This window comes from Cherax quadricarinatus, chromosome 3 (genome assembly GCF_038502225.1).
Source record: "Cherax quadricarinatus isolate ZL_2023a chromosome 3, ASM3850222v1, whole genome shotgun sequence".
Taxonomy (NCBI): domain Eukaryota; kingdom Metazoa; phylum Arthropoda; class Malacostraca; order Decapoda; family Parastacidae; genus Cherax; species Cherax quadricarinatus.
The window spans coordinates 11,035,474-11,107,562 of NC_091294.1; the positions used below are offsets into that span (position 1 = coordinate 11,035,474).

Here is a 72,089-nt window from a genome sequence, read left to right on the forward strand (position 1 = left end):
TATGACGTGCAGCCTGGTGTGTGTTGTGGGAGGTTGTTGATGTATGACGTGCAGCCTGGTGTGTGTTGTGGAAGGTTGTTGATGTACGAAGTGCAGCCTGGTGTGTGTTGTGGGAGGTTGTTGATGTATGACGTGCAGCCTGGTGTGTGTTGTGGAAGGTTGTTGATGTACGAAGTGCAGCCTGGTGTGTGTTGTGGGAGGTTGTTGATGTATGACGTGCAGCCTGGTGTGTGTTGTGGGAGGTTGTTGATGTATGACGTGCAGCCTGGTGTGTGTTGTGGAAGGTTGTTGATGTACGAAGTGCAGCCTGGTGTGTGTTGTGGGAGGTTGTTGATGTATGACGTGCAGCCTGGTGTGTGTTGTGGGAGGTTGTTGATGTATGACGTGCAGCCTGGTGTGTGTTGTGGGAGGTTGTTGATGTATGACGTGCAGCCTGGTGTGTGTTGTGGAAGGTTGTTGATGTACGAAGTGCAGCCTGGTGTGTGTTGTGGGAGGTTGTTGATGTATGACGTGCAGCCTGGTGTGTGTTGTGGGAGGTTGTTGATGTATGACGTGCAGCCTGGTGTGTGTTGTGGGAGGTTGTTGATGTACGACGTGCAGCCTGGTGTGTGTGGTGGGAGGTTGTTGATGTACGACGTGCAGCCTGGTGTGTGTTGTGGAAGGTTGTTGATGTACGAAGTGCAGCCTGGTGTGTGTTGTGGGAGGTTGTTGATGTATGACGTGCAGCCTGGTGTGTGTTGTGGGAGGTTGTTGATGTATGACGTGCAGCGTGGTGTGTGTTGTGGGAGGTTGTTGATGTACGACGTGCAGCCTGGTGTGTGTGGTGGGAGGTTGTTGATGTACGACGTGCAGCCTGGTGTGTGTTGTGGAAGGTTGTTGATGTATGACGTGCAGCCTGGTGTGTGTTGTGGGAGGTTGTTGATGTACGACGTGCAGCCTGGTGTGTGTTGTGGGAGGTTGTTGATGTATGACGTGCAGCCTGGTGTGTGTTGTGGGAGGTTGTTGATGTACGACGTGCAGCCTGGTGTGTGTTGTGGAAGGTTGTTGATGTACGACGTGCAGCCTGGTGTGTGTTGTGGGAGGTTGTTGATGTATGACGTGCAGCCTGGTGTGTTGTGGGAGGTTGTTGATGTACGACGTGCAGCCTGGTGTGTGTGGTGGGAGGTTGTTGATGTTCGACGTGCAGCCTGGTGTGTGTTGTGGGAGGTTGTTGATGTATGACGTGCAGCCTGGTGTGTGTTGTGGGAGGTTGTTGATGTATGACGTGCAGCCTGGTGTGTGTTGTGGAAGGTTGTTGATGTACGAAGTGCAGCCTGGTGTGTGTTGTGGGAGGTTGTTGATGTATGACGTGCAGCCTGGTGTGTGTTGTGGGAGGTTGTTGATGTATGACGTGCAGCCTGGTGTGTGTTGTGGGAGGTTGTTGATGTACGACGTGCAGCCTGGTGTGTGTGGTGGGAGGTTGTTGATGTACGACGTGCAGCCTGGTGTGTGTTGTGGAAGGTTGTTGATGTATGACGTGCAGCCTGGTGTGTGTTGTGGGAGGTTGTTGATGTACGACGTGCAGCCTGGTGTGAATTGTGGGAGGTTGTTGATGTACGACGTGCAGCCTGGTGTGTGTTGTGGGAGGTTGTTGATGTATGACGTGCAGCTTGGTGTGTGTTGTGGGAGGTTGTTGATGTACGACGTGCAGCCTGGTGTGTGTTGTGGGAGGTTGTTGATGTACGACGTGCAGCCTGGTGTGTGTTGTGGGAGGTTGTTGATGTACGACGTGCAGCCTGGTGTGTGTTGTGGGAGGTTATTGATGTACGACGTGCAGCGTGGTGTGTGTTGTGGGAGGTTGTTGATGCATGACGTGCAGCCTGGTGTGTGTTGTGGGAGGTTATTGATGTACGACGTGCAGCGTGGTGTGTGTTGTGGGAGGTTGATGATGTATGACGTGCAGCCTGGTGTGTGTGGTGGGAGGTTATTGATGTACGACGTGCAGCCTGGTGTGTGTTGTGGAAGGTTGTTGATGTACGACGTGCAGCCTGGTGTGTGTTGTGGGAGGTTATTGATGTACGACGTGCAGCGTGGTGTGTGTTGTGGGAGGTTGATGATGTATGACGTGCAGCCTGGTGTGTGTTGTGGGAGGTTATTGATGTACGACGTGCAGCCTGGTGTGTGTTGTGGAAGGTTGTTGATGTACGACGTGCAGCCTGGTGTGTGTTGTGGGAGGTTGTTGATGTATGACGTGCAGCCTGGTGTGTGTTGTGAGAAGTTGTTTGTGTACGACGTGCAGCCTGGTGTGTGTTGGGGGGGGGTTGTTGATGTACGACATGCAGCCTGGTGTGTGTTGTGGGAGGTTTTTGATGTACGGCGTGCAGCCTGGTGTGTGTTGTGGGAGGTAGTTGATGTACGACGTGCAGCCTGGTGTGTGTTGAGGGAGGTTGTTGATGTACGACGTGCAGCCTGGTGTGTGTTGTGGGAGGTTGTTGATGTACGACGTGCAGCCTGGTGTGTGTTGTGGAAGGTTGTTGATGTACGACGTGCAGCCTAGTGTGTGTTGTGGGAGGTTGTTGATGTACGACGTGCAGTCTGGTGTGTGTTGTGGGGGGTTGTTGATGTACGACGTGCAGCCTGGTGTGTGTTGTGGGAGGTTGTTGATATACGACGTGCAGCCTGGTGTGTGTTGTGGGAGGTTGTTGATGTACGACGTGCAGCCTGGTGTGTGTTGTGGGAGGTTGTTGATGTACGACGTGCAGCCTAGTGTGTGTTGTGGGAGGTTGTTGATGTACGACGTGCAGCCTGGTGTGTGTTGTGGAAGGTTGTTGATGTATGACGTGCAGCCTGGTGTGTGTTGTGGGAGGTTGTTGATGTACGACGTGCAGCCTGGTGTGTGTTGTGGGAGGTTGTTGATGTACGACGTGCAGCCTGGTGTGTGTTGTGGGAGGATGTTGATGTACGACGTGCAGCCTGGTGTGTGTTGTGGGAAGTTGTTGATGTATGACGTGCAGCCTGGTGTGTGTTGTGGGAGGTTGTTGATGTATGACGTGCAGCCTGGTGTGTGTTGTGGGAGGTTGTTGATGTATGGGAGGTGATGTAGAAGCTTGTGTGTGTTGTGGGAGGTTGTTGATGTATGGGAGGTGATGTAGAGGCTTGTGTGTGTTGTGGGAGGTTGTTGATGTATGGGAGGTGATGTAGAGGCTGCTGTGTGTTGTGGAAGGTTGTTGATGTACGACGTGCAGCCTGGCATGTGTTGTGCGAGGTTGTTGATGTACGAAGTGCAGCCTGGTGTGTGTTGTGGGAGGTTATTGATGTACGACGTGCAGCCTGGTGTGTGTTGTGGGAGGTTGTTGATGTACGACGTGCAGCCTGGTATGTGTTGTGGGAGGTTGTTGATGTATGGGAGGTGATGTAGAGGCTGGTGTGTGTTGTGGGAGGTTGTTGATGTATGGGAGGTGATGTAGAGGCTGGTGTGTGTTGTGGGAGGTTGTTGATATATGGGAGGTGATGTAGAGGCTGGTGTGTGTTGTGGGAGGTTGTTGATGTATGGGAGGTGATGTAGAGGCTTGTGTGTGTTGTGGGAGGTTGTTGATGTATGGGAGGTGATGTAGAGCCTGGTGTGTGTTGTGGGAGGTTGTTAATATATGGGAGGTGATGCAGAGGCTGGTGTGTGTTGTGGGAGGTTGTTGATGTATGGGAGGTGATGTAGAGGCTAGTGTGTGTTGTGGGAGGTTGTTGATGTACGGGAGGTGATGTAGAGGCTTGTGTGTATTGTGGGAGGTTGTTGATGTATGGGAGGTGATGTAGAGGCTGGTGTGTGTTGTGACAACAAGGCAGCCCCACGGAAGGCAAGATAGAGAGGGGAAGGGAGGAATGAGGGGCCCCCTCACTCCCGAACCCCTCGTCTCCTCTTCCAGACCATTCATCCTCTCTCCTAGACCCTTCATCCAATCTCGCAGACCCATCATTCTCTTTCATAGACCCTTCATCCCCTCTCCCAGACTCCTCATCCCCTCTCCCAGACCCTTCTTCTGCTCTCCCAGACCCTTCATCCCCTCTCCCAGACCCTTCATCCCCTCTCCCAGACTCTTTATCCCCTCTCCTAGACCCTTCATCTCTTCTCCCAGACCCTTCACCCCCTCATCCAGACCATTCTTCCCCTCTCCCAGACCCTTCATCCCCTCCCCGAGACCATTCATCCCCTCTTCCAGACCCTTCATCCCCTCTCCCAGACCTATCATCCCCTCTCCCACACCCAACGTGCAGCCTGGTGTGTGTTGTGTTAGGTTGTTGATGTACGACATGCAGCCTGGTGTGTGTTGTGGGAGGTTGTTGATGTACGACGTGCAGCCTGGTGTGTGTTGTGGGAGGTAGTTGATGTACGACGTGCAGCCTGGTGTGTGTTGAGGGAGGTTGTTGATGTACGACGTGCAGCCTGGTGTGTGTTGTGGGAGGTTGTTGATGTACGACGTGCAGCCTGGTGTGTGTTGTGAAAGGTTGTTGATGTACGACGTGCAGCCTAGTGTGTGTTGTGGGAGGTTGTTGATGTACGACGTGCAGTCTGGTGTGTGTTGTGGGGGGTTGTTGATGTACAACGTGCAGCCTGGTGTGTGTTGTGGGAGGTTATTGATGTACGACGTGCAGCCTGGTGTGTGTTGTGGGAGGTTGTTGATATACGACGTGCAGCCTGGTGTGTGTTGTGGGAGGTTGTTGATGTACGACGTGCAGCCTGGTGTGTGTTGTGGGAGGTTGTTGATGTACGACGTGCAGCCTGGTGTGTGTTGTGGGAGGTTGTTGATGTACGACGTGCAGCCTGGTATGTGTTGTGGGAGGTTGTTGATGTACGACGTGCAGCCTGGTGTGTGTTGTGGGAGGTTGTTGATGTACGACGTGCAGCCTGGTGTGTGTTGTGGAAGGTTGTTGATGTATGACGTGCAGCCTGGTGTGTGTTGTGGGAGGTTGTTGATGTACGACGTGCAGCCTGGAGTGTGTTGTGGGAGGTTGTTGATGTACGACGTGCAGCCTGGTGTGTGTTGTGGGAGGATGTTGATGTATGACGTGCAGCCTGGTGTGTGTTGTGGGAAGTTTTTGATGTATGACGTGCAGCCTGGTGTGTGTTGTGGGAGGTTGTTGATGTACGACGTGCAGCCTGGTGTGTGTTGTGGGAGGTTGTTGATGTACGACGTGCAGCCTGGTGTGTGTTGTGGGAGGTTGTTGATGTACGACGTGCAGCCTGGTGTGTGTGGTGGGAGGTTGTTGATGTACGACGTGCAGCCTGGTGTGTGTTGTGGGAGGTTGTTGATGTTCGACGTGCAGCCTGGTGTGTGTTGTGGGAGGTTGTTGATGTATGGGAGGTGATGTAGAGGCTTGTGTGTGTTGTGGGAGGTTGTTGATGTATGGGAGGTGATGTAGAGGCTGCTGTGTGTTGTGGAAGGTTGTTGATGTACGACGTGCAGCCTGGCATGTGTTGTGCGAGGTTGTTGATGTACGAAGTGCAGCCTGGTGTGTGTTGTGGGAGGTTATTGATGTACGACGTGCAGCCTGGTGTGTGTTGTTGGAGGTTGTTGATGTACGACGTGCAGCCTGGTATGTGTTGTGGGAGGTTGTTGATGTATGGGAGGTGATGTAGAGCCTGGTGTGTGTTGTGGGAGGTTGTTGATGTATGGGAGGTGATGTAGAGCCTGGTGTGTGTTGTGGGAGGTTGTTAATATATGGGAGGTGATGTAGAGGCTGGTGTGTGTTGTGGGAGGTTGTTGATGTATGGGAGGTGATGTAGAGGCTGGTGTGTGTTGTGGGAGGTTGTTGATGTATGGGAGGTGATGTAGAGGCTGGTGTGTGTTGTGGGAGGTTGTTGATGTATGGGAGGTGATGTAGAGGCTGCTGTGTGTTGTGGGAGGTTGTTGATGTATGGGAGGTGATGTAGAGGCTGGTGTGTGTTGTGGGAGGTTGTTGATGTATGGGAGGTGATGTAGAGGCTGGTGTGTGTTGTGGGAGGTTGTTGATGTATGGGAGGTGATTTAGAGGCTGGTGTGTGTTGTGGGAGGTTGTTGATGTATGGGAGGTGATGTAGATTTTGGTGTGTGTTGTGGGAGGTTGTTGATGTATGGGAGGTGATGTAGAGGCTGCTGTGTGTTGTGGGAGGTTGTTGATGTACGGGAGGTGATGTAGAGGCTTGTGTGTATTGTGGGAGGTTGTTGATGTATGGGAGGTGATGTAGAGGCTGGTGTGTGTTGTGACAACAAGGCAGCCCCACGGAAGGCAAGATAGAGAGGGGAAGGGGAGGAATGAGGGGCCCCCTCACTCCCGAACCCCTCGTCTCCTCTTCAAGACCATTCATCCTCTCTCCTAGACCCTTCATCCAATCTCGCAGACCCATCATTCTCTTTCATAGACCCTTCATCCCCTCTCCCAGACTCCTCATCCCCTCTCCCAGACCCTTCTTCTCCTCTCCCAGACCCTTCATCCCCTCTCCCAGACCCTTCATCCCCTCTCCAAGACTCTTTATCCCCTCTCCTAGACCCTTCATCTCTTCTCCCAGACCCTTCACCCCCTCTTCCAGACCATTCTTCTCCTCTCCTTGACCCTTCATCCCCTCCCCGAGACCATTCATCCCCTCTTCCAGACCCTTCATCCCCTCTCCCAGACCCATCATCCCCTCTCCCACACCCTTCATCCACTCTCCCAGACCCTTCCTCCCCTCTCCCAGACCCTTTATCCCCTCTCCCAGGCTCTTCATCCCCACACCCAGACCCATCATCCCCACTCCCAGACCCCTCAGTTCCTCTCCCACACCCTTCCTCTCCTCCCAGACCCTTCATCCCCTCTCCCAGGACCCTTCATCCTCTCTCCCAGACCCTTCATCCCCTCTCCCAAACCCTTCATCCCCTCTCCCAGACCCTTCATCCCCTCTCCCAGACCCTTCATCCCCTCTCCCAGACGCTTTATCCCTTCTCCAAGATCCTTAATTCCTTCTCCCAGACCCATCATCCAATCTCCCAGACCTTTCATTCCCTCTCCCAGACCCTTCATCCACTATCCCAGACACTTCATCCCCTCTCCCTGACCCATCATCCCCTCTCCCTGACCAATCATTCCCTCTCCAAGACCCTTCATTCCCTCTCCCAGACCCATCATTCCCTCTTCCAGACCCATCATCCCCTCTCCCAGACCCATCATTCCCTTCTCCCAGACCCATCATCCTCTCTCCCAGACCCATCATCCCCTCTCCCAGACCCATCATCCCTTCTCCTAGACCCTTCATCGCCTCTCCCAGACCCATCATTCCCTCTCCCAGACCCTTTATCCCTTCCCCCAGACCCATCATTCCCTCTCCCAGACCAATCATTCCCTCTCCAAGACCCATCATTCCCTCTCCCTGCACCCTTCATTCCCTCTCCCTGCACCCTTCATTCCCTCTCCCAGACCCATCATCCACTCTCCCAGACCCATCATTCCCTCTCCTAGACCATCAATCCCTCTCCCAAACCCATCATCCCCTCTCCCAGACCCATCATCCCCTCTCCCAGACCCTTCATCCCCTCTCCCAGACCCTTCATCCTATCTCCCAGACCCTTCATCCCCTCTCCCAGACCCTTCATCCCCTCTCCCAGACCCATCATTCCCTCTCCCAGACCCTTTATCCCCACTCCCAGACCTTCATCCCCTCTCCCAGACCCATCATTCACTCTCGAAGACCCTTCATCCCCTCTCCCAGACCCTTCATCCCCTCTCCCAGACCCATCATCCCCTCTCCCAAACCCATCATTCCCTCTCCCAGACCCATCATCCCCTCTCCCAGACCCTTCATCCCCTTTCCCAGACCCTTCATCCCCTCTCCCAGACCCATCATTCCCTCTCCCAGACCCATCATTTCCTCTCCCAGACCCTTCATCCCCTCTCCCAGACCCATCATCCCCTCTTCCAGACCCGTCATCCCCTCTCCCAGACCCTTCATCCCCGGTCCCAGACCCATCATCCCCTCTTTTAGACCCTTCATCCCCTCTCCCAGACCCTTTATCCCCTCTCCCAGACCCATCATCCCCTCTCCCAAACCATTCATCCCCTCTCCCAGACCCTTCATCCCCTCTCCCAGACCATTCATCCTCTCTCCCAGACCCTTCATCCCCTCTCCCAGATCCATCATCCTCTCTCCCAGACCCTTCATCCCCTCTCCCAGACCCTTCATCCCCTCTCATAGACCCATCATCCCCTCTCCCAGACCCTTCATCCCCTCTCCAAGATCCATCATCCTCTCTCCCAGACCCTTCATCCCCTCTCCCAGACCCATCATCCCCACTCCCAGAGCCAACAACCCCTCTCCCAGACCCAACATCCCCTCTCCCACACCCCTCATCCCCTCTCCCAGACCCTTCATCCCCTCTCACAGACCCATCATCCCCTCTCCCAGACCCATCATCCCCTCTCCCAGACCCATCATCCCCTCTACCAGACCCTTCATCCCCTCTCCCAGACCCTTCATCCCTTCTCCCAGACCCTTCCTCCTCCTCCCCCAGACCCTTCATCCCCTCTCCTAGGCCCATCATCCCCTCTCCCAGACCCTTCATCCCCTCTCCCAGACCCGTCATCCCCTCTCCCAGACCCTTCATCCCCTGTCCCAGACCCATCATCCCCTCTTTCAGACCCTTCATCCCCTCTCCCAGACCCTTTATCCCCCCTCCCAGACCCATCATCCCCTCTCCCAAACCATTCATCCTCTCTCCCAGACCCTTCATCCCCTCTCCCAGACCCTTCATCCCCTCTCCCAGACCCTTCATCCCCTCTCCCAGACCCTTCATCCCCTCGCCCAGACCCTTCATCCCCTCTCCCAGTCCCTTCATCCCCTCTCCCAGACCCTTCAGCCCCTCTCCCAGACCCTTCATCCCCTCTCCCAGACCCTTCATCCCCTCTCCCAGACCCTTCATCCCCTCTCCTAGATCCATCATCCTCTCTCCCAGACCCTTCATCCCCTCTCCCAGACCCTTCATCCCCTCTCCCAGATCCTTCATCCCTTCTCCCAGACCCATCATTCCCTCTCCCAGACCCTTCATCCCCTCTCCCAGACCCTTCATCCCCTCTCCCAGACCCTTCATCCCCTCTCCCAGACCCATCATTCCCTCTCCCAGACCCATCATTCCCTCTCCCAGACCCATCATTCCCTCTCCCAGACCCATGATTTCCTCTCCCAGACCCTTTATCCCCTCTCCCAGACCCATCATCCCCTCTCCCAGTCCCATCATCCCCTCTCCCAGACCCTTCATCCCCTGTCCCAGACCCATCATCCTCTCTTTCAGACCCTTCATCCCCTCTCCCAGACCCATCATCCCCTCTTTCAGACCCTTCATCCCCTCTCCCAGACCCTTCATCCCGTCTCCCAGACCCTTCACCCCCTCTCCCAGACCCTTTATCCCCTCTCCCAGACCCATCATCCCCTTTCCCAGACCCTTCATCCCCTCTCCCAGACCCGTCATCCCTTCTCCCAAACCCATCATCCCCTCTGCCAGACCATTCATCCCCTCTCCCAGATCCTTCATCCCCTCTCCCAGATCCTTCATCCCCTCTCCCAGACCCTTTATCCCCTCTTCCAGACCCCTCATTCCTTCTCCCAGACCCTTTATCCCCTCTCCCAGACCCCTCACTCCCCTCTCCAAGACCCCTCACTCCCCTCTCCCAGACCCCTTACTCCCCTCTCCCAGACCCCTCACTCCCCTCTCCCAGACCCCTCACTCCCCTCTCCCAGACCCCTCTCTCCCTTCTCCCAGACCCCTCACTCCCCTCTCCCAGACCCCTCTCTCCCCTCTCCCAGACCCCTCACTCCCCTCTCCAAGACCCCTCGCTCCCCTCACCCAGACCCCGCACTCCCCTCTCCCAGACCCCTCACTCCCCTCTCCCAGACCCCTCTCTCCCTTCTCCCAGACCCCTCACTCCCCTCTCCCAGACCCCTCACTCCCCTCTCTCAGACCCCTCACTCCCCTCTCCCAGACCCCTCACTCCCCTCTCCCAGACCCCTCATTCCCCTCTCCCAGACCCCTCACTCCCCTCTCCCAGACCCCTCACTCCCCTCTCCCAGACCCCTCACTCCCCACTCCCAGACCCCTCACTCCCCTCTCCCAGACCCCTCTCTCCCCTCTCCCAGACCCCTCACTCCCCTCTCCCAGACCCCTCACTCCCCTCTCCCAGACCCCTCACTCCCCTCTCCCAGGTCCCTCACTCCCCTCTCCCAGACCCCTCTCTCCCCTCTCCCAGACCCCTCCCTCCCCTCTCCCAGACCCCTCACTCCCCTCTCCCAGACCCCTCACTCCCCTCTCCCAGACCCCTCACTCCCCTCTCCCAGACCCCTCATTCCCCTCTCCCAGACCCCTCTCTCTCTCCTCTCCCAGACCCCTCACTCCCCTCTCCGAGACCCCTCTCTCCCCTCTCCCAGACCCCTCACTCCCTTCTCCCAGACCCCTCACTCCCCTCGCCCAGACCCCTCACTCCCCTCTCCCAGACCCCTCTCACTCCCCTCTCCCAGACCTCTCACTCCCCTCTCCCAGACCCCTCACTCCCCTCTCCCAGACCCCTCACTCCCCTCTCCCAGACCTCTCACTCCCCTCTCCCAGACCCCTCACGCCCCTCTCCCAGACCCCTCACTCCCCTCTCCCAGACCTCTCACTCCCCTCTCCCAGACCCCTCACTCCCCTGTCCCAGACCCCTCACTCCCCTCTCTCTCACATTCTTACACACAAGAAACCGAATTCTGCTTTATCATCGTCCTCAAAAACACCTTAGTCGAGTACCGGTCCTCGTAGCGAGAGAGAGAGACAGAGAGAATGTGTGTGAGAGAGAGAGAGAGAGAGAGAGAGAGAGAGAGAGAGAGAGAGAGAGAGAGAGAGAGAGAGAGAGAGAGAGAGAGAGACAGACAGACAGACAGACAGACAGAGAGACAGATAGACAGTCAGACAGACAGATAGACAGAGACAGAGATGTTAATATAAGATTTTTTTGGAGCTTTAACCCATGAGGGTTTGCCACTCAGGATACCCCATGAAAGTCAGTGCATTTTCGAGGAACTGTCTGTTTGATTTCCATTACGATCCTTCAATCTTGTCCCCCGGGATGCAGCCCACACCAGTCGACTAACACCCGGTCACCTACTTGCTTGCTAGGTGAACGGGACAACAGGTGTAAGGAAACACGTCCAATGGTTTCGTCTTTGCTGGGGATCGAACCCCGGACACTGAGCGTGTGAGAAACGCTCGTACGTGTCTTCTCAACAAAAATCACTAACGTTGTGTTGCCTAGTCCTCGAGCGTCCAAAACATTTGTTAGGTAAAAGGACATAAATGCAACTAATGTGGCAACATTTCGCTCACCAGAAGCTTTATCAAGCCGTTGACAAAACTGGAGAGCGAAACGTTGTCACAGTAAAATGTCACATTAGTTGCAGTTGGGTCCTTTTACCTAACATATTGTCGGTAATTCTGCCAATATTAATACAAAAAAAAAATTCAAGAATTAAACCCTGACCAAACATTTACAACGACCCGGCGAGGATGTACAAAGGTGTGCATCTGTGTATATACTTACTCAGAGTTTACTTTTGTCCCCATTTTAAAAATTAATATATTCTTGACATAAGAACACACTTTTGAACATAAGAACACACTTGTTCAACACTTGCAACACTTGAGTATCTTAATTCTGGAAACGTAGATCAGCCAGTGACCTCTGCAGTCCAGCACACCAGCCCTACTGGCCCATGAAAGACAGGTCAGTGTCACACCCACTCAAGTACTTGTCTAACCTATTTTTTAAACCTACACAAGGTTTTACCTTTAATGATTCTAACTCGGGAGTTTTTTTTTTTTCCACTCATTCACAACTCTATTACCAAACCACTGCTTTCCTATATTCTTTCTAAATCTAAAACTTTCCAACTTAAAACCATTGCTGCGAGTCCTGTCATGATTAGACATTTTTAGCACGTTATCTACAGCCTCTTTATTTATTCATGTTTTCCATATATACACCTCAGTCATATACCTAGAGAGTGCAGGTTCAGGGCCATGAGTCTATCCTCGCAGGAAAGATTTTTGATTCATGGGGCCAACTTCGTCATCCTTCTCCGTATATTTTCCAACGCAGTTATGTTCAATCTGTAATACGGTTCCCAGAACTGTGCAGTATAATCCAAAAGAAGCCTAACCGATAATATATGCTATAGAGTTCTTACACAGGAATGGGTGATTTTGGTAAGTTCTTGCCTTGAACGGACCAGTAGGCCTGTTGCAGTGTTTCTCCATTCTTATATTCTTATACTCTTATGAATAACCTGCGAACTAGTAATAATGGTAGAATTACCGACAAAAATGTTAGGTAAATGGACACAGATGCAACTAATGTGACATTTTATTGTGGCAACGTTTCGCTCTCCAGGAGCTTTTGTCAAAGCTCCTAGAGAGCGAAACATTGCAACAATAAAATGTCACAGTAGTTGCATCTGTGTCCGTTTACCTAACAATCTGAGGACTCCTGTTATTTATACTTCTTGATATGAAGCCAAGAATTCTATTCGCTTTATTGCGAGCAGTTACACACTGTTGCCTTGGCTTAGATTACTGCTAACCAGTGCTCCTAAATCTTTTTCGCATTCAGAGTGATTAAGATCTACAGTATTTAGTTTATAAGCGCAATGGTTACTTCCATTTCCAAGGTTTACAACTTTGTATTTGTCTAGTTTCAACCTCACTTGTCACTTCTCCGACCACTGTATCAGTATATTCAGATCTTCCTGTAGTGCTCTAGTGTCCTCGTCAAAATTAATTTGACGGCTTATTTTGGTGCATATTTTGGTGACATTTTAATGGTCCAAGTCGGACCAAAACGTCATCAGTTTCATTCTCCTTTGTGCGGGTTATATTAACGTTGGAAGAATTACCGATAATATGTTAAGTAAAAGGATACAAGTGCATCTACTGTGACATTTTATTGTGGCAACGTTTCGCTCTCCAGGAGCAAGCTCCTGGAAAGCGAAACGTTGCTACAATAAAATGTGACATTAGGTGCACTTGTGTCCTTTTACATGACATATATGCGGGTTATTTGTATTATTGTTCCGGTCACGGTATTGTGCCTTTTTATTTTGGTGTCATCGGTAAACTTGCTTACGTCGCTATTTACTCCCTCATCTATGTCGTTTATGTATACTGTGAACAACAAAGGGCCCAACACTGACCAATGTTGAAGATTGAGACACTTATGCAGCATATGGGAATCTTTATTCAGGAAACGTTTCGCCACACAGTGGCTTCATCAGTCCAATACAAAGAGGAAGGCGTAAGGAGAGGAGGAGAATGAGGTAATCAGTCCCTCAACCTGGAGTCGATGTGTTCAGTCCATCAATCTTGTAGAATGTACAGCATAGGGCCGTAGACGTGGCTTATATACTGTAGTGAGGTGACGTGAAGCAGGTGGAGGCGGGGTCATAGTGGTATCATCCACTAGTCGAAGTAGGTCTTCGTCCAAAGGTTGAACAAGTGTTGAAGAAGTGTTGAAGTGTCTCAATCTTCAACATGTCGGTTTTTTAAACCATTCATCACAACTGACCAATGTGGAGCACCGTTTGTGACGCGTCCCCACTCAGATTTCTCCTTATTTGTGCAAAACTCTCTGTTGATGAACTAGACACATGTGAAACATCTGGGTATATTTACTTTGCAGATGTTTCGCCATCCAGTAGCTTTATCAGTACAATATATGGATATAATCTGAAGACTGTAGGAATATATAAAGAAGACAGTGGAAAACGAGGTACTCAGTCCCTCAACCTAGGAGGACATCTCCACAACCTACTACCAATTCTTGACCTAACTCTTTAGTATGACTTACTTCTACTAGGAAATCCCGTTTACCTGTGACAGTACCTTCGCCTGCTGAACCTCACCTGATGCCAGTATATAAGCTCCAATCTTCCTGTCTGTGCTTCAGATTCTACATGTCTACGGTGCTCATCAAGTGCTTCTAGGCTGAGGAACTGATGTTTCTTCCTTTACTAGACACTTCTTCACACTTCTAATGGCTGCAAATCTGCTCCTTACTGCTGGTAACCTGTTTCCCTTCACTAGCCACAACCATTTCACATTCATTGTTATTCTTCTCTAGGCAAATTTTCAGTTTCTTATTTTTCTCCTTGAAAAGTAGAGCTTTCCCCTTGAACACCTTGAATTCAGACTCTAAGACATTACAGAGGAAAACCATGGTACGCTATAACACTCTGCACTGATCTTCCAAAACAGCTCAGGAAAGGCGCAACCTTTCGTGACCACTGTCCTCAGAGAATCGAGGTGGTGAGGAGGTGACATGGAGCTGTAATGACCCTACTTTAGTCGATAGGTTTTAGACCCCCATTAACCCCAGTAATGAACCATAATAAGTAAATAATCTCGTGGCGCCCTAACACACGCATTCCATCAACACAAACAATTCACTCGATAAAAACCCCAACCGCATCGACCAATGAGGCTAATGAGTTCGAAATCTGAAAACCACGACGTAAATACCGAGCTGAGATTAACACTTAGGTGAGGAATGTGGTGTTGATAACGACAGGTGACTCACCTGGTGTTGTGTCGCCCTCGTCCTCAGTCAGGCAGTCGGCACCTAAAGACTCGTCGTGTTCTCTCTTGATGCCCTTCGTAGCCGAGTTTTTCTCTCCTCGTCCCCTCTCTCTTTTATCGCTTCTTCCCTGTTGATTTTCTTTCGTCTCCCTCTCACGGAGCTCCACAATCTCCATCATGCCTTGCACAGTGCCCTCAGCTCTGGATCTAAGGTTCAAATGTAGTTCTGCAGGGTAGTCGAGTGGATGTTGGGGCCGTCGGTGTCTGGATAGATCCTGCGGAGCGTCCTCCAGAGTTTTTCTAAGAGTTCTGGACTTCCATTCATCGAGGACGTGGAGACTGTGAGCTCTCTGAGGCTCTAAGGAACTGGGTTGCAGCGGAGAGAGAGAACCAACAGCCAGTGAGAGGGAGACCTGATGATCAAGTGAAGGATGAAGAAACTCAGGCGTGAATATCACAGAATCTGAGGACGTGGAAGAAGTGGAGTTCACTCTTCGGCGTGACTCGGACCAACAGGCTTCACTGAGACTCCTCTTGAAAACTGGAAGGGAGTTTTTACGGCACTTTGAAATGGGAGGAAAAATGTTATCTCCTTCACTCTCAGTGCAGCAAATTCTCAAGTTTCTGGGTTCCAAAGAGTCACATTTGGGAGATATGTGGCACTTCTTGGACGACTTCCTTTTCAGGGCACATTTAAGGCTATTTCCACTTTCGTGGTCATTCATCGATGATGTGTCGTCTTGGCTCATCCCGTCTTCACGTGACTCCAGCTGTGGGGTGTAGTTGGAGCTGATCTCACCTTCGTGAGTTTCAAGCTGTGGGGTGTAATCTGGGCTCACCTCACCTGTGATGGCAATCTCACCCATGCTGCGGATTACGATGGTCGCCACGTTGGTGTTCTTGGCACTTTCGTGCGAATTAGAACGTTGTATTTTGGGAACTGTCGCCAGTTTTATTTTTTTAGGAATGCTTTACTTAGATACCCTAGTCAGCCTGGTACTAACACTTACTTCTTGCACACTCAGTGTCACTCTTTGTCGCTAGTTCGTCACCACGAATCGCGTCACAAGGTGAATTTCTTCAGGAAGAGATAAATCACTTGACCTCGGAGTTTGTTTTAAGATTTTTGCAAGGCTCTTAAGGCGCCATCTCTCGTCTTGACACAGAGATAAAATACAGTTTATTTCTAACGTGTTTATGATGCATGAAGTTTCTGCCTTGATGATCCAGATCCTATGCAACCAGTTGAGCGCCTTGAGGGACCAACGAACAAGAACTCGTGGAGAGGAAGAGATCGTCGGATTTTCAAGCTAAAAATTATTTCCAAACGAACTGAATTGCGACTTAGAATAACACGGAGATTATATCTAAACACTTTATTTTCTCTAGAAAATAAGAGGCTAGATCAGCTTAAAAAAAATTAGGAATCGAATTTTGCATTTCACTGCATTCACAGCCAAAACTTCAGTTGTGGATCTTGCTACAGAATGCGTTCCACCGTCCTCATGGAAGTGCTCCAGAGGCCATGAGATCTTGATGTAGAGACTTGTACTTCTGACACTCTCTCAAGACTGTCCTGAGGGACTTCAAATATGTGCTCCAACTTCTTTCCTCTCGACTCAAACTGAAAATAAAAAATAATAATTAAAAAAATTATTTTTCGTATTATTATTATTATTATTATTATTATTATTATTATTATTATTATTATTATTAGTAGTAGTAGTAGTAGTAGTAGTAGTAGTAGTACTAATACTTACTATTTATTATTATATAAGATGTTTTCTTATAGGGTAAGTGTAAGAATTATCGCGCAATGAAGTCATGACAACAGAAAATGAAGACAAGGCAACCGACTTAAGCATACAATTAACTGCGAAGGATGTGCAGTGTATAATTGCTTATTCAACACTTGTTTATAGTGCAGCAAACACTTCCACCGAGGTAACAGTCAATGGTAGGTGTAAGCTACACACAGTTATAAGAAGAGAAATAGTACCGGTCTAACCTGGCCAGTGATTGAGACATCTAAATTCTAAATATCAAACAAAGAAGTGTGTTGAGCAAGTACCAGGAGCCGTGTCAGGACCAGCTTATACCAGTAGTCAAGCTCAAGGATTAACGTACACCAGTAGTTAAGTTCAAGGATTAACTTACACCAGTAGTTAAGCTCAAGGATTAACTTACACCAGTAGTTAAGCTCAAGGATTAACTTACACCAGTAGTTAAGTTCAAGGATTAACTTACACCAGTAGTTAAGCTCAAGGATTAACTTACACCAGTAGTTAAGTTCAAGGATTAACTTACACCAGTAGTTAAGCTCAAGGATTAACTTACACCAGTAGTTAAGTTCAAGGATTAACTTACACCAGCAGTCAAGCTCAAGGATTAACGTACACCAGTAGTTAAGTTCAAGGATTAACTTACACCAGTAGTTAAGCTCAAGGATTAACTTACACCAGTAGTTAAGCTCAAGGATTAACTTACACCAGTAGTTAAGTTCAAGGATTAACTTACACCAGTAGTTAAGCTCAAGGATTAACTTACACCAGTAGTTAAGTTCAAGGATTAACGTACACCAGTAGTCAAGCTCAAGGATTAACGTACACCAGTAGTTAAGTTCAAGGATTAACGTACACCAGTAGTTAAGCTCAAGGATTAACGTACACCAGTAGTTAAGTTCAAGGATTAACGTACACCAGTAGTTAAGTTCAAGGATTAACTTACACCAGTAGTTAAGTTCAAGGATTAACTTACACCAATAGTTAAGCTCAAGGATTAACGTACACCAGTAGTTAAGTTCAAGGATTAACTTACACCAGTAGTTAAGCTCAAGGATTAACTTACACCAGTAGTTAAGCTCAAGGATTAACTTACACCAGTAGTTAAGCTCAAGGATTAACGTACACCAGTAGTTAAGTTCAAGGATTAACGTACACCAGTAGTTAAGCTCAAGGATTAACTTACACCAGTAGTTAAGCTCAAGGATTAACGTACACCAGTAGTTAAGTTCAAGGATTAACGTACACCAGTAGTTAAGTTCAAGGATTAACTTACACCAGTAGTCAAGCTCAAGGATTAACGTACACCAGTAGTTAAGCTCAAGGATTAACTTACACCAGTAGTTAAGCTCAAGGATTAACTTACACCAGTAGTCAAGCTCAAGGATTAACGTACACCAGTAGTTAAGTTCAAGGATTAACGTACACCAGTAGTTAAGTTCAAGGATTAACGTACACCAGTAGTTAAGTTCAAGGATTAACGTACACCAGTAGTTAAGTTCAAGGATTAACTTACACCAGTAGTTAAGCTCAAGGATTAACTTACACCAGTAGTTAAGCTCAAGGATTAACTTACACCAGTAGTCAAGCTCAAGGAATAACGTACACCAGTAGTTAAGTTCAAGGATTAACGTACAACAGTAGTTAAGTTCAAGGATTAACGTACACCAGTAGTTAAGTTCAAGGATTAACGTACACCAGTAGTTAAGTTCAAGGATTAACTTACACCAGTAGTTAAGTTCAAGGATTAACTTACACCAGTAGTTAAGCTCAAGGATTAACTTACACCAGTAGTTAAGCTCAAGGATTAACTTACACCAGTAGTTAAGTTCAAGGATTAACTTACACCAGTAGTTAAGTTCAAGGATTAACTTACACCAGTAGTTAAGCTCAAGGATTAACTTACACCAGAAGTCAAGCTCAGGGATTAACTTACACCAGAAGTCAAGTTCAAGGATTAACTTATGCGAGTAGTTAAGCTCAAGTATTAACTTACACCAGTAGTTAAGTTCAAGGATTAACTTACACCAGTAGTTAAGCTCAAGTATTAACTTACACCAGAAGTCAAGCTCAGGGATTAACTTACACCAGTAGTCAAGCTCAAGGATTAACGTACACCAGAAGTCAAGCTCAAGGATTAACTTACACCAGTAGTTAAGCTCAAGTATTAACTTACACCAGTAGTCAAGCTCAAGGATTAACTTACACCAGAAATCAAGCTCAGGGATTAACTTACACCAGTAGTCAAGCTCAAGGATTAACTTACACCAGAAGTCAAGCTCAGGGATTAACTTACACCAGTAGTTAAGCTCAAGTATTAACTTACACCAGTAGTCAAGCTCAAGGATTAACTTACACCAGAAGTCAAGCTCAGGGATTAACTTACACCAGTAGTCAAGCTCAAGGATTAACTTATACCAGAAGTCAAGCTAAGGGATTAACTTACACCAGTAGTCAAGCTCAAGGATTAACTTATACCAGAAGTCAAGCTCAAGGATTAACTTATACCAGAAGTCAAGCTCAAGGATTAACTTACACCAGTAGTCAAGCTCAAGGATTAACTTACACCAGAAGTCAAGCTCAGGGATTAACTTACACCAGTAGTCAAGCTCAAGGATTAACTTATACCAGAAATCAAGCTAAGGGATTAACTTACACCAGTAGTCAAGCTCAAGGATTAACTTATACCAGAAGTCAAGCTCAAGGATTAACTTATACCAGAAGTCAAGCTAAGGGATTAACTTACACCAGTAGTCAAGCTCAGGGATTAACTTGCACCAGAAGTCAAGCTCAAGGATTAACTTATGCGAGTAGTCAAGCTCAAGGATTAACTTACACCAGTAGTCAAGCTCAAGGACTAACTTACACCAGTAGTCAAGCTCAGGGACTAACTTACACGAATAGTCAAGCTCATAGACTAACTTACACCAATAGTCAAGCTCAGGCACTGACTTTCACCAGTAGATAAGCTCAGGGATTAACTAATACCAGTAGACAAGCGTAGGCACTAACTTACACCAGTAGACAAGCTCAGGGACTAACTTACACCAGTAGTCAAGCTTAGGGACCAACTTACACCAGTAGTAAAGCTTAGGGACTTACACCAGTAGTCAAGCTCAGGGACTAACTTACAACAGTAAGTAAGCTCAGGGACTAACTTACATCAGTAGTCAAGCTTAGGGACTAACTTACACCAGTAGTCAAGCTTAGGGACTAGCTTATACCAATAGTCAGGCTCAGAGACTAACTTACACCAGTAGTCAAGCTTAGTGACTAACTTACACCAGTAGTCAAGCTTAGGGACTAACTTATACCAATAGTCAGGCTCAGAGACTAAGTTACACCAGTAGTCAAGCTTAGGGACTAACTTACACAGGTAGTCACGCTCAGGAGCTAACTTACAGCAGTAGTCAAGCTTATGAACTAACTTACACCAGGAGTCAAGCTCAGGAACTAACTTACACTAGTAGTCAAGCTTAGGGACAAACTTATACCAATAGGCAGGCTCAGAGACTAACTTACACCAGTAGTCAAGCTTAGGGACTAACTTATGCCAATAGTCAGGCTCAGAGACTAACTTACACCAGTAGTCAAGCTTAGGGACTAACTTACACCGGTAGGTAAGCTCAGGGACTAACTTACACCAATAGTCAAGCTTAGGGACTAGCTTTAACCAGTAGTCAAGCTTAGGGACTAGCGTATACCAGTAGTGAAGCTCAGGAACTAACTTACACCAGTAGTCAAGCTCAGGAACTAACCCTTCACCATTAGTCAAGCTTAGGGACTAACTTACACTAGTAGTCAAGCTTAGGGAGTAACTTATACCAGTAGTGAAGCTCAGGAACTAACTTACACCAGTATTCAAGCATAGGGACTAACTTACACCAGTAGTCAAACATTTGGACTAACTTACACCAGTAATCAAGCATTGGGACTAACTTACACAGTAGTCAAACATAGGGACTAACTTACACTAGTAGTCCAGCATAGGGACTAACTTACACCAGTAGTCAAGCATAGGGACTAACTTACACCAGTAGTCAAATATAGGGACTAACTTACACCAGTAGTCAAGCATAGGGACTAACTTACACCAGTAGTCAAATATAGGGACTAACTTACACTAGTAGTTCAGCATAGGGACTAACTTACACCAGTATTTAAGCATAGGGGCTAACTTACACCAGTATTTAAGCATAGGGAGTAACTTATTTTTTCCAATTTGTGCACACATACAGAGGTACAAAAAAATAGAGATAAGAGCAGTATGCCAAAGCCACTTATACTATGCATAGCATTACGGGCTGGCTTAAAATTAACTTAAGATTAACTAAGCAATGATTATTATTATTATTATAATCAAAAAGAAGCGCTAAGCCACAAGGACTATACAGCGCTGCTACTAAGCAATGATGAAATCAGTGATAAAACATTAATGTAAACAGATAACTATAAAGCACAAGTGAGTATTACAAAGACAGGTCATATGGTTGCATTCAGTTAGGTAGTGATTCTGTTTGGTAGTGTATTTAAAAAATAATAAAGTTAGATTGGGTTTTAGGTTTAACATTTATGTGATATAATTGTGAGAAACATTTAAGATATACAATTTATAATGTTCAGTTATTCAGTATTTATTTGGTTTTGGGTGAGTAAGTAATCTTTGAGAAGAGACTTGAATTTATAAACAGGTTGTGTTTCTTTTATATTTACAGGTAATGAATTCCAGATTTTAGGGCCTTTTATGTGCATTGAGTTTTTGCATAGTGTGAGATGGACACGAGGAACATCAAAGAGTGATCTGTGCCTTGTGTTATGGTCATGTGTTCTGTTGAGGTTGGCAAGGAGATGTTTGAGGGGAGGGTTAATATCAGAGTTAAGTGTTCTATGTATGTAATAGGTGCAGTAATAAGTATGGATGTTTTGTATGGTGAGTAGGTTTAGTGTATTGAATATTGGTGGAGTGTGCTGCCTGTAGTGAGAATTTGTTATCATTCTAACTGCAGCCTTTTGTTGGGTAATTAGTGGTCTGAGATGGTTAATTGTTGTTGAGCCCCATGCACAAATTCCATAGGTGAGATAGGGGTAAATAAGAGAGTGATATAGGGCCAGGAGGGCTGACTGTGGAACATAGTACCGTATCTTCGATAGTATGCCTACAGTCTTGGAAATTTTCTTAGAAATTTGATGTATATGTGTATGAAATTTGAGTCTATTATCAAGGTGGATTCCTAAGAATTTTCCCTCTGTTAGTTTTGTGATAGGTGATCCATTTATCATTATGTTAAGAGGGACATCTGTAGCTCTGTTACCAAACTGAATGAAGTAGGTTTTGTCAATGTTTAGTGTAAGTTTGTTAGTCCTCATCCAGGTAGATATTTTCTGTAATTCGGTATTTACAGTATTGGCTAGCGTGACTGGGCTCGGGTGAGAGAAGACGTATGTAGTGTCATCTGCAAATAGTGTGGGTTTGAGTAATTGCGAAGCATTTGGAAGGTCATTTATGTATAGGAGAAAGAGAAGAGGGCCAAGGACACTTCCCTGTGGGACACCAACTGTAATTGGTTGTGCAGAAGAGTTTGCCCCATTTGCGTACACATATTGGCTTCTGTTGCTGAGGTAAGACTTGAGGTAGTTGAGGGAGTGCCCTCTTATACCATAGTGTGACAATTTTACGTGGAGCAAGTCATGGTCAACTGTATCAAAAGCTTTACGTAAGTCAATGAAGATCCCCAGTGGGACTTCTTTTTTCTCTATTGCAGTGTATATATGTTCTAGCATGTGTATAATAGCATCATTAGTATTTTTATTAGGCCTGAATCCAAATTGGCAGGGGTTGAGTATGTTTTGGGAGATAAGGTAGGAGTAGATTCGTTTATGAATTAATTTTTCGAAGATTTTTGAGAGAGGGTGTAAGTTGGATATTGGCCTATAGTTATTCAACTCTGTTTGGTCTCCTCCTTTGTGGATCGGGGTGACCCTTGCTATTTTGAGTACTGTAGGGAAGGTGGAGGATTCAATGGATTTGTTAAAGAGTGTTGCAATGATTGGTGATAGCACTTGTGACACTTTTTTGTATATAAGGGGTGGTAAGGTATTTAAATCTCCTGCCTTGTTTTTTAGTGCGTTGATAATAAGGGAGACTTCGTATGGGTTAGTCGGAGCTAGGAACAGTGTGTTCGGGTAGTTGCCGGTGAGGTAGTCATTTGGTGGGGTATCTGAGCTTGGGATTTTATTGGCAAGGTTTTGTCCTATAGTGGAGAAGAAATCATTGAGTCTGTTTGCTGTTTCTGTTGGTGGGAGTTGGGGTTCATCTGTTTTTGCTAATTTTATTTCGCTATTTCGTGATATCTTTTTTGTTCCCAGAATTTCTGATAGGGTTTTCCAGGTCTTTTTTATATCACCTCGTAAGTTGGATAATCTGTTCTCATAATACAATTTTTTTGCCCTTCTTATCAGGCTGGTTAGGATTGACGAGTAACGTTTTGTTTGGTCTCTGGTTATGTGACCCATTCTGTACTGTTTTTCATATTGGTGTTTTGTATTTATGGATTTGAGAATGCTGGGTGTTAGCCAGGGACTGTTCAGTCTCTTTGCTGTCATCTGTTTAGTTTTTTTAGGGCAGTGCTTGTTATAGAGGTATTGGGTTTTTTTTAGAAAATTATTAATACATTCGTCAATATCTGTATAGGTTTCTAGCTCAGTGTACCAATCAATGTTTGCTATTGCTGTTGTGAAGTTATTAATGGCTGCCTCATTGTGAAGTCTGAAGGTGACTTTAGTAGTGTCATGGGGTAGTTTACCAAGAGTTGTTATGAGGAAAGTAGGGTAGTGGTCTGTGGTATTATCTGTAATTATGCCTGATTTTAAAGGAGATATGGTGTTGGTCCAGATGTGGTCAAGTAGGGAAACACTAGTCTCTGTAACTCTTGTTGGTTTTGTTACTGTTGGTAGTAACATACAGTTACTCATTGTGTTTGTGAATTCAGTAACACCAGTATTTAAGCATAGGGGCTAACTTACACCAGTATTTAAGCATAGGGACTAACTTACACCAGTATTTAAGCATAGGGACTAACTTACACGCTGCGCAGCAGAGGCAGATGTGTCGGTGACCAGTTCCAGGTCTGCCTCTTCAAGACTAGCTGGTATAGTCTTGTACCTACTTGTACTGACACCTGTTCTTGCAAATACACCTGTCAAAACCACCTGTACTTGTACTTACACATGTATTTGAACCCACACCTGTACTTGTACCCACATCTGTACTTGTACCTACACCTGTACTTGTACATATACCTGTACTTGTACTTATACCTGCACTTGTTCCCACACCTGTACTTGTACCCCACACCTGTACTTGTACCTACACCTTTACTTGTACCTACACCTGTAATTGTACCTAAACCTGTAATTGCACCCACACCTGTACTTGCACCCATACTTGTACTTGTACCTACACCTGTACCTACACCTGTTCCTACCCCTGTACTTACATCTGTACCTAAACCTGCACCGAAACCTGTACTTACATCTGTACATAAACTGTACCTACACCTGCACGTACACCTGCACCTACAGCTGTATTTACACCTACACCTGCACCTACACATGTACCTGTAACTACACCTGCACCTATGCCTACACCTGTATCTGCCCCTGTACCTGCACCTACATCTGCACATACATCTGTACCAACACCTGCGCCTACACCTGTACCTACACCTGTACCTACACTTGTACTTACACCTGCACCTACACTTGTACCTGTACCTACACCTGCACCTACACCTATACCTGTGCCTACACCTATACCTACACCTGTACCTACACATGTACCTGTACCTGTACCTACACCTGTAGTTACACCTGCACCTATACATGTATCTGCAACTGTACCTGTACCTACAACTGCACCTACACCTGCACCTACACCTCTACCTGGACCTACACCTATACCTACATCTGCACCTGCACATGCATTTACACCTACACCTCTACTTGTAACTACACATGCACCTACACCCGCACCTACACTTGTACCTGTGCCTACACCTGTACCTGTGCCTACACCTTCACCTACACCTGTTCCTGTACCTACAAATGCAATTACACCTGCACCTGTACCTGACCTGCACCTACAAATGTACCTATGCCTACACCTGTACCTGTACCTACACCTACACCTGTACGTGTACGTACACCTGTATCTGGACCTGCATCTACACCTGTACTTGTACCTACACCTACAACTACACCTGTACCTGTACGTATACCTGTACCTACACCTGAACCTTCACCTGTACTTGTACCTACACCTGTACCTACACATGCACCTGCACATGTACCTGTACCTACACCTTCACCTACACCTGTACCTGTACCTACACATGCACCTACACCTGTACCTACACCTACACCAACACCTGTACCTGTACGTACACCTGTAATTGCACCTGCACCTACACCTGTACCTGTACCTACACCTGCACCTACACCTGTACCTACACCTACACCTACACCTGTACCTGTGCGTATACCAGTACCTACACCTGAACCCTCGCCTGTACCTGTACCTACACCTGTACCTACACATGCACCTACACCTGTACCTGTACATACACCTGCACCTACACCTGTACCTGTACCTACACCTGTAAATACACCTACACCTACACCTGTTCCTGTACCTACACGTCACCTACACCTGTACCTGTACCAACACCTGCACCTGTAACTATACCTGCACCTTAACCTGTACCTGTACCTACACCTGCACCTACACCTGTACCTGTACCTACACCTGCACCTACACGTGTACCTGTATCTATACCTGCACCTTCACATGTACCTGTGCCAACACCTGCACCTACACCTGTACCTGTACCGACATCTGGACCTACACCTGTACCTGTACCTACACCTGTACTTGTAACTACACCTGCACGTACACCTATGCCTGTACCGACACCTGCACCTACACCTGTACCTACACCTGTAAATACACCTGCACCTACACCTGTATCTGTACCTACATCTCACCTGCACCTGCACCTATACCGACACCTGCACGTACACCTGTAACTGTACCTACGTCTGCACCTACACCTATACCTGTACCGACACATGCACTTACACCTGTACCTGTATCTACACCTGCACCTACACCTGTACCTGTACCTTCACCTGTAAATATACCTGCACCTACACCTGTACCTGTACCTACGCCTGCAACTACACCTATACCTGTACAGACGTGTACCTACACCTGTAAATACACCTACACCTACACCTGTACCTGTACCTACACCTCACATGCACCTGTACCTGTACCGACACCTGCACCTACACCTGTACCTGTACGTAAACCTGCACCTATACCTGTACCTGTACCCTTACCTGCACCTACACCTCTACTTGTAACTAAAGATGCACCTACACCTGTACCTGTAACTAGATCTGCACCTACAAATGTACCTGTGCCTACACCTGCGCGTACACCTGTACCTATATCTACACATGCACCTACACTTGTACCTGTACCTACACCTGCACTTATACCTGTACCAGTGCCTACACCTTCACCTACACCTGTACCTGTACCTACAAATGCACCTACATCTGCACCTGTACCTGGACCTGAACCTACACCTGCACCTACACCCGTACCTGCACCTACACTTACACCTACACCGTACCTGTACGTACACCTGTACCTGGACCTGCACATGTACGTATACATGTACCTACACCTGAACCTTCATCTGCACCTGTACCTACACCTGCACCTACACATGCACCTACACCTGTACCTGTACCTACAACTGTACCGACACCTGTATCTACACCTGCGCCTACACCTGTATCTGTACCTGGACTAGTACCTACATTTGTACCTGTACCTACACATGAACTTGCGCCTGTACCTGTACCTACACCTGTACCTACACCTGCTCCTACACCTGTACCTGTACCTACACCTGTAAATACACCTGCACCTACACCTGTTCCTGTACCTACACGTCACCTACACCTGTACCTGTACTGACACCTGCACCTGTACTTACACCTGCACCTACACCTGTACCTGTACCGACACCTGCACCTACACCTCTACCTGTACCTACACCTGCACCTACACCTCTACCTGTACCTACACCTGTACTTGTAACTACACCTTCACCTACACCTATACCTGTACCGAAACCTGCACCTTCACCTGTATCTGTACCTACACATGTACCTGTGCCGACACCTGCACCTACACCGGTACCTGTACCGACATCTGCACCTACACGTGTTCCTGTACCTAGACCTGCCTCTTCAACTGTACCTGTTCCTATACCTGCATCTACACCTGTACCTGCACCTAAACCTGCACCTATACCTGTACCTGTAACTACACCTGCACCTACCCTGTTCCTGTTCGTAGACTTGCACCTACAAATGTACCTAGACCTGCACCTTCGCTTGTACCTGTACCTACACCTACACGTACACCTGTACCTAGACCTGCATCTACACCTGTACCTGTACGCACACCTGCACCTACACCTGCACCTACACGTGTACATGTACCTATACCTGCACTTACACCTGTACCTGTACCTACACCTGCACCTACACCTGTACTTGCACCTGAACCTGCACCTACACCTGTACCTACACCTGCATCTATATCTGTACTTGTACCTACACCTGCACCTACACCTGTGCCTTTACCTATACCTGTATCTACACCTGCACCTACACCTGCACATACACATGCAACTACACCTGTACCTGTACGTACACCTGCACCTACACCTGTTCCTGTACCTACACCTGCACCTACACCTGCACCTAGACCCGCACCTACACCTGTTCCTGTACCTACAACTGCACCTGCACCTGTAACTAGAACTGCACCTACACCTGTACCACCATAAATGTAAACTTCAGGTTAATATTCGATCCACCATGCAGATAAACTCGGGTTTACGATTATGACAACTTCTCGGTATTCGTGCTTTGTGAAAATCCGATGAGCGAATTTGACAGTCGTTTGTTTTTTCCCATTTTGTCATCATCTGATTGGTCATAAGCTGGGAAATTGACGTCAGTGTCATCGGCTCATTGGTCAAAACCCGTGGTAATGACGTCAGTATCGTCGTCTCATTATTCAAAACCTGGGGTAATGACGTCAGTATCGTCGTCTCACTGGTCAAAACCCGGGGTAATGATGTTAGTGTCGTCGTCTCATTGGTCAAAGCCCGGGGTAATGACGTCAGTGTCGTTGTCTCATTGATCAAAACCCGGGGTAATGACGTCAGTATCGTCGTCTCATTGGGCAAAACCCGGGGTAATGACGTCAGTGCCGTCGTCTGATTGGTCAAAACCCGGGGTAATGACGTCAGTGCCGTCGTCTCATTGGTCAAAACCCGGGGAAATGACGTCAGTGTTGCTGGACCACTCGCCAACGTTCTCCGGGAAGTAATGACGTCAGAGCTCGCTGTTTATTGGTAGAGGGCCAGCAGGAAGCCATGGCGTCAGAACTGCTAGCTGATTGGTCGAAAGCCAACAGGTAACTATGACGTCAGGGATGTATTCCAAACGTATATCCCTTGAATTCTGAACATGTATCCCTAGAATTCTGAATATGTATCCTTTAAATTGTGAACGAGTATCCCTTTTGGGATACAGTTGCTCTTAGTTCACTGATGACGTCAGAGATCGTCTGTAACAGCGACAAATAAACATATTTCCAGGCAATTAACCTTAATTAAGTTTACGTTTGTGTTTGTCACCTTTCTTGTTCGCCTAATTTTATTTGTTTACTTTCATTTATTTGGTAATTATTTTGCTTTATTTTCATTAATTTTTATTAACACGTAATATCAGTGTGAAAATCCAACCTGTATTGGAAAGGAGCTAAGGGTCAGGTCTGGGCGGTACAGAGGGAGGTCAGGTCAGGTCAGGGCTTGGTCAGGTCAGGTTAAGTCATATCAGGTTACGTCAGATCACATCAGGCCATATCAGTTTAAATCAATACCGAGTCAGGGCAGATCAGCGCAGGGTCAGGTTAAGTCGTGTCAGGTCAAAGACAGGTCAGAACAGAGCGAGACCAGAGAACAAAAACAAATTGTCAGACACAGGTGAAGCCTACATAAGATTAGTAATAACAAAACAGTAAGGGCAAAAAGGGAGAGAGAGGGCAAAAAAATAGGACAGTGAAAGAGGAGGCAGGAACGATAACAAATTGCAAGGATCCAGCACAAGAGAATCGAACCCTGGCACTCTACTTAGTGTGCAGACCCATCCAGAGAATCCGTGAGTCTGAGTGTTCAGTGACAGATAGACAAGCTGGTGGACAGGCTGGTGGACAGGCAGGTGGACAGGTCGGACCCTGAACTTCTTAAACCCTGAACATTACTATATAAAAAAAATTACGAACATATGTTAATTGGCAACGTAAGGAAGTATTCTTGGTGGAACTCACCTCTTCTTCTGGTTCAGGAACGAGCCTTTGGTGTCTGTTGGAAGGCGACGACAAGCAGCGGTATCCAGCCACGGTGCGGCTCTCAGGTGAAACACTCGCAATTTCAACACGTGTCACATTCTATCGTCAAAGAGACTTCAGTCGTCACGATTCTACTGCCACAACGCTACTAATCGAACTCCTTTTAACACTGGATTATCACCACAGAGAGACACACTAAATCACCAAGAAACAGACTTTATAAACTTCCACTTCACCCTGCGGTCACCAAGTAGATTCTCACCAAGAACGACCTCTTAAGCACTTGTAAGTAACACTCGGAGTGAGCACCAGGTACATAGATCCTCGGGAGAGACGCTTGCACCAAGTGATCACCAGGATGGTCGAGGACACACTGGCTGCTTCAGCACCATCACCAAAATCACCAGAATCTTTACTGTTGCTGCCACCTAGAGATTTCCGGGGCATGATCTCTGGACTTCTAGTAACGTGCGTCGGCGGGGGAATTACTCAGAGGCACTTCCGATGATTCACGAACGCTTCCAAGTACTTACGCTGGCTGTTGGGGTCCGGGGAGTTAGGCTGGGAGGGAGAGGGAGCCTTGAGGGCAGTAGTGGGAGGGAGGAAAGGAGGGAGAGGAGAGGCTCAAGGGTGGGAGGTAGACTGAATTACATTTTTTTTTTACACCCACGTCTCTCCCTCTCTTCCTTTCTCTTCTAATCTCTATCTTCCACTCAGCGTTCACTTCTGTCTCTACCAATTCTATCTCTCTCTGTCTCTGTGTCGTCTTGTCTCTCTCTGTCTCTGTGTCGTCTTGTCTCTCCCTGTCTCTCATCTCTGCATGTCTCCTGCTTCCCTGTTCTAACCTGTTCAGAAGGGCGGGGACAAGGTCAGACCCCAGGCAGCCAGATGCAACACTCAGGGAAATTTCAGGGAATTGTCGAGCTTCTTGCAGGGAATTTCTTGGGCTATTTTAGCTGGTCCTAAGGAACAGTGGGCTAAAGTGTTACTTGGGTCATCATACGTGGATTACATACATATGTGCCCCTTTAGAGTAAACTGCTGCTCACTTCCTACTCATCCTCAACAAGAAGAGTATAAAAAGGAATGTTTTAATTGGCCGAAACTGAAGATAAGTGTTTCCTAATTTTCCTCTGATGTGAGTATTACTACAAACTGAGGTTTATGAAAATGTGAGTCCACCTTCCTACAAACGACGTCAGTTTTTACATTAACCTCATGTGTAACGTTGGTTGAAGGGCCATTATATTTTTTTTTATTATCACACTGGCCGATTCCCACTAAGGCAGGGTGGCCCGAAAAAGAAAAACTTTCACCATCATTCACTCCATCACTGTCTTGCCAGAAGGGTGCTTTACACTACAGTTTTTAAACTGCAACATTAACACCCCTCCTTCAGAGTGCAGGCACTGTACTTCCCATCTCCAGGACTCAAGTCCGGCCTGCCGGTTTCCCTGAATCCCTTCATAAATGTTACTTTGCTCACACTCCAACAGCACGTCAAGTATTAAAAACCATTTGTCTCCATTCACTCCTATCAAACACGCTCACGCATGCCTGCTGGAAGTCCATGCCCCTCGCACACAAAACCTCCTTTACCCCCTCCCTCCAACCCTTCCTAGGCCGACCCCTACCCCGCCTTCCTTCCACTACAGACTGATACACTCTTGAAGTCATTCTGTTTTGCTCCATTCTCTCTACATGTCTGAACCACCTCAACAACCCTTCCTCAGCCCTCTGGACAACAGTTTTGGTAATCCCGCACCTCCTCCTAACTTCCAAACTACGAATTCTCTGCATTATATTCACACCACACATTGCCCTCAGACATGACATCTCCACTGCCTCCAGCCTTCTCCTCGCTGCAACATTCATCACCCACGCTTCACACCCATATAAGAGCGTTGGTAAAACTATACTCTCATACATTCCCCTCTTTGCCTCCAAGGACAAAGTTCTTTGTCTCCACAGACTCCTAAGTGCACCACTCACTCTTTTTCCCTCATCAATTCTATGATTCACCTCATCTTTCATAGACCCATCCGCTGACACGTCCACTCCCAAATATCTGAATACGTTCACCTCCTCCATACTCTCTCCCTCCAATCTGATATTCAATCTTTCATCACCTAATCTTTTTGTTATCCTCATAACCTTACTCTTTCCTGTATTCACCTTTAATTTTCTTCTTTTGCACACCCTACCAAATTCATCCACCAATCTCTGCAGCTTCTCTTCAGAATCTCCCAAGAGCACAGTGTCATCAGCAAAGAGCAGCTGTGACAACTCCCACTTTGTGTGTGATTCTTTATCTTTTAACTCCACGCCTCTTGCCAAGACCCTCGCATTTAGAAGATTGAGACACTTATGCAGCATATGGGAATCTTTATTCAGGAAACGTTTCGCCACGCAGTGGCTTCATCAGTCCAATACAAAGAGGAAGGCGTAAGGAGAGGAGGAGAATGAGGTAATCAGTCCCTCAACCTGGAGTCGATGTGTTCAGTCCATCAATCTTGTAGAATGTACAGCATAGGGCCGTAGACGTGGCTTATATACTGTAGTGAGGTGACGTGAAGCAGTTGGAGGCGGGGTCATAGTGGTACCATCCACTAGTCGAAGTAGGTCTTCGTCCAAAGGTTGAACAAGTGTTGAAGAATTCTTTGTAACAAGATCCCATGATGCTGCTGTGTCTGACAGTTGTGATGAATGGTTTGAAAAACCGACATGTTGAAGATTGAGACACTTATGCAGCATATGGGAATCTTTATTCAGGAAACGTTTCGCCACGCAGTGGCTTCATCAGTCCAATACAAAGAGGAAGGCGTAAGGAGAGGAGGAGAATGAGGTAATCAGTCCCTCAACCTGGAGTCGATGTGTTCAGTCCATCAATCTTGTAGAATGTACAGCATAGGGCCGTAGACGTGGCTTATATACTGTAGTGAGGTGACGTGAAGCAGTTGGAGGCGGGGTCATAGTGGTACCATCCACTAGTCGAAGTAGGTCTTCGTCCAAAGGTTGAACAAGTGTTGAAGAATTCTTTGTAACAAGATCCCATGATGCTGCTGTGTCTGACAGTTGTGATGAATGGTTTGAAAAACCGACATGTTGAAGATTGAGACACTTATGCAGCATATGGGAATCTTTATTCAGGAAACGTTTCGCCACGCAGTGGCTTCATCAGTCCAATACAAAGAGGAAGGCGTAAGGAGAGGAGGAGAATGAGGTAATCAGTCCCTCAACCTGGAGTCGATGTGTTCAGTCCATCAATCTTGTAGAATGTACAGCATAGGGCCGTAGACGTGGCTTATATACTGTAGTGAGGTGACGTGAAGCAGTTGGAGGCGGGGTCATAGTGGTACCATCCACTAGTCGAAGTAGGTCTTCGTCCAAAGGTTGAACAAGTGTTGAAGAATTCTTTGTAACAAGATCCCATGATGCTGCTGTGTCTGACAGTTGTGATGAATGGTTTGAAAAACCGACATGTTGAAGATTGAGACACTTATGCAGCATATGGGAATCTTTATTCAGGAAACGTTTCGCCACGCAGTGGCTTCATCAGTCCAATACAAAGAGGAAGGCGTAAGGAGAGGAGGAGAATGAGGTAATCAGTCCCTCAACCTGGAGTCGATGTGTTCAGTCCATCAATCTTGTAGAATGTACAGCATAGGGCCGTAGACGTGGCTTATATACTGTAGTGAGGTGACGTGAAGCAGTTGGAGGCTTCACGTTTCCTGAATAAAGATTCCCATATGCTGCATAAGTGTCTCAATCTTCAACATGTCGGTTTTTCAAACCATTCATCACAACTGTCAGACACAGCAGCATCATGGGATCTTGTTACAAAGAATTCTTCAACACTTGTTCAACCTTTGGACGAAGACCTACTTCGACTAGTGGATGGTACCACTATGACCCCGCCTCCAACTGCTTCACGTCACCTCACTACAGTATATAAGCCACGTCTACGGCCCTATGCTGTACATTCTACAAGATTGATGGACTGAACACATCGACTCCAGGTTGAGGGACTGATTACCTCATTCTCCTCCTCTCCTTACGCCTTCCTCTTTGTATTGGACTGATGAAGCCACTGCGTGGCGAAACGTTTCCTGAATAAAGATTCCCATATGCTGCATAAGTGTCTCAATCTTCAACATGTCGGTTTTTCAAACCATTCATCACAACCCTCGCATTTACTTCTCTTACAACCCCATCTATAAATATATTAAACAACCACGGTGACATCACACATCCTTGTCTAAGGCCTACTTTTACTGGGAAAAAATTTCCCTCTTTCCTACATACTCTAACTTGAGCCTCACTATCCTCGTAAAAACTCTTCACTGCTTTCAGTAACCTACCTCCTACACCATACACTTGCAACATCTGCCACATTGCCCCCCTATCCACCCTGTCATACGCCTTTTCCAAATCCATAAATGCCACAAAGACCTCTTTAGCCTTATCTAAATACTGTTCACTTATATGTTTCACTGTAAACACCTGGTCCACACACCCCCTACCTTTCCTAAAGCCTCCTTGTTCATCTGCTATCCTATTCTCCGTCTTACTCTTAATTCTTTCAATTATAACTCTACCATATACTTTACCAGGTACACTCAACAGACTTATCCCACTATAATTTTTGCACTCTCTTTTATCCCCTTTGCCTTTATACAAAGGAACTATGCATGCTCTCTGCCAATCCCTAGGTACCTTACCCTCTTCCATACATTTATTAAATAATTGCACCAACCACTCCAAAACTATATCCCCACCTGCTTTTAACATTTCTATCTTTATCCCATCAATCCCGGCTGCCTTACCCCCTTTCATTTTACCTACTGCCTCACGAACTTCCCCCACACTCACAACTGGCTCTTCCTCACTCCTACAAGATGTTATTCCTCCTTGCCCTATACACGAAATCACAGCTTCCCTATCTTCATCAACATTTAACAATTCCTCAAAATATTCCCTCCATCTTCCCAATACCTCTAACTCTCCGTTTAATAACTCTCCTCTCCTATTTTTAACTGACAAATCCATTTGTTCTCTAGGCTTTCTTAACTTGTTAATCTCACTCCAAAACTTTTTCTTATTTTCAACAAAATTTGTTGATAACATCTCACCCACTCTCTCATTTGCTCTCTTTTTACATTGCTTCACCACTCTCTTAACCTCTCTCTTTTTCTCCATATACTCTTCCCTCCTTGCATCACTTCTACTTTGTAAAAACTTCTCATATGCTAACTTTTTCTCCCTTACTACTCTCTTTACATCATCATTCCACCAATCGCTCCTCTTCCCTCCTGCACCCACTTTCCTGTAACCACAAACTTCTGCTGAACACTCTAACACTACATTTCTAAACCTACCCCATACCTCTTCGACCCCATTGCCTATGCTCTCATTAGCCCATCTATCCTCCAATAGCTGTTTATATCTTACCCTAACTGCCTCCTCTTTTAGTTTATAAACCTTCACCTCTCTCTTCCCTGATGCTTCTATTCTCCTTGTATCCCATCTACCTTTTACTCTCAGTGTAGCTACAACTAGAAAGTGATCTGATATATCTGTGGCCCCTCTATAAACATGTACATCCTGAAGTCTACTCAACAGTCTTTTATCTACCAATACATAATCCAACAAACTACTGTCATTTCGCCCTGCATCATATCTTGTATACTTATTTATCCTCTTTTTCTTAAAATATGTATTACCTATAACTAAACCCCTTTCTATACAAAGTTCAATCAAAGGGCTCCCATTATCATTTACACCTGGCACCCCAAACTTACCTACCACACCCTCTCTAAAAGTTTCTCCTACTTTAGCATTCAGGTCCCCTACCACAATTACTCTCTCACTTGGTTCAAAGGCTCCTATACATTCACTTAACATCTCCCAAAATCTCTCTCTCTCCTCTGCATTCCTCTCTTCTCCAGGTGCATACACGCTTATTATGACCCACTTCTCGCATCCAACCTTTACTTTAATCTACATAATTCTTGAATTTACACATTCATATTCTCTTTTCTCCTTCCATAACTGATCATTTAACATTACTGCTACCCCTTCCTTTGCTCTAACTCTCTCAGATACTCCAGATTTAATCCCATTTATTTCCCCCCACTGAAACTCTCCTACCCCCTTCAGCTTTGTTTCGCTTAGAGCCAGGACATCCAACTTCTTTTCATTCATAACATCAGCAATCATCTGTTTCTTGTCATCCGCACTACATCCACGCACATTTAAGCATCCCAGTTTTATAAAGTTTTTCTTCTTCTCTTTTTTAGTAAATGTATACAGGAGAAGGGGTTACTAGCCCATTGCTCCCGGCATTTTAGTCGCCTCATACGACACGCATGGCTTACGGAGGAAAGATTCTTTTCCACTTCCCCATGGACAATAGAAGAAATAAAAAAGAACAAGAGCTATTTAGAAAAAGGAGAAAAACCTAGATGTATGTATATATATATATGCATGTGCGTGTCTGTGAAGTGTGACCAAAGTGTAAGTAGGAGTAGCAAGATATCCCTGTTATCTAGCGTGTTTATGAGACAGAAAAAGAAACCAGCAATCCTACCATCATGCAAAACAGTTACAGGTTTTTGTTTCACAGTCATCTGGCAGGACGGTAGTACTTCCCTGGGTGGTTGCTGTCTACCAACCTACTACCTACATATATATATATATATATATATATATATATTACATATATGTATATATATATATATATATATATATATATATATATATATATATATATATATATTACGGTCAAACTGGTAAAAATCTCGAACTAAGATTAAAACAACATAAATATAGCATTAGAACTGGACAAGATTCCAATGCTCTATTTATTCATGTAAGAGATTTTAACCATCCAATTGATTTTCAAAAAGTTGAGAAAGTAGTATCAAGCAAGTCCATGGTCGACAGGAATATAATTGAATCTTGTTTCATAAAAAGCAGTTTTGACAATAATATGAATATTTCCTTTGGTTTATATAAATTAGATCCATTTATAATTAATAGAATTTGGGAAGAATTTAATAATACACTGGACAAATAATAATTTTTAAATTTTCTTGGGTAGAATAGCTTGGGGGTGAGTTGTGCAAGGGACCTATCCAAGTTGGGTCGCCGCGCGTCACGTGTTTAATCGTTGTGGGATCTGATAGTGAGGTGCTGGCCGGACCCCTTATATAGCTTCCTTGGATGCTTTACTTTCATAGTTCCTTGATAATGTGAGTAGTCACGAAAGCGCTTGGAATTTCTCTATTCTTTCAGAGTGGTTGTTTGCATATATATATATATATATATATATATATATATATAAATATATATATATATATATATATATATATATATATATAAATATAAATATATATATATATATTATATATATATATATATATATAAGTAGTGATAAATGCGGCAGAGCAAGGAACTTCCGGTTTAGGCTTTTTCCTGAGCGAGGAACTTCCGGTTTGGGCCTTCCACTGAGCGAGGTATCCGGTCTAGGACCAGCAGCTGGAGGGTCACCTTTTCACACCTAGGTGTTACTTCCGGTTTTGACCTTGACCTCGCCCTCGAGACTACCTCACCCTTGACCCCCCCAACCAATACCCCCGCCCACGACCCCCCCCCCTTCGCGACCCCGCCGTCGCGCCGCGCGCCCGCCGCGCCCTTCGCGACCCCGCCGTCGCGCCGCGCGCCCGCCCGCGCGCCCGCCCGCGCCCTTCGCGACCCCGCGCGCCCGCCCGCGCCCTTCGCGACCCCCGCCCGCGCCTTCTGCTGCGCCTTCTGCAGCGTCATCCGGATCGCCCCCCGCGCCTCGAATTTTTTTCCGATTTTTTTCGAATTTTTTTTGAATTTCATTTTCTTGTGCTCTCCATCTCCTCAGATCAAATTTTTGAGGTTCCCCCTCTCACTTTCACCCCCATCCCAAAATTTCTCGATATTACCAAGTTTTTGGATTCCCCCCTATGGGGGTTTCGAAAGTCTCCATCTCCTCGGATCCCCCTCCCACTTTCACCCCCCAACCCCAAAATTTTCTCGATAATACCATGACTCCATCTCCTCGGATCAAGTTTTTTGGATTCCCCCCTATGGGGTTTTCGAAATTCTCCATCTCCTTGGATCAAGGTTTTTTTGGGTACCCCTCCTTTCACCCCCCATCCCCCAAAAATTTCTCGACAATACAATTTTTTGCATTCCCCCCTCTGGGGTTTTTTTCGAAATTCTCCATCTCCTCGGATCAAATTTTTGAGGTTCCCCCTCTCACTTTCACCCCCATCCCAAAATTTCTCAATATTACCAAGTTTTTGCATTCCCCCCTATGGGGGTTTTCGAAATTCTCCATCTCCTTGGATCAAGTTTTTTGGATTCCCCCCTATGGGGGTTTTCGAAATTCTTATGATCTCCTCGGATCCCCCCATCCCACTTTCACCCCCCCCCAACCCCAAAAATTTCTCGACAATACCATGACTCCATCTCCTCGGATCAAGTTTTTTGGATTCCTCCCTATGGGGGTTTCGAAATTCTCCATCTCCTCGGATCAAGTTTTTCTCGAAATCAAAGTCTCTATCTCCTTGGATCAAATTTTTGGGTACCCCTCTCACTTTCACTCCCACCCCAAAATTTCTTGATAATACCAAGACTCCATCTCCTTGGATCAAGGTTTTTTTGGATTCCCCCCTCTGGGGGTAAAGCATTCAAATGAACTCCTCCTATGGGGCATGGTGCTCTCTCTTACTACAGGTCTAAACGAGTGTGACGTCAGTATTCCTCTCATTAATGTGTTTACTCGACGGTCAGTGACGTCACGCGATGACCCCCACACACACAGGCTGAATCATGACGACCCTTTTTAGTTCATTAAAGTTAATAAGGGGATATAGTACCTACATCATAGGGAAAACATTTTCATCATCAGAAAGTCACATTTTTGTTTCGTTAATACCCACAACAATCCAACAATTTCTTTACAACACAAGTCTAGACATTTTTCTCGTTTTAACTATTTCATCTCAGGTCACTCCCCCACGAAGTAACCTCCTCCCCACCCTCCCGAACCCTCACACTCCAACCAACACCTCACAATTTTCACTCATAACCCCCAATTTTTTCTCGTTTTAACCCTTTTAGTTCATTAAAGTTAATAAGGGGATACAGTACATCAGAAAGTCACCACAACACTTATAACCACTTTTCGATAAATTCACTAGTCACAATTTTACATATTACGAAGTTAATACGCACACACACCTCACTTGAACACCTTCAAAACACTCTCTTAAATCATTTGAATACTCACAAAAATACCTTTATACATTTCCAAACAACACTGAAATACTCCAAAACATCATTCGAACACCCCCAAAATCACCTCTGAATACTCCCAGAACACCTTCATAAGTACTCTTGCACATCATTTGAACACCTTCATAAGTACTCTCATAATCATTTGTACACCTTCGAAAAACACCTTTGAATACTCACATAAACACCCTTGATCACCTTCAAAAAAAACAACATTTGAACACACTCAAAACACCTTTGAACACCTTTGAACATTTCCAAACAACACTGAAACACTTCCAAAAACACCATTTGAGTACTCCCAAATACACCACTGAATACTAAAACACCACTGAATACACTCAAAACACCACCAAAATCACCATGAAACACTTCCAAAAAAACACAATTTGAGTACTCCCAATTACACCACTGAATACTACTAAAACACCGCTGAATTCAATCAAAACACCCTTCAACACCTTCAAAACACCTTTGAACACCTTTGAACATTTCCAAAAACACTATTTGAGTACTCCCAATTACACCACTGATTACTACTAAAACACCGCTGAATTCAATCAAAACACCCTTCAACACCTTCAAACACCCTTGAACACCTTCAAAACACTCTTGAACACCTTCAAAAACACCTTTGAACATTTCCAAAACACTATTTGAGTACTCCCAATTACACCACTGAATACTACTAAAACACCGCTGAATTCAATCAAAACACCCTTCAACACCTTCAAAACACCTTTGAACACCTTTGAACATTTTCAAAAACACTATTTGAGTATCCAATTACACCACTGATTACTACTAAAACACCGCTGAAATCATCAAAAACACCCTTCAACACCTTCAAACACCCTTGAACACCTTCAAAACACTCTTGAACACCTTCAAAAACACCTTTGAACATTTCCAAAACACTATTGAGTACTCCCAATTACACCACTGATACTACTAAAACACTGCTGAATCTAATCAAAACACTTTCCAATAGTCTTTCAAAACACCTTTGAAATTCCTTTGAACATTTCCAAAACACTATTTGAGTACTCCAATTACACCACTGATTACTACCAAAACACTGCCAATTAATCAAAACACCCTTCAACACCTTCAAACACCCTTGAACACCTTCAAAACACTCTTGAACACCTTCAAAACACCTTTGAACATTTCCAAACACTATTTGAGTATTCCCAATTACACCACTGATTACTACTAAAACACCGCTAATTCAATCAAACATCTCTTCAATACCTTTCAATATGAACACCTTCAAAACACCCTTTGAATACCTCAAAAACACCTTTAACATTTAATCAACACGAAACACTTCCAAAAATACAATTTGAGTACTCCCAATTACACCACTGAATACTACTAAAACACCTGGAATTCAATCAAAGCACCTCTTCAACACCTTCAGTCACCTTGAACACCTTTCAAAATAGCACGGAACACTCAAACACTTCTCACAATCATTTGAACACACTCAAAAACACCTTGAATAATTTCGCTTTGAACACTCTTCAAACACCTTTGAACATTTCAAATCAACACACAATTTGAGTACTCCCAATTACACCACTGAATACTACTAAAACACTCGCTGAATTCAATTAAAACACCCTTCAACACCTTTCAAAACACCTTTGAACACCTTTGAACACCTTCAAAAATAATATTTGAACACACTAAAACACCTTTGAATACTTCCAAAAAAAAACACAATTTGAGTACTCCACCATACCACTGAATACTACTAAACACTGCTGAATTCGGATCAAAACAATTCTTCAACACCTTCAAAATACTTGAACACTCTGAACACTCTTCGTGTCACCTTGAATATTTCCAAAACACTATTTGAGTACTCCCAATTACAATTACTCGATTACTACTAAAAATACCGCTGAATTCAATAAAATAATCTTTTCAATATTCTTCTAAATACTCCTTTTGAACATTACTAAATATTTCAACACCTTCAAAATACTCTGAATACCTTCAAAACACATTTGAACATATCCCAAAACACTCTCATAATCATTTGAACACACTTCAAAACAATTCTTGAATAACCAAAACATTTAGAACACCTTCAAAACACCTTGAACACCCTTGATCACCTTCAAAACAAATACTTGAACACACTAAAATACCTTGAACACCTTGAACATTTCCAAACAACACTGAAACACTTCCATGGCCTAGATTGAGTATTCCCAAACACAATTGACTAATACTAAACACTACTGAATACACTTCAAAACACCACCAAAATCACCATAAACTAAGATCAACACCCACATCTCACAACACCCACAAACCACAACACCACAATTTTTCTCGTTTTATCTAATTTCATCAGAAAGTCACAACACCTTACACCTCCATTTTTTTCTCGTTTTAACCCTTTTAGTTCATTAAAGTTAATAAGGACACACTACATCAGAAAAGTCACAAAACAACCTCCACTTATAAATCCAGTCTTTCGGTATTCTAGTTCGACAACAACACCTACATCCCACATCCCACACACACACACACACAGACACACACACACACATACACACACACATCCCTAACCTAGCCTAACCCAATCCTAACTTATCCTAAATCCCAACCCAATCTAACTCTAACCTAACCTAATCCCAACCTAACCTAACTTATCCTAACTCAGCCTAACCTAACCTAACTCTAACCTTACCTAACTGATTCTAACCTAACCTAACCTAGCCTAATCCCAACCTAAACTTAACCTAATCCCAACTTTAACCTAATCACCTACCCCTAATCTAACCCAACCTAACCTTAACCTAACCTAGCCTAACCTAACTTAACCTAACCCAACCTCCAACTTCCATTCTAACCTAACCTAACCTAACCCATCTTAACCTTGGCCTAATCCCAACCTAGCCGAACCTATCCTAACCTAACCTAAAAATATATTGAACACTTCCAAAATACATTAGAGTATTCATCTTTTTTGGATATTTCCAAATTAGTTTTGAAAACTTTATCGTAAAATTTAGAGCATTATTTTCTTTGTTGGTAAACACACTAATGGTAAATATTTACTCGATTTCCGAATAGAAACACTTCTCGCTCTGAGAGACTCATTGTATCACCCTTCCCCAACACCACTGGGTAATGCAAGTCACACCTAAGGTAGAATATAAATACCTGCGTCAACTCAGGACAGACAGACGCCATGAAATGCGGGTAACGTCCAAGGTAGAAAATCATCTCTTTCCACTAACTGTCTATCCCAACCTAACCTTAACTCTAATCTAACCTAATTCCTGCAATTCAACCTAATTCCTCACTGATCCAACCTAACCAACTCCATCATCAATTTTTCTATCTTACGCACTGGTCTGTTCTGTCTCTGTTCTAACTTCCATTTAAACATTTCTATTCATTTCATCCTAACTTATCTTGTTCTGTTCTATCTCTCCATCAAACACTGAATACTATTTAATCTTAATTTAATTTGGTTCTAATTTAACCTAACACTTGTCTCTATCCTGTTCTAAATTTGCTTCATCTTGCCTCTATTTTGGTTCACTTGGCCCTGGTTCTGGGTTCTGTCTTGATTCTAGCACTTCTGGCTTGTCTTTAATTCTCAGCTCATCTTGGCTCTAATTCTACTTGTACATCGAATTTAATTTGTCTTATTCTACTTCCACTAATTTAACTTGGCCTTTTCTAATTTGGTCTCCAATTCCACTTCCACCTGTGTCAATTTAATTTAACACTTGTTCTACGCTTTGAACACCTTTCAAACATCTACAATCATTTGAGGACTGCTTCATTCAATAAATTCCATCACCAATTGACAGAATAACCCAAAGATATTACTGAACACTTCATAAAAGCTTGAGTATCATTATAAAGAGGCTTTCAGTCAACAGGCAAGAGTACTTCCAAAATATTTGGCTTGACATTACTTCAAATAAAGATTTGACAGTTTGCCTCTGAGCCTACACACTGTTACAGCTTGCAATAAGAGGCCTCATTCTCAATTTCTTCCTCGTTTTCAGAATTACAATATTAGCATGTGCTCCAATTGCTATTTTATATAGTGAGACATACAGAGCCTGGTCACATTATTCTTAATTGTTCCTTGAATATTACTGATAATACTATTCATTTAAACACCTTCAAACACTCATCAAATACCTTTCAATACTTAAACATTTCATTGACACACAATACTGACATCATCGTTGTAACACAAATTGTTTAATATCATTATTTAACACCCTTAGCCTCTTTCACAGCCAGGCTCACATTTCTTATTATGCATGAAAAGATGAACAGCCGTACAGTCAGCTGCAGCATGAGTCAGCTATCAATTGAAATATGTCTTGCCACAATATAACAGTGTTAGCTGTCACAATTATCACTACAAAGCCATTTTGCTTTCAACAGCTGGCTGGTCAGAAATAATATTTTTATAAACATTACATACACATAGCTACACATACATATTGAATAGCCAATAAAACAGAGTTGACAATATTTGCTGTTACTGTTTTTTCAGCCACAGGCCACATGAGTGTTCATTTCATAGGGAATGATGAAAGCTTTCAGTGATGTCACACATTTGCTGTGTTGCTTTGGTGGTTGGAACACACTTGCCTTTGTGCTTGGGCCTCAGCAGCTTGTTATTTAAGAATACAGGTTTACATACAGATGTGATTCAACACAAGATCACAGAAAATGTTGTTACCTTTGTAATATTCACACAAAATGTTACTTACAGGCCACAGCCGTTTAGCCTACCGGGCCACAGATCGCCGTGCCTAAGACAGTGTATCTGCAACGAAGAGCATCACAGCTGGCTAAATATTTATTACACATACACAGGAGTGCCACAACATTATCAACACTTGCAACATAACATTTGTTATAAACAGGTCATTATCACAGGGACACACAGATACTCATTATACAGCAGCTTACTGGGCTCTCATATATGAGACATGTTAAGGCCACCCAGCACAACATCACATATCACTTGTGTCTTCTTTTCTACTATTTTCGCAGCATGCAGAGCTGCTTTAATCCCTGACGGATCCACCACGACGGAGCCAGAGGTAGTAGGTGGTGTTGGAGGGTGATGGTTCCTCTGGCTCCTACGTCGTGGTGGGATCCGTCAGTTAAAACAGCTCTAGGATACGGAATGAATAAGGAAGGAAGTTTTAAGGGTGATGTGTATGTCAGTTGAGGTGAATGTCTTAGATTTGGTGTGTATGTCTCATGTCTTAAATTTGCAATTGAAATGTATAATATGTGGGTGTCTGTGTATTATTTTTTTTTTTGTGATAGTGATATGTTATAGTGCTCATGTTATGTTATAGATGTTGGTGGAAGTGTTGTGGTATTTTTGTGTATGTCTTATTTTTGTGCGAATGTTTAAAAAATAAGTGTTTTCAGTGATCATAGTAGTTTTGAGATGCATGATCTTAGATTTTTTGGTGATCTTGGTGATTAGTGTTGATAGATGACGGTAAACATGATATGGAATTGGTGATCGTGATTTTTGTGTGAATAATTATAAAAATGTGTGTTTTCTGTGATCTTGGTGTTGGGGATCATAAAATCTGGTAATCGTCTTGGATATAGTGTTCTTAGATAATGTAGGGTACAACAGGTTGAAACAAGGGGGGTTAGGTGTGATGTTACCAACCACCAAGTAACACAATGGGAGTGTGACGTCACTGGAGGTGAGCTCGTCGGTCCTGTGAGGTGAGACATCGTGTGTTGGTGGTAGTGAGGTGAGTGCGCTTAGATATTGTCAAATATGATTTTTTTTTTTTTGTGTGTGTGTGTGTGTGTGTGTGAAATGTTTATAAAAATGATTGTTTTCTGTGATATTAGTGATTTTGAGGTAAGTGAACATGGGTGATTGTAGTTGGTGATTGTCTTATATTATGTGTGTGTACAAGATATGTTTTCAGTTGATGGTGATCATGTACTAAGTGTTTGCGTATTAGGTTTGTGTTCATGCTTTTTTTTTTTCATGCGCCAAATGGGGAGGGAGTTCTTGGTTATAGTGATTTGAGGGGATTTCTATAAAAAGGATGTTAGATGGTGATGTTAAACTTAGTTTCTGGTGATTTTGACGGTGATTGGTAGTATTCAGTGGTGATTTGGTAGTAATCAGTAGTGTTTTTTGGGAGTATTCGGAGGTGTTTGATGGTGTTTTTTTGAAGGTGTTCAAATGATGTGCAGAGCATTTTTTTGAAGAAGATCAGTGGTGTTCAGAGTTGGTTCAAAGTTAGTCAGTGTGTTAGATATGGTAATGTCTCATGTCATAAGTGTATGAGTTAGTTTTTTTTGTGCTAATGTTGTAAAGTCTGGAGAATGAGGGAGGAGTTTGGGGGGATGAGATGTAATTTAATGAAATGTGTAAGTGTAGATAAATTAGAGCTGTCAAATCTTATTTGGGAGTAATCAAAATGATATTTTGGAAGTGCTTCAGTGTTGTTTGGAAATGTTCAAAAGTGTTTATGTGAGTACTCAAATGCTTTATGAGAGTGTTCGAAGTAATCTTGGGGTTGTTCTGTAGTGAGATGATAAAGGTTGTGGATGAGAGATATTGAGAAAAGGGGGTCTCAAATGATGTATGAGAGTGTTTTGAAGGTGTTCAAAGTAAAGTGAGTAGGTTAGGATAAGTTAGGTTAGGTTATTTTAGGTTAGGTTAGGTTAGGTTAGGTTAGGATAAGTTAGGTTAGGTTAGGATAAGTTAGGTTAGGTTAGATTAGATTAGGATAAGTTAGGTTAGGTTCGTTATTTTAGGTTAGGTTAGGTTAGGATAGGTTAGGTTAGGTTAGGTTAGGTTAGGTTAGGTTAGGTTAGGTTAGGTTAGGTTAGGTTAGGACAGGTTAGGATAGGTTAGGTTAGGTTAGGTTAGGTTCGGTAGGTTAGGTAAGGTTAGGTTAGGTTAAGTTAGGTAGTATTCGAGGTGTTTGATGGAGTTAGGTTAGGTTAGGATAGGTTAGGTTAGGTTAGGATAGAGGTGTTTGATGGAGTTAGGTTGGGTTAGGTTAGGTTAGGTTAGGTTAGGATAGAGGTGATTGATGGAGTTAGGTTAGGTTCGGTTAGGTGAGGTTAGGTTAGGTTAGGAATTAGGTTAGGTTAGGTTAGGTTAGGTTAGGATAGACAGTTGGTCTGGAAAGAGATGATTTTCTACCTTGGATGTTACCCGCATTTCATGGCGTCTGTCTGTCCTGAGTTGACGCAGGTGTTATGTTCTACCTTGGGTGTGAACCGCATTACCCAGTGGTGTTGGGGGGGGGGGGGGGGTAGGGGTGACCCACAATGAGTCTCTCAGAGCGAGGAAAGTGTTTCTATTCGGAAATCGAGTAAATATTTCTACCATTGAGTGTGTTTACCAACAAGAAAATAATGTTCGATTTTACGATAAAGTTTTCAAAACTAATTTGGAAATATCCAAAAAAAATGGAGTCGTTCAAAGTAATTCTGGAGTACTCTAATGTATTTTGGAAGTGTTCCAATATATTTTAGGTTAGGTTAGGATAGGTTCGGCTAGGTTAGGTTAGGTTAGGTTAAGTTAGGTTAGGCTAGGTTAGGTTAGGTTAGGTTGGGTTAGGTTAAGTTAGGTTAGGCTAGGTTAGGTTAGGTTAGGTTGGGTTAGGTTAAGTTAGGTTAGGTTAGGTTAGGCTAGGTTAGGTTATGTTAGGTAAGGTTAGGTTAGGGTAGGTTCGGTTAGGTTAGGTTAGGTTAGGTTAAGTTAGGTTAGGTTAGGCTAGGTTAGGTTAGGTTAGGATAAGTTAGGTAAGGTTAGGTTAGGTTAGGTTAGGCTAGGTTAGGATAAGTTAGGTTAGGTTAGGTTAGGTTAGGTTAGGTTAGGTTAGGTTAGGTTAGGTTAGGATAAGTTAGGTTAGGTTAGGCTAGGTTAGGGATGTGTGTGTGTGTGTGTGTCTGTGTGTGTGTGGGATGTGGGATGTGGGTGTTGTGGGATGTGGGTGTTGTTGTCGAACTAGAGATACCGAAAAGACGTTATAAGTGGGTTGTTTTTGTGACTTTTTCTGATGTAGTGTGTCCCCTTATTAACTTTAATGAACTAAAAGGGTTAAAACGAGAAAAAAAAATGGGAGGTGTGGGTGTTGTGACTTTCTGATGAAATTAGATAAAACGAGAAAAAATTGTGGGTGTTGTGGGTTGTGGGTGTTGTGGGATGTGGGTGTTGATCTTAGTTTATGGTGATTTTGGTGGTGTTTTGAGTGTATTCAGTGGTGTTTTAGTATTCAGTGGTGTATTTGGGAGTACTCAAATGGTGTTTTTGGAAGTGTTTCAGTGTTGTTTGGAAATGTTCAAAGGTGTTCAAAGGTGTTTTGAGTGTGTTCAAATGTTGTTTTTTTGAAGGTGATCAAGGGTGTTCAAGGGTGTTTTGAAGGTGTTCAAAGGTGTTTTGAGGTTATTCAAAGGTGTTTTGAGTGTGTTCAAATGATTATGAGAGTGTTTTGAATGTGTTCAAATGTGTTTTGAAGGTGTTCAAAGGTGTTTTTGAAGGTGTTGAAGGGTGTTTTGAGTGTGTTCAAGGGTGTTTGAAGGTGTTGAAGGGTGTTTTGATTGAATTCAGCGGTGTTTTAGTAGTAATCAGTGGTGTAATTGGGAGTACTCAAATAGTGTTTTGGAAATGTTCAAAGGTGTTTTTGAAGGTGTTCAAGAGTGTTTTGAAGGTGTTCAAGGGTGTTTGAAGGTGTTGAAGGGTGTTTTGATTGAATTCAGCGGTGTTTTAGTAGTATTCAGTGGTGTAATTGGGAGTACTCAAATTGTGTTTTTTTGGAAGTGTTCAAAGGTGTTTTGAGTGTGTTCAAATGTTGTTTTTTTTGAAGGTGTTCAAAGGTGTTCAAAGGTGTTTTGAAGGTGTTGAAGGGTGTTTTGATTGAATTCAGCGGTGTTTTAGTAGTATTCAGTGGTGTAATTGGGAGTACTCAAATTGTGTTGATTGGTGTTCAAAGGTGTTTTGAAGGTGTTCAAAGGTGTTTTGAGGTTATTCAAAGGTGTTTTGAGTGTGTTCAAATGATTATGAGAGTGTTTTGAAGGTGTTCAAATGTGTTTTGAAGGTGTTCAAAGGTGTTTTGAAGGTGTTGAAGGGTGTTTTGATTGAATTCAGCGGTGTTTTAGTAGTATTCAGTGGTGTAATTGGGAGTACTCAAATTGTGTTTTTTTGGAAGTGTTTCAGTGTTGATTGGAAATGTTCAAAGGTGTTTTTGAAGGTATTCAAGAGTGTTTTGAAGGTGTTCAAGGGTGTTTGAAGGTGTTGAAGGGTGTTTTGATTGAATTCAGCGGTGTTTTAGTAGTAATCAGTGGTGTAATTGGGAGTACTCAAATAGTGTTTTGGAAATGTTCAAAGGTGTTTTTGAAGGTGTTCAAGAGTGTTTTGAAGGTGTTCAAGGGTGTTTGAAGGTGTTGAAGGGTGTTTTGATTGAATTCAGCGGTGTTTTAGTAGTAATCAGTGGTGTAATTGGGAGTACTCAAATAGTGTTTTTGGAAATGTTCAAAGGTGTTCAAAGGTGTTTTGAAGGTGTTGAAGGGTGTTTTGATTGAATTCAGCGGTGTTTTAGTAGTATTCAGTGGTGTAATTGGGAGTACTCAAATAGTGTTTTGGAAATGTGTTTTTGAAGGTGTTCAAGAGTGTTTTGAAGGTGTTCAAGGGTGTTTGAAGGTGTTGAAGGGTGTTTTGATTGAATTCAGCGGTGTTTTTAGTAATCAGTGGTGTAATTGGGAGTACTCAAATAGTGTTTTTGGAAATGTTCAAAGGTGTTCAAAGGTGTTTTGAAGGTGTTGAAGGGTGTTTTGATTGAATTCAGCGGTGTTTTAGTAGTATTCAGTGGTGTAATTGGGAGTACTCAAATAGTGTTTTGGAAATGTTCAAAGGTGTTTTTGAAGGTGTTCAAGAGTGTTTTGAAGGTGTTCAAGGGTGTTTGAAGGTGTTGAAGGGTGTTTTGATTGAATTCAGCGGTGTTTTAGTAGTAATCAGTGGTGTAATTGGGAGTACTCAAATAGTGTTTTTGGAAATGTTCAAAGGTGTTCAAAGGTGTTTTGAAGGTGTTGAAGGGTGTTTTGATTGAATTCAGCGGTGTTTTAGTAGTATTCAGTGGTGTAATTGGGAGTACTCAAATTGTGTTTTTTGGAAGTGTTTCATGGTGATTTTGGTGGTGTTTTGAGTGTATTCAGTGGTGTTTTAGTATTCAGTGGTGTATTTGGGAGTACTCAAATGGTGTTTTTGGAAGTGTTTCAGTGTTGTTTGGAAATGTTCAAAGGTGTTCAAAGGTGTTTTGATGTGTTTTTTTGAAGGTTCAAAGGGTGTTTTGAAGGTGTTTTTTTGAAGGTGAAGGTGTTCAAGGGTGTTTATGTGAGTATTCAAAGGTGTTTTTTGAAGGTGTACAAATGATTATGAGAGTACTTATGAAGGTGTTCAAATGATGTGCAAGAGTACTTATGAAGGTGTTCTGGGAGTATTCAGAGGTGATTTTGGGGGTGTTCGAATGATGTTTTGGAGTATTTCAGTGTTGTTTGGAAATGTATAAAGGTATTTTTGTGAGTATTCAAATGATTTAAGAGAGTGTTTTGAAGGTGTTCAAGTGAGGTGTGTGTGCGTATTAACTTCGTAATATGTAAAATTGTGACTAGTGAATTTATCGAAAAGTGGTTATAAGTGTTGTGGTGACTTTCTGATGTACTGTATCCCCTTATTAACTTTAATGAACTAAAAGGGTTAAAACGAGAAAAATTGGGGGTTATGAGTGAAAATTGTGAGGTGTTGGTTGGCGTGTGAGGGGTCGGGAGGGTGGGGAGGAGGTTACTTCGTGGGGGAGTGACCTGAGATGAAATAGTTAAAACGAAAAAATGTCTAGACTTGTGTTGTAAAGAAATTGTTGGATTGTTGTGGGTATTAACGAAACAAAAATGTGACTTTCTGATGATGAAAATGTTTTCCCTATGATGTAGGTACTATATCCCCTTATTAACTTTAATGAACTAAAAAGGGTCGTCATGATTCAGCCTGTGTGTGTGGGGGTCATCGCGTGACGTCACTGACCGTCGAGTAAACACATTAATGAGAGGAATACTGACGTCACACTTGTTTAGACCTGTAGTAAGAGAGAGCACCATGCCCCATAGGAGGAGTTCATTTGAATGCTTTACCCCCAGAGGGGGGAATCCAAAAAACCTTGATCCAAGGAGATGGAGTCTTGGTATTATCGAGAAATTTTGGGGTGGGAGTGAAAGTGAGAGGGGTACCCAAAAATTTGATCCAAGGAGATGGAGACTTTGATTTCGAGAAAAACTTGATCCGAGGAGATGGAGAATTTCGAAACCCCCATAGGGAGGAATCCAAAAAACTTGATCCGAGGAGATGGAGTCATGGTATTGTCGAGAAATTTTTGGGGTTGGGGGGGGGTGAAAGTGGGATGGGGGGATCCGAGGAGATGGAGAATTTCGAAAAAAAATCCAAAAAACCTTGATCCAAGGAGATGGAGAATTTCGAAAACCCCCATAGGGGGGAATCCAAAAACTTGTAATATTGAGAAAATTTTGGGATGGCGGTGAAAGTGAGAGGGGGAACCTCAAAAATTTGATCCGAGGAGATGGAGAATTTCGAAAACCCCAGAGGGGGGAATGCAAAAAATTGTATTGTCGAGAAATTTTTGGGGTTGGGGGGTGAAAGTGGGAGGGGGAACCTTAAAAATTTGATCCAAGGAGATGGAGAATTTCGAAAACCCCATAGGGGGGAATCCAAAAACTTGATCCGAGGAGATGGGATGGGGGTGAAAGTGGGAGGGGGTATTATCGAGAAATTTTTGGGGTTGGGGGCTGAAAGTGGGAGGGGGATCCGAGGAGATGGAGACTTTCGAAACCCCCATAGGGGGGAATCCAAAAACTTGGTAATATCGAGAAATTTTGGGATGGGGGTGAAAGTGAGAGGGGGAACCTCAAAAACTTGATCCGAGGAGATGGAGAGCACAAGAAAATGAAATTCAAAAAAAATTCGAAAAAAATCGGAAAAAAATTCGAGGCGCGGGGGCGATCCGGATGACGCTGCAGAAGGCGCAGCAGAAGGCGCGGGCGGGGGTCGCGAAGGGTGCGGGCGGGGCGCGTGCGGGGGTTGCGAAGGGCACGGGCGGGCGCGCGGGCGCGCGCGGCGCGCGGCGGGCGCGCGGGCGCGGGGCGGGCGCGCGGCGCGACGGCGGGGTCGCGAAGGGGGGGGGGGGTCGTGGGCGGGGGTATTGGTTGGGGGGGTCAAGGGTGAGGTAGTCTCGAGGGCGAGGTCATGGTCAAAACCGGAAGTAACACCTAGGTGTGAAAAGGTGACCCTCCAGCTGCTGGTCCTAGACCGGATACCTCGCTCAGTGGAAGGCCCAAACCGGAAGTTCCTCGCTCAGGAAAAAGCCTAAACCGGAAGTTCCTTGCTCTGCCGCATTTATCACTACTTATATATATATATATTTCACTAAATATAACCCTGCTCACACTCCAACAGATCGTCAGGTCCCAAATAACATTCGTCTCCATTCACTCCTATCGAACACGCTCATGCACGCCTGCTGGAAGTCCAAGCCCCTCGCCCACAAAACCTCCCTTACCCCTTCCTTCCAACCATTTCGAGGACGACCCCTACCCCGCCTTCCTTCCCCTACAGATTTAAATGCTCTCCATGCAATTCTATTTTGATCCATTCTCTCTAAATGACCAAACCACCTCAACAACCCCTCTTCAGCTCTCTGACTAACGCTTTTATTAACTCCACACCTTCTCCTAATTTCCACACTCCTAATTTTCTGCATAATATTTACACCATACATTGACCTTAGACAGGACATCTCCAATGCCTCCAACCGCCTCCTCGCTGCTACATTCACAACCCAAGCTTCACACCCATATAAGAGTGTTGGTACTACTATACTTTCATACATTCCCTTCTTTGCCTCCATAGATAACTTTTTTGTCTCCACATATACCTCAACGCACCACTTACCTTTTTTCCCTCATCAAATCATAAATCTATCCGCTGACACGTCAACTCCCAAATATCTGAAAACATTCACTTCTTTCATACTCCTCCCCAATTTGATATCCAATTTTTCTTTATCTAAATAATTTGATACTCTCATCACCTTACTCTTTTCTATGTTCACTTTCAACTTTCTACCTTTACACACACCCCCAAACTCATCCACTAACCTTTGCAATTTTTTTTTAGAATCTCCCATAAGCACAGTATCAGCAGCATAAAAGTAACTGTGTCAACTCCCATTTTGTATTTGATTCCCCATAATTTAATCCCACCCCTCTCCCGAACACCCTAGCATTTACTTCTTTTACAACCCCATCTATAAATATATTAAACAACCATAGTGACATTACACATCCCTGTCTAAGACCTACTTTTACTGGGAAGTAGTCTCCCTCTCTTCTACACACCCTAACCTGGTCCTTACTACCCTCATAAAAACTCTTTACAGCATTTAGTAACTTACCACCTATTCCATATACTTGCAACATCTGCCACATTGCTCCTCAATCCACTCTATCATATGCCTTTTCTAAATCCATAAATGCAATAAAAACTTCCCTACCTTTATCTAAATCCTGTTCACATATATGCTTCAATGTAAACACTTGATCTACACATCCCTTACCCACTCTGAAACCTCCTTGCTCATCCGTAATCCTACATTCTGTCTTACCTCTAATTCTTTTAATTATAACCCTACCGTACACTTTTCCTGGTATACTCAGTAAACTTATTCCTCTATAATTTTTACAATCTCTTTTGTCCCCCTTCCCTTTATATAAAGGGACTATACATGCTCTCTGCCAATCCCTAGGTACCTTCCCCTCTTTCATACATTTATTAAACAAAAATACCAACCACTCCAACACTATATCCCTTCCCCCTGCTTTTAACATTTCTGTCATGATCCCGTCAGTTCCAGCTGCTTTACCCCCTTTTCATTCTATGTAATGCCTCACGTACCTCCCCCACACTCACATCCTGTTCTTTTTCACTCCTAAAAGAGGGTATACCTCCCTGACCAGTGCATGAAATTACCGCTTCCCTTTCTTCGTCGACATTTAAAAGTTCCTCAAAATATTCTCGCCATTTACCCAAAACCTCCATCTCCCCATCTACTAACTCCCCTACTTTGTTTTTAACTGACAAATCCATTCGTTCCCTAGGCTTTCTTAACTTGTTCAACTCACTCCAATTTTTTTTCTTATTTTCATTAAAATTTCTTGACAGTGCCTCTCCCACTCTATCATCTACTTTCCTTTTGTACTCTCTCACCACTCTCTTTACCTTTCTTTTACTCTCCATATACTCTCACAAGCTAACTTTTTCTCTTTTATCACAACCTTTACTTCATCATTCCACCAATCACTCCTCTCTCCTCCTGCCCCCACCCTCCTATAACCATAAACTTCTGCTCCACATTCTAATACTGCATTTTTAAAACTATTCCAACCCTCTTCAACTCCCCCACTACTCATACTTGCAACAGCCCACCTTTCTGTCAATAGTTGCTTATATCTCACCCGAACATCCTCCTCCCTTAGTTTATACACTTTCACCTCCCTCTTGCTTGTTGTTGCCATTTTCCTCTTTTTCCATCTACCTCTTACTCTAACTGTAGCTACAACTAAATAATGATCCGATGTATCAGTTGCCCCTCTATAAACGTGTACATCCTGGAGCCTACCCATCAACATTTTATCCACCAATACATAATCTAACAAACTACTTTCATTACCTGCTATATCATACCCATTTTCATTTAACCCTGGCACCCCAAATTTACCTACTACTCCCTCCACAACATTTTTACACACTTTAGTATTGAAATCTCCAACCACCATTACTCTAACATTTGGTTCAAAACTCCCCAGGCATTCACTCAACATTTCCCAAAATCTCTCTCTCTCTTCTACACTTCTCTCTTCTCCAGGTGCATATACGCTTACTATAACCCACTTTTCACATCCAACCTTTATTTTACTCCACAGAACTTGCGATCTTGGCTTAAAAAGCAACGCTCATCTTGCCATATAGGACAAGTGAAAATTTGTGTATGCAATAATTTCGTCAAATTTATTCTGAACCTAACGAAAAAAATATATTTCATTGTGTTTGTTTAGTATTAAATTATTGTAAACAAATCTAAAATATATTTAGCTGGATTAAGCTAAAATAAATTGCACTTGTTATAATAAGGTTAGGTAAATTTTCTAAGATTCTTTTGGTGCAAAGTTAAATTTTTTTTACATAAACATTAATGAAAAAATATATCTTTAAATGTACAAGAGAAAATTTTAGAAACGACTTAATTTTAAATGAGTTCTTGCTAATTGACCAGTTTTACATATACGGCACGACATATATATATATATATATATATATATATATATATATATATATATATATATATATATATATATATATATATATATATATATATATATATATATATATATATATATATATATATATATATATATATATATCCAAAAGTTCAACCCAGCCTTTGAAGAATTAGCTGGCAAATCAAATGTAGTCGCAGATGCTTTATCGTGACATATTAGTACAGTAATAGCAGATCCTCCAGTTAGTGCTGAGGATATAAAGAATGCTCAAAGAACAGATCCCATGTGGTCTGGTGTGATTCAATTCCTGCTACAGGAAGATCCAACTCTCTCTCTGTGAAGCCACCAGCACCCATCAGTGACTTTGTCATGAACCAAGAGTTACTGTATCGCACAGCCGAGCTGGGTACTCCTAGCAGAAGGGTATACCAGTTAGTAATTCCACAGTCACTAGTGAATGTTACCTTACTGCTAGTTCACGATATACCAGGTGTTGCACACCCTGGTATGGATCGTTCTGTAAAACAAGCAGATTGAAATACTTTTGGCCTCGTATGGCAGTTGATATTTCTGAGTATATTAAGAAATGTAGTGTCAGTATGGAGCATAAAGGTAACGTTAGTGGCCCTAATCCAATCCAGGTGTATCTACTACTAGCGAACCTTGGGAAAGAGTTCCGCTAGATTTGTTAACTAATTTGCAATGTTCCCTCCAGGGCAGCAAACATCTGTGTGTTATGGTAGACCATTTCACCAGATATTGTGAGTTAGTTCCTATTGCAGATAAGACTGCCGAGACAGTAGCTAAAGCATTTAAGGAATGCATAATCTGCGGGGATACTACTCCTAAGTCCCTAATAACAGATAATGGAGGTGAATTCTGTAATGAGATTCTTGAAAAGTTGTGCACTTTGTACATGATCTCTAAATCAACCATTGTTCCTCATCATCCTGCCAGTAATGGTCTAGCAGAAAGAACTAATAAGAAAGTACTCGATGTGTTGAGAGTTATCATAAGTCCCAGTAGTGCAACCTGACATGAAGTTATACCTGATGTTCAGTGTGCCATAAATTCTACTTACAATGCTTCTATAGGTGACACTCCACATTATGTGTTGTACGGTGTAAATAAGCGCTTACCATATGAGTTGTTATATTCTGTTCTGAAACCAAATTATAATCCTGATGATTTCATATCAACTAGTACCAGCTTAGCTCAAGGTGTATTTAGAAGAATATCGAGAGACACTTCATAAATCAACAGCAGAATTTACAAGAGTCGCTAATGCTCGAGCAAAGCCAACCAGAATTAAAGTAGGTTTAAGAGTTATGCTGACTAACTTTAATGAAGCATCCACAGCGCCTAAGTTCGATCAAAAGTTTGTTGGTCTATATCGAGTAGTCGAACATGTCAGTGGTAATAAGTATAAAGTTAGAGAAATCAGTACTGGTCAGTATAAAGAATCGCATTTAGATCATATGAAGTTAGTATGCGATGACGACGAGGTTCCTAACATCCAGACAAATGCAACAGACTCTGATAATCCTTGTGACTCAGTCCCCTCTACCTCTAACAACCAGACAGATGAACAACCTGATTGTCATTATTCCTTTTGTACACAACAAGTAATGAGGAATCCTCAAGTTTCAGTTGTAAATACCAATTCAGATCCTCCTCAACCACGGTATGTGTAAGCCATTGCAAACGAATTTGATCCCCCAGAGATGATGACCACTCTGCATATGTAAATCACCCTAGCAAAGTTGGGTTTAAATGTAAATAATCTCTGTAGATAGATAATATAGTCTAGAGAGAATTTCCACAGTGAGTCTGCTATGTAAACTTAATTATGTTCCAAATTTTTTTATGTGTTCATGTTCTATCCGAATTCCGAGAATTAACAGTAAAAGACTCGTATGCACCAAGTCTGTCTTTTCTGCTAAACACTTCCTCAGAATCTGTAGATCACATGAATACAGATCGATAGATCTTCTCCTTGATGATCTCTCTTGTTATTCTGTACCACCATTGATTCTGTAATTTGTCAAAAATTTTGATATATCATAATTTGTAATGCATTACAATCAGTTATCATCCTTTATGTTCAACTGTTGTGTACATAGACATTGTATAGAAATAGTCCAGAGCAGTACAAGTTAACTGTATGTCAGGACACCATATGTTAGAGTCACCGAGCTGTCAGTAGTGTTACTGTGCACTTGTATATTAGGGAGCATTGAAATTTTGGTTAAAGCTCCACTTTCAGGCATCGTTCCATATATACATCTTAGATTCAGTGCCAGATATGAAGTTGATTAATTGAGGGTTAGCCTACAGCATTTGCGATTGATTTCTTTGGAATATGTATTACTGAGTAGTGCAGTGCAGTGTTCTATGTACTGTATCTGTGTACTCTGCAGTATTTATAAACATTAACTAACTTTCTCTCTTTTCAGATACTCTGATTACTTATATACTTTACTACTGAGATGGCTACAATGTCAACGAGGAAAGCCACAAAATAAGTATTGTTTGGCCATGCCAGTGTTCTTCCAGTGAACAAACTTCCGTCCAAAGGTGATATGTTAAGGAACTGCTGGTGATATAAATGTGATGAAGGAAAGTTTACTGATGTTTCAGTGATTATCAAGATAGCAGCTAAGGATTGTTCTGAACTACGGTAGAAATCAATTGGAGACAGAAAAACTATTCCTATTCTCAGCCAAAAAACTATTGAGGAAAGAGTGAGAAAATTGTACAGTAGAGGAATAGGACTTAATAATAACGAAATGTCTCCAAAAAAACTACATTTGAGGAAGAAATGAACGAGTTGTTTGATATATGTAGTTGTTTCTGTCCTGCTGCCTCCTGTTAAGATGTAAGGTGCAAAATAAAGGAATGTGACGGATACCACCTGACCTGTAATTGTGATGTAAAAGTTCCTAAATATGAGGTATACTTCCTCCTTGACCAGAGAGGCGATAGAAAGATGAAAATTGGCTGTGTTGACATGACAGTAATGAAAATGTGGGATAGAGTGATGTTAAAAGAGGAGCAGGATGCAGCCAGAGCCAGGAAGCAGCTGGAGGAAAGACAGAGTCAACCAGCAGCTGGAGAAGTTTCTGATTCTGACGATAATTCAAATGATGCCAAAGATAGCATTTCTGTTTCCCTGCTCTGCATGACAAGGTGGCAGAGGATCTGTCCTGGGACCAGAAATACTTGTATAGGATTTGCAAAGGAGTGATCACAGGTGTGGTTAATGATGACTTGTCTGCTCTTGAACCAAATCCACCGTGTGTGTCAAGATGGAATACTTTATGGAGTAGGATCCTTAGGCTGTATGTGGCAACATCAAGACATAGTCAGGAGCTCAAAAGTGTCATCATTATGATTTTAAAGTTCAGTGCTCCAATGTGGTTCCACATCAAGCTGCACCCTCATGTCACACGGTCCCAAGAACGTATTCCAGTCACTGCAATTTATGAGACATCTGAACAGTGAAGAAAAGAGGATAGTAAAGAAGATTCTCCAAAGAAACTCCTACTTTGCTCACACAGATCAGCTGCTTCTTGGTATGTGCGCTGACGAAGACATGACTGTGAGAGACAAAGCTGTCTCAATGATAAGAAAAATTAGAGAAGACAATCAGCAGACAGAAGAAAGTACTGAGAGCTCTGATGAGGATGGAGAAGATTCTGCTGATGCTGTTGACAAGGACTTGTTGATCTACACTGATGATGAGGATGACAGTGAAGATGAAGAGAATAGCAATGTGGCTCCTATTGTCAATTCAAAAAAAGCAGTGATTCCCAAACTAAAGTGACAAGCAAAGAACTATCATTCCATGATTGACTGGAAGACTGAACTCAAAACTGAACCTCTTTCCACTGTTTCTCTGTCAGATCAACAGGTTCTGCAAATTATTGAGAGTCCACTGGAGGTGCTCAAGAGGCCAAACAACACTCAAGCTGTTGAAAGAGGGATAACATTGATGACTGAAGCTTACACTGAAGTGACTGGACAGAAGGCAAGAGATGGATATATCAGACAAAGAATATTTTCCAGGAAAGTGATGCCCAAGTTCTGCAGCAAGAAAGACTTCACTTTTAGCTTGTAATAGTTTAATATTAAATAGTGATGACTGATATAACACAGGTACATTTGATTATACAATCTTCACAACCAAAAATTATATAAACCATTTTCACTTGATTATTATCCTTACAACCAATTAATTACAACTAATTGTTTTTAATGGTGTATAATTTGACGAAAAGTCGATCGCGATGCTGCAGGGTAAATGGGTATGAAATAGTCTGAAATTCTGCACAGAAGTTTGTTGTGACCATACAAATAATGCCTGAAAAGTGCAGCTTGCATCTCTAAAATTTGTATTTTTTCAATGCTCCCTATATGTGTAGTATACTTAGATAATCCCAGCTACTTAGTTTTAAAAATAGGTTAGATAAATGAGTGGGTGTGGGTGGGTGTGAGTTGGACCTGACTAGCTTGTGCTGCTGGGTCTGGTGTAGTGCTCCATCCTTGAGTGGAGATGATCAGACTGGGTGGGTCATTGGGCTTATCCGGGGGGGGGGGTCATTGGGCTAATCCGGGGGGGACATGGGCCTGCTCCGCATGGGTCAGTAGGCCTGTTGCAGTGTTCCTTCTTTCTTTCTTTCTTATGTTCTTGCTAGCTATGACGTCATGAGACCCCTCACATATGAGTAGCAGACCAGAGGCCTAGCACACAGTTTCTGCTAGGCATAGACTGGACAAGGTAAGGCTCCTGGGCTTCTCCTCAAGACTCTCTTAATTATACACCTCCAAGACATCCAACTTGTGTATTTCTTACTTCAGTATCTCCTCACAAACTTCCACGATACGTGATCTTTGAAGGATCGCTGGTTAAGTAGATAAGGCAATGTGAACGTTGTTCTGGAGAATGTGTCGCAGGATCTAATTATATATATATATATATATATATATATATATATATATATATATATATATATATATATATATATATATATATATATATATATGTATATATATATATATATATATATGTATATATATATATATATATATATATATATATATATATATATATATATATATATATATATATATATATATGTATATATATATATATATATATATGTTTATATATATGGTGTGAGGGGCATCGTGGAGAGGTAGTGGTATACCTCAGGACAGCAGCTCTTAGCCAGTAAATGAGTGCAAGTATTTCTTCGTTTGTAAATAAAGTGAAGCATGGCAAGAGCTCATGACTTGTAAATGAGCTGATACAAGGTAACAACTTTTATCTTGAAAACCCAAAGTGCAAAAAAAAAAAAAAAAAGAAGCTTTTATGCTTGATGAAAAGCAAGAAAGATGTGTCGTTCTTACACTACACTTCTGAAGATCAGGTTCCTGAGGACCAACTGAACGCTTGAGAACATAAAACTGAACGCTTGAGAACATAAAACTGAACGCTTGAGAACATAAAACTGAACGCTTGAGAACATAAAACTGAACGCTTGAGAACATAAAACTGAACGCTTGAGAACATAAAACTGAACGCTTGAGAACATAAAACTGAACGCTTGAGAACATAAAACTGAACGCTTGAGAACATAAAACTGAACGCTTGAGAACATAAAACTGAACGCTTGAGAACATAAAACTGAACGCTTGAGAACATAAAACTGAACGCTTGAGAACATAAAACTGAACGCTTGAGAACATAAAACTGAACGCTTGAGAACATAAAACTGAACGCTTGAGAACATAAAACTGAACGCTTGAGAACATAAAACTGAACGCTTGAGAACATAAAACTGAACGCTTGAGAACATAAAACTGAACGCTTGAGAACATAAAACTGAACGCTTGAGAACATAAAACTGAACGCTTGAGAACATAAAACTGAACGCTTGAGAACATAAAACTGAACGCTTGAGAACATAAAACTGAACGCTTGAGAACATAAAACTGAACGCTTGAGAACATAAAACTGAACGCTTGAGAACATAAAACTGAACGCTTGAGAACATAAAACTGAACGCTTGAGAACATAAAACTGAACGCTTAAGAACATAAAACTGAACGCTTGAGAACATAAAACTGAACGCTTGAGAACATAAAACTGAACGCTTGAGAACATAAAACTGAACGCTTGAGAACATAAAACTGAACGCTTGAGAACATAAAACCGAACGCTTGAGAACATAAAACTGAACGCTTGAGAACATAAAACTGAACGCTTGAGAACATAAAACTGAACGCTTGAGAACATAAAACTGAACGCTTGAGAACATAAAACTGAACGCTTGAGAACATAAAACTGAACGCTTGAGAACATAAAACTGAACGCTTGAGAACATAAAACTGAACGCTTGAGAACATAAAACTGAACGCTTGAGAACATAAAACTGAACGCTTGAGAACATAAAACTGAACGCTTGAGCACTTAAAATGAACGCTTGAGCACTTAAAACTAAACGCTTGAGCATTTAAAAATGAACATTTGTATATTTAAAACTGAATGTTTTTGTATTTCCAACTGAACGTTTGAATACTTTCAATTGAACTTTAGTGTACCTATAACAAAACGTTTGCACACTATATAAGAAACGTTTGTACACTCAACACTAATCGTTAGTAGTAGGCGTTTTGTACACTTGGTACTAAACGTTTGTACACTTAGTACAAAACGTTTGTACACTTAGTACTAAACGTTTGTACACTTAGTACTAAACGTTTTGTACACTTAGTACTAAACGTTTGTACACTTAGTACTAAACGTTTTGTACACTTAGTACTAAACGTTTGTACACTTAGTACTAAACGTTTGTACACTTAGTACTAAACGTTTTGTACACTTAGTACTAAACGTTTGTACACTTAGTACTAAACGTTTTGTACACTTAGTACTAAACGTTTGTACACTTAGTACTAAACGTTTTGTACACTTAGTACTAAACGTTTGTACACTTAGTACTAAACGTTTTGTACACTTAGTACTAAACGTTTGTACACTTAGTACTAAACGTTTGTACACTTAGTACTAAACGTTTTGTACACTTAGTACTAAACGTTTGTACACTAAGTACTAAACGTTTGTACACTTAGTACTAAACGTTTGTACATTTAGTACTTAACGTTTTGTACACTTAGTACTAAACGTTTTACACTTAGTACTAAACGTTTGTACACTTAGTACTAAACGTTTGTACACTTAGTACTAAACGTTTTGTACATTTAGTACTAAACGTTTGTACACTTAGTACTAAACGTTTGTACACTTAGTACTAAACGTTTGTACACTTAGTACTAAACGTTTGTACACTTAATACTAAACGTTTTGTACACTTAGTACTAAACGTTTGTACACTTATTACTAAATGTTTGTACACTTAGTACAAAACGTTTGTACACTTAGTACTAAACGTTTGTACACTTATTACTAAATGTTTGTACACTTAGTACTAAACGTTTGTACACTTACTATTAAGCGTCTATACACTTAGTACTAAAAGTTTGTACACTTAGTACTAAACGTCTGTACACTTAGTACTAAACGTTTACACCTAGTACTAAACGTTTGTACACTTAGTACTAAACGTTTGTACACTTAGTACTAAACGTTTGTACACTTAGTACTAAACGTTTGTACACTTATTACTAAACGTTTGTACACTTAGTACTAAACGTTTGTGCACTTACTATTAAGCGTCTATACACTTAGTACTAAAAGTTTGTACACTTAGTACTAAACGTCTGTACACTTAGTACTAAACGTTTTACACTTAGTACTAAACGTTTGTACACTTAGAACTAAACGTTTGTACACTTAGTACTAAACGTTTTGTACGCTTAGTACTAAACGTTTGTACACTTAGTACTAAACGTTTGTACACTTAGTACTAAACGTTTGTACACTTAGTACTAAACGTTTTGTACACTTAGTACTAAACGTTTGTACACTTAGTACTAAACGTATGTACACTTAGTACTAAACGTTTGTACCTAAAGTCGGTGCCGGATCAGCCGGGCTGTGGCTCGTACGTCGGACTGCGTGCGGCCAGCAGTAACAGCCTAGTTGATCAGGCCCTGATCCATCGGGAGGCCTGGTCGTGGACCGGGCCGCGGGGGCGTTGATCCCCGGAATAACCTCCAGGTAACCTCCAGGTAAACGTTTTGCTCACTTAGTACTAAACGTTTTACACTTAGTACTAAACGTTTGTACACTTAGTACTATACGTCTGTACACTTAGTACTAAACGTTTTGTACACTTAGTACTAAACGTTTGTACACTTAGTACTAAACGTTTGTACACTTAGTACTAAACGTTTGTACATTTAGTACTAAACGTTTTGTACACTTAGTACTAAACGTTTTACACTTAGTACTAAACGTTTGTACACTTAGTACTAAACGTTTGTACACTTAGTACTAAACGTTTTGTACACTTAGTACTAAACGTTTGTACACTTAGTACTAAACGTTTGTACACTTAGTACTAAACGTTTGTAAACTTAATAAATATTTCTACACTTAAAACTAAACTTCAACATTAATTTTTTTTGCAATACCTGGAGGGTGTTGCAGGGATCAACGCCCCCGCGGCCCTGCTACTCAGGTACTGACTTTAGGTGTCTGTCAAGTTCTAAGTTTGTGCTCTTAACACTAAACATTTGTGCACTTTAGTAATAAGCTTTTGTATAATTAGTATTTAACGTTTGTCCACTTAGTATCGAACGCTTGTTCACTAGTACTAAAAGTCTGCGTACTTATTACTAAACGTTTGCCCACTTAGTACTAAACGTGTGTGCACTGGTGCTAAACCTCTGTGCACTTAGTACTAAATGCTTGTTCACGTAGTACTAAACGTTTGTGAACTAGTACTAAACGCTAGAGTACTTTGAACTTTCCGCCTCTAACGTTCTCTGGGAAAAGATGAGTACAAACCGTCTTCATACGTATTGCAGGAAGACTTGATCATGGCTTCTGGCTTTGAACTTTCCGTATTGCTTTACAACTCTAGGAAAATTGTATCTACATAATAAGCCCTGTCTCTCCGTCATCCCTGACCAGTGCTGTCTCTCCCTCATCCCTGACCAGTGTTGTCTCTCCCTCATCCCCGACCAGTGCTATCTATCCCTCATCCCCGACCAGTGCTGTCCCCGACCAGTGTTGTCTCTCCCTCATCCCCGACCAGTGTTGTCTCTCCCTCATCCCTGACCAGTGTTGTCTCTCCCTCATCCCCGACCAGTGCTATCTATCCCTCATCCCCGACCAGTGCTGTCCCCGACCAGTGCTGTCTCTCCCTCATCCCCGAACATCCCAGACCAGTGCTGTCTCTCCGTCATCCCTGACCAGTGTTGTCTCTCCCTCATCCCTGACCAGTGTTGTCTCTCCCTCATCCCTGACCAGTGTTGTCTCTCCCTCATCCCTGACCAGTGTTGTCTCTCCCTCATCCCTGACTAGTGCTGTCTCTCCCTCATCCCCGACCAGTGCTATCCCTCTCTCATCCCCGACCAGTGCTATCCCTCTCTCATCCCCGACCAGTGCTGTATATCCCATTCCCGAGCCGGTGCTGATATTAATACTCTGTATGTAAACTATTACGAGCACAGGTGGTATTCTGATTGGCCAATTGTACCTGATCGTAAACATATCAGCAAATTCTAAACTAGGAAATAAATTTCTTACTCTGTGTATTCCTTCACCACAAATTATATACACGTATATATGTATATATATATATATATATATATATATATATATATATATATATATATATATATATATATATATATATATATATATATATATATATATATATATATATATACATATATGTTGAGAAATGGGATTACCAGCTAAGCTTAATTTTAAATTGAAATATAGGGAACACTTAGCTGATAAAAGACAGCAAATCGTGTACAGAGCCGCCCCTGCAGACGAGGTCTTGAATTGTTGTCATGATCATCTCTCAACGGGCTGTAATGAGTTATAATTTGTAAGATTATAAATTACCCCTATGGGGTGTTATGTCAGCATATTTCATTCACTGATGGCTGACAAACTTACTTGTGTGGACTCAAAAGTCCGCACCTAACTGCCGACTATAGGTTGATTACAAACTCCTTGCGACTCAAGAACTGCACAGTCCCCCGTACTACAAGAAATTCGTAACCTACCTTGCTCTTGTAGCGTGAGCTATGGTGTTCTTCACACCTTCGACAGATATCGGTGACTTGATTGAAGCTGAAGTGTCCTTGGATGTCCACGTCTTCCATAGTCTAGGAATACGCACACTGGTACACTATGTTCCACAAGATTTGTCTTTATTGTTCACAATCTTATCACCAAAGAAGCTGATCACACTTCTCTGTAAGTGTTTATTGTGTTTTGTGAGACACTTTGTTCACACTCTCGCTGTCCTCGAACTGGAATTAAATGTGGTACTTTGACAATGTTGGTCTTGTACATAATAGTAAGGCCCCACATTCCTCTCTGTTCTGTACTCTGTCAAGCAGTCGCAAAGGAAATAGAGGGCAAGCAAACCAAGAAAGTGGAGCATACTCAAGTTGAGTGTACTTGTGCCTCATACAGAATCTTGCAACCCCTACTGTCGAGCAAATGCGAGATACGTCGAAGTGCTGTAAGTTTCCAGGCTGCTTTACTTGCAAGATTTACAACGTGGTTCTTCATGGTCAATTTGGAGTCAAATTTCATCCCAAGGATATCAGCTTCTTCCCTGGGTACCAACATTATTCCATTCATACTTACTACTGCTCTGGCATTACCATCATGGTGCTTAGAGACCATCATCATTTGTGCTTTTTCAGGTGCAAATGTTACTTGCCATTGGTTTTTCCAAGCTGATACAGCTCTTAGCTGGTGATTGATGTAGCTTAGAGCAGCTGGCATTTCCTCTCATGGATAAGTGAATGTCAGAGTACAGTTGGCTGCATATGCATGGGATTCTGGGATGAGATGAAGAATGTCATTGAATAAGTCATTCCATAACAATGGTCCAAGCACACTTCCTTGTGGAACACTTGCCGCAATAGGATGTTTTGCTGATTCTGATCCATTGAGGACTACCCTTAGAGACCTACCATGAAGGTAATCACTGAGGAGACATAATGTAGAGCCTGCATTTCCCAGTGCTTGCAGTTTTGCCAAGAGGCCCTGGTACCACACTCGGTCGAAAGCACCAGCAATGTCCAGTGCTACCACACAGCTGACTTTGGATGCATCCAATGACTGGTGCCATTTAGTGGAGAGGTTTAACAACCGATCAGCAACAGAATAACCTTTCCTGAAGCCATATTGACGGTTTCTCTCTCTCTCTCTCTCTCTCTCTCTCTCTCTCTCTCTCTCTCTCTCTCTCTCTCTCTCTCTCTCTCTCCCCCCCCCTCTCTCTCCCCCTCTCCCTCCCTCCCTCTCTCTCTCTCTCGCTCTCTCTCTCTCTCTCTCTCTCTCTCTCTCTCTCTCTCTCTCTCTCTCTCTTTACACAGGGTTTGACAAGGTTAAGGATCCCTAGCTTTATTGACAAACTATTTGCAGGTTAAGGATTCCTAACTTTATTGGCAAGCTAAGAACTGTTACCTACATCTCTCTCTCTCTCTTTAAAGGTGACTTTTTTGTTATTTCTCTCATTAAATTAGGTTTAAGTTAGTTTGTCATGGCTCTCAATGTATGTGACTTTGTTTGATATCTATCCCGTTAACTTAAGCTTAGTTACTCACTTTCTTTTGTTTTGGTTGCCTCTCATACACACACACACACGCGCACGCGCGAGCTCCTCTGTTTTTCGTGGATTATCGTAGTTTTTTTTCCGTGCTAGAAGCTTAAAATTGTGCCAGTGAACTTGTAAAGTATATCTCTCAAACGCCTGAACTTCTAGAAATAGAATAGTACACAATGAGCCAGAAACAAGGAAAGAAGTGTACGTACAAGATAGTAGTAGGACCATTCTTACACGAGAAAGAGAGAAAAAAAAAAGTCTCCCTGACCCCTCCCTGAAAATAGAACTCCTTACATAGATTCAGTGTATATCACAGTGGTACACAGTGTATATCACAGTGGTATACAGTGTATATCACAGTGGTACACAGTGTATAGTTAAAATACCAAAATAAATGTGGTGGTAAATAAGAGTCAAATTTCTTGAAATAGGCTATGTGGATACCCGTCGTGTACTCAGTTTGCCAGGAGTCGCCAGGATCCCACCACGCCAGCCAGTTGTTAAAATTTATACCTACAGCTAGTCCTACGTGTGTATAGCGATACCACAGAGTACAATAAAGTGGATACATGAAAGGGTGTATAAATTTGTGGAACTATTAAAAGAATGTACAGGTCGTGGAAATAAGAAAAAAATAAGAAAAAAAAATAGTGTCAGTGAACGCAATATACACAACAGTAAAGCAGCTATGTGTCGAAATTCATAAGGTGTCTAGATATGAAAATGTTGTATTAATGGTAGATTTTAACTTTAGACAGATTGATTGGAACAATGTGACAGGAAATCGTGAGTCTAGTGACTTTGTTCATACGGGTCAGGATTGCTTTTTAAAACAGTTTGTGACAGAACCAACTAGAGGAAACAACCTGCTTGACTTGGTTCTTACCAACAAAGAATCACTAATTAATAATCTTCGGGTTAATGATGAGCTTGGGGTAAGAGATCACAAAGCATTTAGTTTCAATATATCATGGAATTGCCCAGAAAACTGCAATCAAGTCTCTGTTCCAGACTTTCGTTTGGCCAACTTCATGGGGCTGAGTAATTACCTGGGTGAGCTAAATTGGGATGACCTGACTATAGGTCAGATAGGTGATCTTGATTGCCAATATGACGTTTTTCAGAGCATAGTTCTAGTTGCCCAGACAACTTTTGTTTCGAGTAGGGAAATTAGATCTAACAAAAAAGATCCCATATGGATGAACAATAGATTAAAACATCTCATTGGTCAAAAGAGAGGCATATATAGGCGTATCAAAAGAGGGGCTGGGCAGTTAAGAAATCAACTTATTCAATTAAAAAGAGAAATAAAAAAAAAGAATAAGAAAAGCGAAGAGGGATTATGAGGTTAAAGTCGCAAGGGTTCTTTCAGCTATACAGAAGTAAGATTAGGGAATAGATAGGTGCACTTAAGAGTAACTCTGGTCAGATCACTGACAGTGAACTTTTTAACACTTACTTTATTTCAGTTTTTACTCAGGAAGATACTAGCGAAATTCCAGAAATAATAAATTATGAAGATCAGGACGATAATAAACTACGAACGATTAGGGTAACTAGTGACATGGTCCTCAGACAAATAGAGAAATTATAGCCTAACAAATCCCCAGGTCCTGATGAACTGTTTGCAAAGGTTTTAAAGGAACGTAAAGAGGGACTTAGCATTCCTTTGGCTAATCTTTTCACTATATCACTATAAACTGGCATAGTGCCAAGTAAGTGGAAAATGGCAAATGTAACACCTATTTACAAGGCAGGTGACAGGTCCTTAGCTTCGAACTATAGACTAATAAGCCTTACCTCCATAGTGGGAAAATTGATGGAATCAATAATTGCCGAGGAAATTCGTAGCCATCTTGAAAGGGATAAATTGATTAATGATTCTCAGCACGGTTTTACAGAGGGGCGTTCCTGTCTTACGAATTTACTAACTTTTTTCATTAAGGTATTTGATGAGGTAGATCATGGTAATAATTATGATATTGTGTATATGACTTCAGTAAGGCGTTCGATAAAGTTTTTCATCAGAGTCTATTGAGGAAACTTAAGGCACACGGAATAGGAAGAGAATTTTCTTTCCTGGGTAGAGGCATGGCTGACAAATAGGCAGCAGAGAGTCTGCATAAATGGGGAGCAATCAGAATGGGGGCGCATCACATGTGGTGTTGCACAGGGGTCAGTGTTGGGCCCCTTGTTGTTCACAATTTATATAAACGACATAGATGCTGGAATAAATTGCGACATTAACAAATTTGCTGATAACACCAAAAGAGGCCGTCTAATTCATTCTAATCAGGACACTAGAGCACTCCAGGATGATCTAAATAGACAAGTTAACATTTTGCACTTTGTAATTTGTCAACCACACACGAGTCTGCAATATTTTCGCTAAGTGGTCTGAGGTAAAGGTTATTCTTCAATCTGTAATTATTAAACACGATAAACTTTCGTTATTTAATGGTAGTTGTGGGTTCTTCAAGCTCAGTTCTTTTATAATTGAGGCGATCGTGCACATTCTAAAACATGATTCTTATATGAATACTCTGGATTTTTTAGGTATCAGGGATCCACGAAGTCCACAGATGAAGTCCCTTGATTTGTATTCCCTGGAACGCAGGCGAGAAAGATACATGATAATATACACTTGGAATATCCTAGAGGGTTTGATACCAAACTTGCACACGAAAATCACTCCCTATGAAAGCAAAAGACTCGGCAGGAGGTGCAACATTCCCCCAATGAAAAGCAGGGGCACCACGGGTGCACTGAGAAACAACACAATAAGTGTCAGGGGCTCAAGACTGTTCAACTGCCTCCAAGCATACATAAGAGGGATTACCAATAGACCCCTGGCTGTCTTCAAGAAGGCATTGGAGGGGCACCTTAAGTCAGTACCTGATCAGCTGGGCTGTGGTTCGCAAATCAGTTTGCGTGTGGCCAGTAGTAACAGCCTGGTTGACCAGACCCTGATCCACCATGAGGCCTGTTCTCAGACCGGGCTGCGGGTGGACATTCGCGAATGTCCACCCGCCCAACCATATTTACCAAACAAATGCGACATAGACCTATCGATGTTGAGGACTTGAAAGTGATGAGTGACATTGATAGGAGCATAATTCCCTACAAAACTCTATTTGTAGATATGAAGAGGAAACGATCTCAGTTGTCCATCACAATGTTCTTCACAAGGAAGCCTGCCACTACCCCTGCCACTACCCCTGCCACTACCCCTGCCGTCTCACCTGAACCTCAACCCGTGACAGAAGCTGACTTCTTTGCTAACTCTGACTCTAACGATGTCGGCAGCGACGCTGGCAGTGGAAAGTTAGAATCCACACACTAGACTCATCATGCCATGCAGTTACACTCCATATAATCACGCCCATTCAACTGTCATCAGTAACTTCATGGCTAACTATCATCACCATCATCATAGTCATTGTCATCATCATCACAAGTCATCATCAGAGTTCGTCTGCCTAACCTTACGAGCGGTGAGTGTTTTGTTTTTCATTATATGTTATTAAACCATAACATGTATGTATATACAATATTTTACGATGTTTTCATGTGTTTTATGATTGTTCGTGGTTCAATAGGTTAAGGAAGCAGCATTATTAGACTACGTAAATGATATTATTATATTATCTTACAATATATTTGTGCATCAAAACATTTGCGAACACTACAGTACAGTATTATTATATTTAGTTTACATCATATTTGCGCACCAAACATTCGCGATTTTCAAGATTCGCAAGGTTCTTGACCCCCTAACCCTCGCGAATGTGGAGGGCCTCCTGTATAACCATATCAAAGACAATACACTCAGACCACAACATAACAGAGGTAGACCAGCAGACCAGCTCCTGACCAGCAAAATGTCATCAGTCATGAGGGATGTCTTCACAAAATTCAACTTCAGTAACAAAAACATACAATGGAAACATGTCAACTATGTCCTAAATGAAACAAGATGGGAAGATATCCTAAATAACAAGGATCCGAACCTTTGCCTAGAAAAAAATTAACTCTGTAGTTCTTGAGATCTGCTCAAGGCACATTCCACTAAGAAAATGGAAGAGAAGATGTAAACTAGAAAGAGAGAGCTGCTCCCTGTACAGACGAAGGCAAAGATTCACAGAGCTGCTGAGAAGGGCCAATATATCTGAAATACGAAGGGAGGCAATGGTCAGTGAAATAGCAAATATTAAACTTAAGCTGAAGGAATCTTACAGGAGACAAGAATCGCAGGAAGAACTAAAAGCCATAAAGGAATTTGAAAAAACTCAAAATACTTCTTCTCTTATGCCAAATCTAAGGGAAAAATAACATCCAGTATTGGTCCCCTGCTTAGGCGAGATGGGACATACACAGATGACAGCCAAGAAATGAGTGAGATACTAAAGTCCCAGTACGACTCAGTGTTCAGTGAGCAGTTACACAGACTATGGGTCGACAATCCAAATGAACTGTTTATGAACGAAACCCAAAATTTGGTCATCTCAAAAATCTCTGATATTATCCTAACACCACAAGACTTTGAAAAAGCAATACATGACATGCCCATGCACTCTGCCAAAGGCCCAGACTCATGGAACTCTGTGTTCGTCAAGAACTGCAAGATGCCCCTGTCATGTGCCTTCAGTATTCTATGGAGAGGGTGCATGGACGCAGGGGTCATCCCACACTCTTTAAAAACAACAGACATAGTCCCACTCTACAAAGGGGGCAGTAAAGCAATTGCAAAGAACTACATACCGATAGCACTAACATCCCATATAATATAATCCCTACAAGGGTTCTAAGAAGCAAGATCGTCAACTGCTTAGAAACCCATCGATTACACAACCCAGGGCAACGCGGGATTAGAGCAGGCCGATCCTGTCTGTCCCAGCTACTGGGCCACTATGACAAGGTCCTGGATGCTATTACCTGGAGAGAGTTTCGGGGGTCAACGCCCCCGCGGCCCGGTCTGTGACCAGGCCTCCTGGTGGATCAGCCCCTGATCAACCAGGCTGTTGCTGCTGGCTGCACGCAAACCAACGTACGAGCCACAGCCCGGCTGATCAGGAACTGACTTTAGGTGCTTGTCCAGTGCCAGCTTGAAGACTGCCAGGGGTCTGTTGGTAATCCCCCTTATGTGTGCTGGGAGGCAGTTGAACAGTCTCGGGCCCCTGACACTTATTGTATGGTCTCTTAACGTGCTAGTGACACCCCTGCTTTTCATTGGGGGGATGGTGCATCGTCTGCCAAGTCTTTTGCTTTCGTAGTGAGTGATTTTCGTGTGCAAGTTCGGTACTAGTCCCTCTAGGATTTTCCAGGTGTATATAATCATGTATCTCTCCCTCCTGCGTTCCAGGGAATACAGGTTTAGAAACCTCAAGCGCTCCCAGTAATTGAGGTGTTTTATCTCCGTTATGCGCGCCGTGAAAGTTCTCTGTACATTTTCTAGGTCGGCAATTTCACCTGCCTTGAAAGGTGCTGTTAGAGTGCAGCAATATTCCAGCCTAGATAGAACAAGTGACCTGAAGAGTGTCATCATGGGCTTGGCCTCCCTAGTTTTGAAGGTTCTCATTATCCATCCTGTCATTTTTCTAGCAGATGCGATTGATACAATGTTATGGTCCTTGAAGGTGAGATCCTCCGACATAATCACTCCCAGGTCTTTGACGTTGGTGTTTCGCTCTATTTTGTGGCCAGAATTTGTTTTGTACTCTGATGAAGATTTAATTTCCTCATGTTTACCATATCTGAGTAATTGAAATTTCTCATCGTTGAACTTCATATTGTTTTCCGCAGCCCACTGAAAGATTTGGTTGATGTCCGCCTGGAGCCTTGCAGTGTCTGCAATGGAAGACACTGTCATGCAGATTCGGGTGTCATCTGCAAAGGAAGACACGGTGCTGTGGCTGACATCCTTGTCTATGTCGGATATGAGGATGAGGAACAAGATGGGAGCTAGTACTGTGCCTTGTGGAACAGAGCTTTTCACCGTAGCTGCCTCGGACTTTACTCTGTTGACGACTACTCTCTGTGTTCTGTTAGTGAGGAAATTATAGATCCATCGACCGACTTTTCCTGTTATTCCTTTAGCACGCATTTTGTGCGCTATTACGCCATGGTCACACTTGTCGAAGGCTTTTGCTATAGAGGATAAACAGGATGCAGATGTCGTATACACAGACTTTGCAAAAGCCTTTGACAAGTGTGACCAAGGTGTAATAGCGCACAAAATGCACGATAAAGGAATGACAGGAAAAGTTGATAGATGGATCTACCAAGGCACAGTACATGCTCCCATCCTATTCCTCACCCTCATATCTGACATAGACAGTGATGTAAGCCATAGATCCATGTCTGCCTTTGCGGATGACACCTAAATTGCCATGACAGTGTCCTCCATCGAAGACACCGCAAGACTCCAAGCGGACATCAACCAAATCTTTAAATGGGCCACTCAAAACAATATGAAGTTCAATAATGAGAATTTTCAACTACTCAGATATAGAAAACTTGAGGAAATTAAAGCTGTTTCAGGGTATACAACAAATTCTAACCATACAAAAAAAGGGAGAAAGTAATGTCAAGGACCTGGGATTGATAATATCAGAGGATCTCGCCTTCAAAGACCACAACAACGAATCTATCGCATCTGCTAGGAAAATGATAGGATGGATAATGAGAACCTTCAAAACTAGGGACGCCAAGCCCATGATGATTCTCTTCA

General features: G+C 43.0%; 1 protein-coding gene across 1 annotated transcript; it reads right to left on the bottom strand.

The window, feature by feature from the left end:
* Positions 1 to 13,661: 13,661 nt before the first annotated feature.
* LOC128706604 (uncharacterized) lies at positions 13,662 to 29,252 on the bottom strand. Its single transcript, XM_053801556.2, has 2 exons — positions 28,836 to 29,252; positions 13,662 to 16,200 (listed from the first exon to the last, which is right to left on the bottom strand). Exon 2 carries the CDS (start codon positions 15,440 to 15,442, stop codon positions 14,537 to 14,539), a length of 906 nt encoding a protein of 301 aa, XP_053657531.2. The 5' UTR covers positions 15,443 to 16,200; positions 28,836 to 29,252; the 3' UTR covers positions 13,662 to 14,536.
* Positions 29,253 to 72,089: the final 42,837 nt, after the last annotated feature.

Coding starts and splice junctions, on each gene's coding strand:
- LOC128706604 (XM_053801556.2), bottom strand. CDS start 15,442: ATGGGTGAGATTGCCATCACAGGTGAGGTGAGCCCAGATTACACCCCA.